The 62,945-nt window shown below is 37.0% G+C and overlaps 3 protein-coding genes, 1 non-coding gene and 2 pseudogenes across 4 annotated transcripts; 1 reads left to right on the top strand and 5 right to left on the bottom strand.

Annotated features, from left to right (window-relative positions):
• Positions 1 to 7,194: 7,194 nt before the first annotated feature.
• LOC122145120 lies at positions 7,195 to 10,893 on the bottom strand (annotated as a pseudogene).
• A 2,401-nt stretch (positions 10,894 to 13,294) lies between these two features.
• On the top strand, positions 13,295 to 18,282 carry LOC122145119 (annotated as a pseudogene).
• Positions 18,283 to 21,357: 3,075 nt separating this feature from the next.
• LOC109069713 (ankyrin repeat and LEM domain-containing protein 2-like) lies at positions 21,358 to 37,229 on the bottom strand. Its single transcript, XM_042757224.1, is given in 14 exon segments — positions 21,358 to 21,534; positions 21,536 to 21,566; positions 22,015 to 22,146; positions 23,534 to 24,355; positions 25,766 to 25,948; positions 26,077 to 26,183; positions 26,262 to 26,431; positions 26,530 to 26,602; positions 26,692 to 26,814; positions 32,651 to 32,839; positions 33,159 to 33,352; positions 33,610 to 33,804; positions 34,470 to 34,933; positions 36,945 to 37,229. Coding segments are annotated over 14 exon segments (2,943 nt in total). The 5' UTR covers positions 37,028 to 37,229.
• Positions 37,230 to 37,679: 450 nt separating this feature from the next.
• Positions 37,680 to 54,989, bottom strand: LOC109083039 (golgin subfamily A member 3-like). Its single transcript, XM_042751165.1, is given in 26 exon segments — positions 37,680 to 39,784; positions 40,549 to 40,703; positions 40,799 to 40,963; positions 41,055 to 41,177; positions 42,225 to 42,357; positions 42,564 to 42,703; positions 42,824 to 42,940; positions 43,082 to 43,279; positions 43,991 to 44,134; positions 44,324 to 44,540; positions 44,822 to 44,916; positions 45,376 to 45,639; positions 45,962 to 46,039; positions 46,133 to 46,501; positions 46,744 to 46,905; positions 47,244 to 47,333; positions 47,335 to 47,382; positions 48,064 to 48,266; positions 48,613 to 48,919; positions 49,451 to 49,562; positions 49,684 to 50,399; positions 50,621 to 50,733; positions 51,796 to 52,062; positions 53,301 to 53,578; positions 53,848 to 53,898; positions 54,922 to 54,989. Coding segments are annotated over 24 exon segments (4,506 nt in total). The 5' UTR covers positions 53,431 to 53,578; positions 53,848 to 53,898; positions 54,922 to 54,989; the 3' UTR covers positions 37,680 to 39,624.
• A 908-nt stretch (positions 54,990 to 55,897) lies between these two features.
• On the bottom strand, positions 55,898 to 62,095 carry LOC122141998 (ran-specific GTPase-activating protein-like). The gene is given in 7 exon segments (XM_042751177.1): positions 55,898 to 56,689; positions 56,932 to 56,994; positions 57,689 to 57,733; positions 57,736 to 57,816; positions 57,907 to 58,064; positions 60,546 to 60,682; positions 61,939 to 62,095. Coding segments are annotated over 7 exon segments (711 nt in total). The 5' UTR covers positions 61,954 to 62,095; the 3' UTR covers positions 55,898 to 56,477.
• On the bottom strand, positions 56,768 to 56,897 carry LOC122145217. Its single transcript, XR_006160169.1, has one exon. It is a non-coding gene; the product is annotated as a small nucleolar RNA SNORA77 (small nucleolar RNA).
• Positions 62,096 to 62,945: the final 850 nt, after the last annotated feature.

Genomic DNA, 62,945 nt, shown 5'->3' with positions numbered 1-62,945 from the left:
ATTGTTACATATTACAAAGCCATTTTAGACAGCATTTGGATCAGCCCTCAGAGGGATACAAAAGATTTAGCTGGCTGAACAAAACAAAATCCCAGAGAATCTATGACAAAAATAGAGAAGAAGAAGAGGGGAAAACGCCACATGGAGGTGATTTTAGAAACTGTTTACATTTACATTTACATTTAATCATTTAGCAGATGCTTTTATCCAAAGTTTACAATGTGTTAAACTGTTTGATGAGGATAGCACATATCAAATGCCAAGTTCAGCTAACTTCACAAGCGTTCCCCTCGAGGTTATCAAAAATTTGTGCTGCCAGCTTGATGTAATGCTCATTTCATTTATGCACCAGATCTGTGGATCAAAAATCAGCATGACTGTTTGTCTCACACAAACAGTTTTTTTTTTTTTTTTTTTTAAAGAGCAAACAGTCCATTTGCTCAGACTGCAAAAGCACCTTTTGGATGCTAAACTCCATCCGTTTTGTAAAGGCCAGATCAGCTACAGATTTAACCCTCTCCAGACACTGACTAGAGCTTTTAGAGCGTATCTATCTGAGGGCCATTTGAACAGACAAAAATGAAGTAAATGTCAACACAATTAGTGGATCACAGCATCAAAGTACAAACCTCCTATTTCCAAATTTATGAGGTGAAAGCCACTGTATCAATGTTATAAATGAAAAAAAAAAAAAAAAAAAAAAAACTGAGCAACGATTAAAACTATGATACTATTAATGTGAGTTAAGGTTGAGCTCTTCAATATATCTGTAGTAAAAATAAAAAAATAAATAAATAAAAACATTCCACAGACTGGGTAAATTGTTTCCTTAGTAAATCATTTTGGGACCCCGTTCATCTTAGAGGAAAATCACTGAAAACATAAAAAACAAGTTTCCATAAAGGACAAGGTTACAGACAGTGCAACATAATATCACAGCAGGCAACAATGCAGGTGAAACAAAGGCAAACCTGCTGATGTAGAAATCTAGGGATTTAAGAAGCAAAAAAAAACACCAGACTTCACAGGAGATTTCAGTGCTTTCTAATACAAAATCAGTCAATGACGCAAAGTCCTCAACACACTAACTAATTGGCCTGGGATCTATGCGAGATGTAACATCAGATCTATAATAAAAACAAAAAAACATTATTCAAACAATTTGTCTCCTCACGCATCACCCGGGTGCCATTTTTGGAGAATATCGCCTGGAAACTATATGTTGTTCATGTGTCGCTTGCTGCACGCCTTCACGCTGAATCTGTTTCCCTACGTTGTTTGTTGATTTGATCTTAAAACGAAACGCGTATCAGCGTCCACCGCACTGACACAGAACAGCATACGTCCAATCTGACATAGTCTCCAAAATGGCGAACAGCATTTTTTTTGTGCCCAAAAAAGTGACTCTCGTAGCTTCGTATAATCGCGGATGAACTCTCAGATTCCATCAAAAATATGTTAATTTGTGTTCCGAAGATGAATGAAGGTCTTATGGGTTTGAAACGACATGAGGGTGAGTAATTAATGACAGAATTTTCATTTTTGGGTGAACTAACCCTTTAAGCTTCAACAACTCTTTCAGTCTTTATTTAAAAAAATACATTTGAATTGTTTGATTATAAATATAGTGAGGTGACAGAGACTATTGAGTAGATGAGTTTACCTGTTGGTTGTGATGTTTTTTAGACAATTAAGCTTTTACTTTTTTATTTTATTTTAGATTTTACTGTTTTATTTTATGTTTGAGATTTTGTTTGTGAAAGTTTTTTTTGGTTGTGTTAATTACAGATCTTCTTTTCAGGTATTAAAAAGATTTGCCCTTTTTTTGGAACCAGATATGATAAAATGACTCGTTTTCAAGTTTCATACTACAAAAATACATAATCTCTGCATTTCAGATATGATAAGATTTCTGGTTTTTGGGTTTAGTTATGATAAATATAGCACTGGTTAAATAGGTGAACAGCTGTATGAAACAGCTGCTTTGTGTACCGTCATATCTCCTCTATTCTATTAGTAACACTTTTACTGTCAGAGACTAAAAAGTAGTAAAGGAATCAGCCATATTTATGGATTTATTCATCATAACAGCACCTTTTTCCAAAGCAATGGGATGTGGTGCAGGAGAGCATCAGTCTGTGAGAATGAAAGAGACAGTCTACGAATGGCCATTCCTGAGCTCAGACGCTACAGCCGCTCGGCACGTTAAATAGCCAAAGCAAACGTTCCCGGCCAGATTTCAGATGCCCAATAATCCCAGCAAATGCTCTTTTGAAAATCACTTCAATAGGGGCGTTATTTAAGATGCCCAATAATCCCAGCAAATGCTCTTTTGAAAATCACTTCAATAAAAATCTGTTGGATTTAGTATTGTGTGTGTGTCGCTCTCGTGAAGGTTTGTGTGTGGATCTGTTCAGGTGCTGCATGTCAGAATGCCACATTCTGCTGCAGGTTACACAAAGATCATATATGCTTTTTTTTTGTGTTATTTTATGTTTGACCCATTTAATGTTAACATTGGAATTATTCATAGTTCATAAAGGCTCTATAATACAGAAGATTATCAGTACACACTGTTACAGGACAATATGACAGTCAAAAGAGCTAAATTCATGAATAAGTGTTGATTTTGGGTTTATTCTTTTTTAGTAAAGTATGACAGTCAAAAGAGCTAAATTCATGAATAGAGCCTAAGCATGATCTTCTGTCATGATCCATCATCTCCTATTGATAGTTTTTGTTTTTATTTTATAGTTATAAATATAATATTGATTTATATTATTTTGTTTTGTTTTATTTTACCAAAATCAGTGCAATAATCATCCTTCTGTTTGCCTCTGTTAAATAGTTAAATCTTTGTGAATTTGTACAAATCAGTGCCATTAGATTTGCAGCTGCTCCCACTTTTTCAGTGCAATAATCATCCTTCTCTTATTATTATTACATGATACTATTATAACAGGCTGTAAAGATTCGTCATCTTGTAGTTGTATTTTTCGTACGGGGGGGGGGGGGGGTGATGTGAAGAAAGTTGTACTTATTAACTAATCCTAACACCACTTATTAAGCTAATTATAAACAGTAGATGGCACATTTTGTATTTTTGTGGAAGTTTTGCTTTTTAGTTTTAGAATGAAAAGAATGATTTGTGTTTTTTTTTGTATTGTAAATTTCCACAATTGTGAGCGTGTTTCTGGAATTCAAACTCTCAATCACTTATTGCACTTGAGCTATATAATACACCACACACGTATAGACATCATGTCTAACACAGCTAAGGAAAAGGCGTAACACTGCACAATGGCCTAACACACTCAAAACTCAAATTGCAAAAACAAGGACACACAGGATACAAAAAAGTCCATATTTACTCAAAAATGGGTGGGCTACAGTAGACGGGACACTAATCATTCTACGACAAGAGGGGAATCCTAATCGACTTTTCAGCATATCAAAACTGGGGAAATTGTATCAAATTCCATAATCACTACAAATTCGTGCCTGGATAAAATGTTGGGACATCCGAGGAAAAAAAGGGGCAAAACCAAAAAACATTTTTTCTTCTCAAAATTCCATTACCCACAAAATCATTTTATTGTCACTGGAGCGCTCTAGGGTTTTTTCAATCACTCTGCTTTTCGAAGCGAGAGGATGTTTAGAAGGCGGGGATCTGGGATCGAGGTGGTCGATTTCTCATCCCAGAGTTCCAGGTACAACCACTTCATCCAGTATGCTCCCCACTTTGGTCCCCACATGAAGTAAACAGCCATGATGAAGCACAGTCGGCAGCAACCTGCTTTCTCAGGGTCACCTCAAAATTTTTTTTTCTGCAGAATGTACAGGCAACGAGAGGGCTTAAAAGGGTCACGCTGAAAGCCAGCCAGGAAGAAGAACGGGCTACGCCATTGCGTCCCCCCCCCACCCGAACATCGTGGTGGAGGATGTAAAAAGAAAACCGCCTCAGGAACAAGGACAGAAAAAAAAAAAAACCCCCCCCCCAAAGGGTTTTACACAAAAAAGCCAACCAGCAAGGCGGGCTGCCACTCAGGAGGATGAGCACGAAAGCGGAGGAAGAAGCTGTGACACGGATTTTATGGGCTGAAAGTGAAAAGGGCCAGGGTTAGAGGGCTAAGGAGAGAGAGAGAGAACCGGAAGGGGAAGAAAGACACAGAGGACAGACAGAAATAGAAGGCTAAAAGGAGAAGAGTAGGGAGAGAGATGAAGGAGGTTTTAAGGACATGATTTTTTTTGCATCACACACAAAACAGTGGAGATGTGCTATTTCAGTCACTGACACATTATAAATGCAACAAATAATTTTGATCCAGACTCTAAGCAGTCAATGCCCATAAACATCAAGCAGATCCACCCACAGTTCTTATAAGGTGTCAACAAGAATCGCACTCCCTAAACAAAACCTCCGTTCGTTTTTGAATCGAACTCCATAACATTGACAACCTCTCTTGTTTTTTATTATATTGTTTATTATATGAGTTCAGGAGCAAACCCTCTAAAAAGCAATCTGAACTATTCTTCGAAAAAATTAGCCTTTATATCAGCTCCAGTATATGTATTACTTTAATGCAATGAGAAGAAATTATTCATGACATTTAAAGTGAATTTAGTGAACATTAAAACACAGGCGCCGAATAAAAATGCTAATTTTAAAGGACATTTTAGATGGCTTTATATATATATAAATTGAAGACTGCAAAAAAGGTTATATGCAAACATATAAATTAGTGTGTATATCATAAAAAACATGCATAGGTCAGCAGAAGAAAATCACCTTTTAAAATATTATAATGTTTCTCGACGATCTATATAATGTAATCTATATAAATTAGGAACAGATTTAGATTTATTTATTTAATTAGTTATTTTAGATTACACCTGGCATTGTGACATCATTAGCATATCCCTTTCCCTTTTTCATTGTGTTTTTGTAATTATTATTCTCAGTGATTATTCATTTATTTTTTTACATTAAAAATATTATTATATTATTATAAAGTTACAACCAACAGTATTAATTAAACAATAACATTAATCTGCCTTACAGTGAATAAGATTGAGATCTTTTCCATTATAGCAAAGATAGGATAAATAAGCTCCATTTTCTTATTTTCTCAAAATTGGACATAGTACTCATACAGTACAGCAATACAACAGCTCATTAATGGTACACAGTCTCATTAATGTACACTAGGCCACGACTTGAGTTTGACTCCTAACCCTAAGGTTGTGGGTTCGAGTCTCGGGCCGGCAATGCCATTGATGAGGTGCCCTTGAGCATCATTAATGCATGCGCAGAGGTAACTGTATTTACTACTGCATTTGCTCTGAGCAAGGCACTGAACCCCTACTGCTCCCTGCAGCATAAATGGCTGCCCACTGCTCCAGAGTGTGTTCGTTACAGTATGTGTGTTGTATTCACTGCTGTGTGTGTGCACTTTGGATGGGTTAAATAGAGAGCATGAATTCTGAGTATGGGTTACCATACTTGGCTGTATATCACGCCACTTTACATATCATTCAAATAGTTAGCAAAGTTCATTAAAATTGCACACACTCACTCATTTATTTTATATTAAAATAAATAAATTATGAAAATGTAATAATTTTGTTGTTTTTAAGGCCATTTAATGCCTATAATTAAAAGAGCAATAATTTTTAAAATTATATATTTAATTATTATACATTTACTGGAAAAAACACGTATTCACTGGAGTTATTATAAAGCGTTACCGATAAAATAAATAAATAAATAACCAAGTCTAAAATGTGGCACATCAGCTTGCCTAGCTGGCAATATCACAGCACTGACACTATCCAGACCCACTTCGACCAAGATCAGTCAGAAGGGATGCCTGCCATACAGTATGCCCAGATAGCAGCTCTTCAGGTTTGGCATAGTTGTTACTTATCACAAGATATCAGCATGCTGGTGATCTCTCTTCAGGCTTCCAAGCTTAGAGCATCTGCAAACAAAGACATTTTTTTAACCGTATGAGAAACGGAATGATCTTATATGACCCTGTACAGCGCCCTGATGTTCTCCCTCTCCGAAGACACTGCTGAGGATTTTGCAGAAACCGCTGGCCGCTCTCCTGAAGCTGTTCTGGCTGTTGGAGTCTCTCTGCCGCGCTGCATCCAGGAGGACGAAAGCCAAAACACGCTTATAATCACGGCGTTTCGCTCCCTTCGTCCCAGGTAGACGACCTGACAATCGGCAATGTGCAATGGAGAAAATACTGTACCGCAGCGGACCGACAGTGCTTATATAGCCAGACCGAATCAATTTAGAGGTGTGATGTGCCGGAAAGAGGATGCCGTGGAGGGATTGAACAGGAAGCTGCAAGCGGGTAGAGTGTGTAGAAGAAACAACGCCGGAAGTACGTTTTTTTTTTTTTTTTTTTTTTTAGAGTAAAGTTCTTAATGAGAAATTTAATTATTTTTTTTGTGTTTTATGATGATGGCAATTTATAACGCTTGTTTCTGGAAGCAAGACTCCCACCCTTGGAATTGAAGATTTTCTCAAAAGGTTAAGATGAACAAATAAAATTAAACAAAATTAAAAGCTTCATAAAACAAGGAATTCAGAAAAGACTGTTTCTAAAAAAAAGGTTCCCAAACATGCATTATTAGTATAATTAATATTTCACAATATTATTTTTAATGTATTTTGATCAAATAAATGGTAGCATGAGAGACTTCTTTCAAAGACATGAAAATTATCACTGACCCCAAACTTTTGATCAAATAAATGGTAGCATGAGAGACTTCTTTCAAAGTTTTGAAGGTTGTGTATTAATGTAGTATTACACACACTATTATGATACATTTATTATATATGCAAAAATTTTTATCATGATTATTTTAAAGCATATATAGTTTATTAACAAAATAATACATATCTGAAAGTGATACTTAACAGAAAAATGAAAATTTGCTGTGATTTACTCATCCCAATTGTTCCAAACCAGGGTGATCTTGTTTCCCAGCATCCCTTTTCGTGTTCAGTGGAAGTAAATGGGTGAGTAAATGGTGACAGAATTACATTTTTCATTTCTCTACAAAGGCTGATTTACAAAGATATGGTTTACATATGTATTTTTTCTTGTTAATGAACAGGCACTCTTGAGTGTTTCTTTGTCCTCAGTTAGGTTTTGCAGAAGTACTTCAGCATGTTAGTTACACTGGGTTGCCTTTAGCAGCACTCTTTCTTGTCTCTGGTATTGAGGTTTTATGTGAGTGTTTGGATCGGATTTTTTAGGACCGTTTCTGCTGTCTCCACCTGTCAGTAAACTCTCTCTTTGCACATCAGCAGGAAGTTGTGAGAACATAAGGGTCCACATTTGTAGGGACATCTGATTGAGGGCAGGGATACCATTCTCTCTTCGTGGCTTTGACAGATCCAGAATTTAATTCCATGGTGGACTGAGCAGATGACGAAATCTTGCTGAGTTCAGGGTTATGAGAGGCAGAATTTCTGTTATAATTCAGTGCTGACTCACAGGGTTCTGTGCTGGTTGGTTAAAAGCCAACATGGAATGATCTTTCTGGCCAACATCTTCAGAAGATGTGTCAGCTGGGTGCGTAATTGAGCTGTGCAGAGTCTCCTACTTTGAGAAAACTGGAGATCAGCTCCATCTGAATGTGTTCAGGAAGGAGTTTGAATACTTCTGATCGACTCCTGGAGGAAGCCTGAACACAATGTTTTCTCGGGAACGTTGCTCATACAAGACTCTGTTGTGTCTATGCTTCTGGAATCTCCTTGTGAGTGCTCTGGAAACCAGGCCGCCTGGGAGATTTTGGAGTTTGAATTGGCGGGTGGCTGTGCTTGTAGGTCTTGGGTTGAGATGATATCCGCAGGTGTGTGTTTTTATGGGTTTCATGCTGATCCGTGTTTTATCTTCTTTATGTAAAACATCTGCCTGAGTGAACTGGGAATTTACAGCAGGCTCACAGATATCAGGTTCCACCTGGAGACAAGGCAAAAGATTACAAGTACTGCTAACTGCTGCCGTAAATGGCATAAAAAGCTAAATAACTAGTTGTCAAGTTTAGCAAGAATTCATTATAAATACAGCAAATAAATATAAAAACCGTACTGTTCAAGTTTTGGGAGATTTATTGTTAAAGACATACTTTTTATGTCAGCAAGGATTGTATTTACATCGATCACAAGTGGCAGTAAAGAACTGTATAAGGTTAAAAAAAACATTTCCTATTTTTAAATTAGAAAAATTTAATTTGCAACCCAAACCATATATATTAGCACAATAACCTCAGCCATCATGTGACACTACTGAATACGGGAGCAAGGGCTGCTGAAATTTCCAGCTTTGACACATTACAGAAAATAAATTTGCATTTTTAAAATAGAAACCATTATTGTAAACTCAGAATTGGGAAAACCATTATTTTAAACCGTAAAATTGTAAAATCTTTTTTTTTTTGCCAACCTTAACTCAACTTTTGAACCGTAGTGTTTATATTCATAAATATGAATAAATATGATTTTTATCAAAAGTATTAAAATATCTGCGTATTAGAATGTATGCGGAAATCAGAATTAAGGGAAAGCTATGTTAATTTTCACTATGTAACTTTTTCTGTGTTCAAAATTTGAGCACATCATAAATATTAAAATATCTGCGACTCAGAATGAAGGGAAAGCCCCATATGAATAAGTGATTATTTTTTGGCCTAATTGTAGCCCGTTCAGGTCGGTGACTCGGCGGCGTTAGCACATTGCCATGCTACCTTGGAATCGCCATAGGCCATAAACTTGGAGAAGTAGCTCCGGTTAGAATGTTCTTCTGCGGGATGCGTGCAGTTGTTTATTAACCGCTAGAGTGCCAAAATTTACATAGTGTTGCTTTAAAGCTCAGAGATGACTTTGGAAAAACAGAAAGCATAAGCTCACCTGTAAAATGGAGCCAGTGAGATTGGCTGATTCATTTTTTTTTTTGCATTTTAAATGCAGATTATGATGTTTTAATATAATTAATAACTCTAAAATAAGGAAAATCATACATACTGACCTGCTGTTGAGATGTCACTTGTGTTGTTGTAGGAAATTTCTGTGTAAAGAAAGAGGGGATGGAGCCTTTGCTAGAGCTTTAGCCTGCAGGTTACTAAAACACACACATTCAGCAGGGGTCAGATGGAACGCGCTCACGGTGGTCCACCATTTTATGAAAAATAGCTTCACTGACAGAGCCAGTAACTGAGGCACAGCCGCACTGCTTCCTATTAGCAAAAAAGAAAATGTGAATACCAAAAACTAACACAGTATAAACTCTAAAGAGTCCCATTTATATAACTGCTGTTGTTGTCAATGTTAAGTGAATTGTAGATGACCTGTGTACGAATATCATTAAAGCATGCAAAAACAGCACGTACCGCATGTGACTTGAGCCCCGTTGGTTGGGAAATAGGACAAACGGTCGGCTCTCCTCTCGACTGAACCCGATTGGTACTGTGTATCGGGCGAATCGTTGTCCTGATGTGTTGTGGCTGCATTCCATCTTTGTGCATCCTAGACACAATCAACACGAACAAACTATAAACATAGCCAACCAGGTTGTTTTTGATATTGTAAATAATGTATTCCACCTCTCAGTAAGGCTGGTGGATAGTTTCCTTTCCTCAGTATTTCTTTCTTTTTCAACTTCCTCTAGCGTGGAAATTTTCTTGACTGAGGTCCTCATAAGCTGAGAGGACTGAAACATATCCTTAAGCACACACAGATTATTTTTGGAGTATCATGCGGGAATATTTGCATTAAAAGATATGGCTTACATATATCACACCTCTGAACAATAATCTAATAAATGCCTTGGTACACTGAGCTGGACCCGCCAGGCATTGACTGGAGAGTCATCGATTCCACCGGCGAGGTTTTGAGATCTTTTTTAAGCAGTCACTTCACGCGAACTCCCTCACCCAGGTCAGGGCGCAGGGATATACACTGTAGATCTTCTCACACTGACCAACCCAAACCTTTAACCTTCTCACGTGTCGTGTACCCAATTCCCTATAAACCGAACATGTTTACAGACTCTAAACAATACGCGTAGCAATTCATGTGTTCATCTTACCAGTCACGTTGATTAGTCCTGTAGCTGCTCCATGAGCTCAGCGGTGCTGGAAGGCAGGAGGGGTAGGTTTGCTGGTTTGGTTAAAGGTTCCAGACACTAGTTTTGCTAAGATTTTGTTGTTAGCGATGCCAGCACAGCCGGTTAGTCCCAGCGTGCTGAAGATGGCCTGCCTCATCTCAGCTGCTATCACAGAGCCGACAGCCAGCCGGGCGTTCTCCTCATCAACAGCCATACCTAAAAATCAGCAAGATTTATTAAGACCAGAAACTTTAGCACTTCTCTCATTTTCCATGAAAAACTAAACAACACGAAAAGATTGCACTGAATTCATCCAGTTCTGAAACAGCACACTTTGAACTACTAGTGCTGATCTGTAACCAATGGATTTAAAACTGTTAGCATCTGTTTGAGGTGGTGCTCCAGCTCACTTTCATGTTTGTATATATGTCCATTGAAGGAGAGATCTGGAATACGGGTCTCCTTCAGTCTTCTCTCCACCATTTCTGTAACGTCCATGAAGTTTTCATCAAAGCCCAGCCTTTCCACTAGTGGGCAGTATGACATCACAATTCTTGTGAGGCAATAATTCAAACTCTGGTTTTAGTCAGTTCAACTTTGGATGTAAAAAAAAAGACCTTTTTTATGTTTTTTATTTATATCCTTGAAAGAGATCAACAAACTCATTAAATTGCTATTTAAAATTTACACTCGAAAGATTGGGGTCAGTAGGAATTTTTTAAGGTTTTTTTTTTTATCAACCTTGTATACTCACCCAACACTGCATTATATTTGGACATACAATACTACACAGCAAAAACTAATTTTGAAACAAATCCAATTAAACCAGAACTCTCTAGTCTATTTTTTAATTATTCCTTTTTTAAGTTTTTTTTTTCCCATACAGCAAAGCCTGCTTTTCACGATTTTTCACAGGTCGATCCTTCGAAATCATTCTCGATCTTGCTGATTTTGGGCCCATAAACATTTTAATTACTATTACTGTTGACACTAGTTTGTGGAAGTGTTTTATTTTATTTTTTTTATTATTGATACTTGCCTCACTAGAACAGCATTTATTTGAAATAGAATTTTATAATAATAATATAATATTATATAATAATATTGTAGAGTCCATTATTGAAATGGCTTTTTAATTTGGTTTTTTCTTGATTTTTGATAGTTTTAATTTATTTTTTTTGAATAAAAGTATTCATTTCGTCTTTTGAATGGTAGTGTATAAAATGCCAAAAAGTGTAAAATTATATCATTAAAATCTAATTATGGTAAGGTATATTCAATGTTTATTGATAATTATATATAACACATAATGATATCTAATGCACAACTACAATTTACAAGAACACCTATAATAAAAAAATATAACAAAAAATATAAGCTATGATTATACCAGTGACTTTGGTAGGACATCTCGGCCTGTATTAGTGAGATCTTCTCCTTTCCCTAGCATCCAGTTGTGGGCATTTTCTCCACTGCATCAGTCACTGAACTATCAATTTTTTCCCGCCGTGCTCTCTGCCACATAATTACAAACCGTCACAATTATGTGTACTTCTGCTGTATCCCTAAGAGACCACAGATATAGAGGGAGATGACATTACATTTATCAAAAGAATAGCAATGAGTTTTGGTTATTTTGATGTTTTGTTAGTGGTCATAATTTCTTTATTACCTGACTGATTAGAATGTGTATGGCTTGTATTGACTGTTTTGTAGAACTTGTATTAGTGTGTTTTTTATGTGTGTGTGTGTGTGTGTGTGTGTGTGTGTGTGTGTGTGGTGTGTGTGTGTGTGTGTGTGTGTGTGTGTTTGTTGTGTGTGTGTGTGTGTGTACAGGTGTGTGTATTGTCTAGACAACTGCGCCAGAACATACTGTATTTGTTGTAAAAGCTTTATACCTGTAGTGAAAGTTTATATTCTGTGGCGCTTTACAAGAGGAGTTTTGGTCCTGAGGGCTGGATTTTGGATCATCTCCACTTGTGCATGAAGTAGTCCAAGTCAAATAAAGTGTGCAGGATCACTCTCAGAGATATGAATGTAACTCTATCCAGTGGAACTCTCTCTTCTGAAAATTCCAAGTCACAAAAGCACAGTTACCGTAGATACAGTATACGCTTGACAGATGTCATGAGACACTGAGCTGTGCATGTAGACTAAGCAAACAGGAGCACTGTGAGTAAATATAATATTCATGCATTACTTTAGAGTAAAAAAACATATTTAAGCTCAAGTTCACCTTATAGTCGTCCAGAAGTTACTCTAAACCCCACCGTCTTCCAGCATGTCCGACTCTAAACTACGATCCCAGTCATTGTCTCCCCTCCTCGTCCGTAACCATATTTACTACAACGCTTTAGAGACAGATTTATGATAATACAAAATATATAAAATAACACTTTTAATCAACGACAGCAAAACATGTCGACACCCAAACTGAATAATATAAGCCCTACTGCACATAGGCAGAAGGTGGTGCTGACATCTTTGCTACCACCTATAGGTCTGGAGAGCAAAATACTCAACGATGTTAAATTACATATGTATAATACTTTGCATTTTATATATTTTAAAATTTACATTTAATGGAATGTTATGATACAGAAAAAAATTAATGCAAAATATAAAATAATTATATTTTAGTTTTATTCATGTAGGTATTACCTGTTATTAGGTTTTTTTTTTTTTAGATTAATTACAGTTGCTTAAATGGAATGATATAATGCGGGAATATATAAATGATAAAAAAATAAACATGTAATTAATTGTAATAAAATGTTTTGAACGTAGTTAAATAAATAAGCAAATGAAATACATCCAGTATTTAATACTCTTAATTTATTGAAGAATAAAACTGACAACATGTAAACTGTTACTTTGTATCCTGGGGGCTTTTATTTTCAGACAGGATGTGTTTTTTTTGTTGCAGTCTTCACACATGTAGTCGTGACTGCCTTTGGAAGTTCAGTTTTTATCTAAATAATTTATTTCTGGAGTCCAAATACATTCTCTCAGATATTTATCATGACGAGACACCAGTAACGGGTTATTACTCGCGTGACGTTGTGCGAAAGGAGGAAACGGTAGCACTTCCTCAGCAGAGGGACTCAGTGCGTCATAGCGCTGAAGAGCAGCCGTTACTCTCTCCGTGGCCTCCGGTCTTTTGAGTCATGTCGCTCGGAGAGCGATCGTCTAGCGTGCGGATCGCCGCCGGCGGATCCGCGGTGCTCGTGTGCGCGGCGGTCGCTGCAGATAAGCACGGCTACTTCGAGAACGATGCCGGTTGAGAGAGACCCTGGTTGCCGTGCACGCAGCGCAGCCTCCGGCATGGGCCCACTGCGAACGGATGGGATAAATAACCGGACAAGTAAGCCATAGGAAACCTATTTCTGATTGAGTACTGTTATATTTACATAGTATTTTAAGGTTTCTCGAGGATTTTATTGAAATATTATTTTAATAATATGGGATTTTAAAACCATTCTTGTATAGCTATGGCATCATGTCCAAAAACCATTTATGGTACGTTAGTGTTAGTCTGAGGTCTGATGCCTTGATCAGTGGTGATAATTAATTAATCACCCAGTTTAAGGTTTGATCCTACTACCTTTGGCTTCGATTTAAGGTCTTGAACCACTAAGCCGCACCACATTTGGCAGTGATTGAAATGGTGTCAGTGTCCTTTCATTGACTCAGGTAGATTTAGTCTTAAACCTGGTTAATTTCACTAATATAGTTTCTTTTACATAATGTGCTAAGCACTTCTGAAAGTGTCTGCCAGCTGACAGTTCCAGCTTCAGATATAGGCTCGACCCTTGTATTGTGTTCAAAATCTGGGACAGTTTTTTCATGGTGGGATTCAGTATTAACCAGATTAAATCAAATGAATCAGAAGTTATAAAACTGTGAATCTCTCACACATTTAAAAAAAATAAAAAATATGAGAAAATGTGATTTTTAAAACCTTAACATATGATATGTCAATATTATAAACAGTATTTTAGCTTTTTTTTTGAACAGATAAAAATATAAGAGTTAAATGTAGATAATGTTTCTTTGGAGATAATAACTTTTTTGATTGTAAATTTAATTAATGTTAATTTTAATTCCCTCTTCACCAATAAATTAGCCTTTAGAGGGTAGTAAAATACCTGAAAAATGATATTACTTTGGGTCTGTGTTGCTGCGTTTAACACTGAAATATGCAGGTCAAATTGACCCAAATATCATAACCATAAAAGAAAAATACATAATATGCATAATATTGTATGCACAATTAGCAATACTTTCTTAATGACCCTAAATGAGGGAGGAGTTACAAAACTTCTGGAAAACATCATAGGTCAACCAGCATTTCCATCCAATCAAAAATGGAAATAAGTAAAGGAAATTGCACAAAATGGAAATAAGTCAAGACTTTAACATTAATATAGGTTTGAGAAGATAGATGTTAACTTTGTAAATATCGAGTGGTTAAATGTCTCAAGATGATCCAGTGCCCTTGAAGAGTGTCTTCTTAAGCGTCTCGTTTCCTCAGTATAATCTCATTAAAGGGTTACTCCACCCCAAAATGAAAATTTGTCATTCACTTACACCACATTTAGTCTTTTCCAAAACCCGGAAGCTTCATTGCTTCGAACACAATTAATAATTATGGATCAAAAGTATGGAGGCTGTGCAGAATAGTCCACTGCCATCAGGTTACAACCAGTATGAGTCGCACAAAACTTTTGAAAACGAGAAACAAATAACACTATAACAACCCTATGTGTCCCCCAAATCTAGCTCAGCATGGATTGAACCGTATTTAGACTGGCATCTTTTGGACGTACTAAGCCACCTATTAACAATTCTTAATATGTCTCCCTCGTGCTTCAACGGGCTAGGCCTTGGGCTAATGTATATGACAAAATTTTATTGGGAGGCTAATCCCCTTTTTTCAATATTTATGTTTCGAACTGTAGACATCCACTTTGTCAGTCTGGCACTATGGGTTCATTGGGCCTACTTTGGGATGGCAGTTTTGAACATTTTTTTGACGTTTCAGACGTGACCCCTCGTCTATGGTGAATGGGAAGAGAAAGGAGAGTGCTGGTGACACTGGAAGTCCAGATGTGGAGAACAACAAACCCAAAGCCACACGCCACATTTTCCTGATCAGACACTCTCAGTACAACCTCAAGGGGGATGGAGATAAAGAGAGGATCCTGACACCTTTAGGTACTGATACCTCAGCATACATCAAATAACAGAAATGCTGAACCTAATCCATTAGGATGCTACATTAAGCCACCAAATAGATCACATGCTGATTTCTGTCTTCACTGCAGGACGTGAACAAGCGGAGTATACAGGACAGAGATTAGCAATGCTTGGACTGAAGTATGACGTTCTCATCCACTCCTCCATGACCAGAGCTGCAGAAACAGCCAACATCATCAGCAAATACCTGCCAGGTACGGCTCGCTCTGAAGAGCTATCTAGTACAACCTCAGCTAAACCTGATTTTCTTCTTTACTAATTCTAGACACTTGACGACTGAGCTAATACTTAATACCTGTATGACCAATAATGACTGAGGTCTCTTTTAAAGAACATTGCCCTAATGTATCACATGTGTTTCTTATTAACTAACATGAAAAAGGAATATACAGAAGAAACAATGCTTAAAGGGTTAGTCCACTCCTCATAAATGCAAAACGCACATCATCAGCATTTACAGATCTCTCAAGGCTATCTGTACTGTCCAGTCAAACCTATTTTTACCTATTAATTCTTAGACCTCTGAGATATATTGATACAATAATGACTGTAGTTACTTTTAAAAATCCACTTTCTTGTGAGAAGCTGGCATTGATAACTAAAAAAAATAATTAACACAAAGGTTGTAAAAAATAATCTTATTTAAATCTTATTAATTTATTTTTTAATTACTAACTGGTTTACATGAATAGCCATAGAACTGCTGGCTAAAAGAATGCTAATTTTTTGAGAAGGACCTGTATATAAGTATATGGCAACATTTTAGATGACATGAAGATTTCACAATTCTTGATTATTTCAATATTATAGCAAAAACTGATATTTTAAGTATTATATGAAAAAAAAAAAAATATATATATATAGATATATATATATATATATATATATAATAGATATATATATATATATATAGATACACATATATAAAAGGGCAAACAATAATGCAATTTAGTATAGTGGGCTTTCGGTGCACACGCTTTAGGCATTTAAAAATGTAAATTGAAACTGGAAAGGTCTAAAAATGCATGAAAAGGATAAACTTGAAAGACGATGGAGACGATAATCCAAAGTTTATCGTGTTTACCAGTATATTGCCCACCCCTAGAACTGACTGAAAACATACAATTCAGTCTGTTAGTTTTAGGCTTGAACAATTCCTGTATTGTGTACTAAAATAATTATTATGAATTGAAGTTCTATGTTTTACAATGTGGCCCCACTGTAGAGATCAGAATGGTTATTTTCTTCATGTGTGTGTTTGTAGGTGTGGAGCTTGTAAGCTGTGATTTACTGGCGAGAGGGTGCACCCATAGAGCCCGTCCCACCTGTCACCCACTGGAAACTGAGGCAGTGGTCAGTGCAAAGTCTTACTTAGCCAGTCTGAAGGCACTGTCTGTTAGTCCCACGTTTGTTGATTGGCTTTGTGTTGTTGAGTTTCTGTTGATGACGCAAGTCATAACAGAACAAACTGCTAAGGCGAACGAAACCCACAATGAAACCATCTCAAATCTCTTCAACAAGCATCAAATGGTTCTTGTTTTTCCGCTGGTCATCCTAAAGCTTGCTATCTGAAATGTTTGCTGGAGAATGTTGAGTTTGGTTTGGTGGTGAGTGGGCTGTGGAGTCCCTCCTCTCCTCACGTGGATGGTTGTGAAACTCTTGTGCTGGTTTCAGCAGTACCACGAGGACGGCGCACACGGATCGATTTGGGGGCAGCGTTCCGCCGCTACATCCCACCGAGCTGACCCCAAGCAGAAGGAGGACAGCTACGAGATTATCGTCTGTCATGCTAATGTCATCCGCTATTTTGTGTCAGGTTTGTGTTCACTTGCTACTCAGTGCAGTCTTTTTAATCTTCATTTTTGTGCTCTTTGAAGCTTTTAAAAAAACATTTTCTGCAGTCCATGAAAATCAAATGGAATCGTAAGTATGCTCTGATCACTTTGTGTTGTTATGTGTGTGGTTGCAAAAGTTCCATAGAAGCCTATTTCAGCCACATAAGGTCATTCATAATTATGACAAAGTCATAATAGTAAATTGAAATTAATATGAGATACTAAGTCATAATTATGTGATGAGATCATGAAGAAATATGACAAAAAGTAATAGTTGGGTCTTGGTCAAGAATGTGATATTTTGGCTTATATGACTTCTTTCTCATAATTAAGCATGTTCTCAACATATTTTTTCTTATGTGGTAGAAATGGGCTTCCATATTGAATATATGGAATTCATGAAAAAACTTTTTGCAACCTTTTATCAGTGATCAAACATCACTATTGCTGTTGCTCATACCTCTAATGCAAGATTTTAAGCTTTCTAGCTTTAGAATAGAAAAATGTATTTAAAATATTCGTATTATATAAATTTTCATTTATTAAAATTATTTGTATTAAATAATTTAGTTTCTTATATTGTGTGGTTACGACTAATTGCTAATAAATATATTTCTTGATTGCATTGTTATTTATTGTTTAGTTTTGTATTCATTCTTTTTAATAAATACTTCATTTAGATTATTAGTTACATTGTGTGGTTATGACTCTTAATTTTCTTGATTCTTGTACTAGTTTGCAATCGGTGTAACTTTTCAATATTTCAGCCATGTTGTAATCTGTTTGTTGACATGACTCGTCAGATTAATTATGCTCTTTCAAAGAAAGTGTTTGCCAAAGCATGAATATAATTGAAATGTGTGTTCCAGGGCTCTGCAGTTTCCTCCAGAGGGCTGGCTGAGGATGGGCCTGAACAACGGCAGCATCACCTGGCTGACGATTCGGCCCAGTGGCCGAGTGGCTCTCAGAGCGCTGGGAGACTCGGGCTTCATGCCTCCAGATAAACTCACCCGGACATGACGTTCTCAAGCTATAGACCATCATGCCTCATTACAGCCTAGAAACCGAAGGATCTTTTGAGATGGACCGCTGTTAATTAAGAGTTGCAAAGGGTCGGAAAATGTCCTTAAATGTTCTCCTGAAATATTCCGTTTAGATTCACAATATTCCAGAACACAGAATGTGATTTAATATTCACCAACACCTTTTGCTTGTTTAATAATGATCTTATATAGCTGCAATTTAAGAGAGGATTTCAGTGAAAAATTTATTTTGCAACTCTCCTATCTTTGCTGTGATGATCAGTTACTCCACAAGTGTCTTGAGTGTAATAATTTTGTATTTTTTTTTAAATCAAGCAAGTTAAGAATTATTGATATTTCTTCAATTAGACACTCCTATGCCAATGCTTTGTCTGGTCTACAACAGCCATGGAAAGATGGAATTAACCAGCAAGTGTACTTTGTTTATGATGAGGTGTATTTTTCCAGCAGCATTATGCAAACTCTGGAGGCCTTGTAGAGACAGTTGGTGTGTATTTGCACTGTTCACATGGAATTGTTTATGATTGTTTTAGAAGCAAAGAGATGAGAAAAAAAAGATGAGAATCTTGCCATTGAAAGGTCTAGGATGACTCTGTATTAATGTTTGTATATTGTTGTTTATGGCAGTAATAAAAAAAAAAAAAAAAAATCATTGAGTTGTTTAGTAGTGTCATTCGTTGTTTGATTCAGATAACGGATTAAAAAAATTTCCAGGTCATATTTTACCTGAAAAGAAAAAATAAATAAATACAATAATACTACTAAAAAGGCATCATGACTATTTTAGGACTATAAATTATTTTAGCACTGTGACTTTTGTGCCAAAAAAGGTACTTTTTAAACAAATATTAATGTAAATTTAAAAAAAAAAAAAAAAAACCTAATTTATTTTGGTGAAATATGGCCCAGACATTTCTTGGCTGTTTTTATAATGTTTACTTAGATATACTATTGTTTGGAAGTGTGGGGTGAGTAAGATTATTTTAACACTTTAACACATTAAATTGATCAAAAGTGACAGTAAAGACAATGTTAGGATTTAGATTTCAAATAAATGCTGTTCTTTTGAACTTATTCGAAGAATTCTGAAAAAAAAAAAATATCTAATTTTCAAAAAAATTCAAAAATAAATTTTAAGAAATCTTGCAGACTCTAAACTTCTGAACAGTCATGTAGACCATAGACAAAAAATACCTTATTGTTTACAAATAAAATAATAGGACAAATCAGAATGTGTTCTGTACCTCAACAAAATGTAAATTTGCTAGTTTTCCATAAAGACATTTTTCTTGTACAGTCAAAGTCAGTAAAGTTACAAGACTGTGCACTTTATTTATCGTTCGTCAATAGAACATCAAATACTTTCCTTTAACGTATACTGTAATAAAATAGGACTAGAAATGCATGCAACGTAAAGCCCAGGACAACAAAAATAAGTCAATTCTCAACAATAAAACTACAACTCATTTTCAATTCACCAGTGTTGGCACTACAAAGCCATCACTTTAACAAAAAGTAAGGCTGGCATTGATACAACACAAGCAATAACTAAACTGTAAACCTTTTTTTCTTCTCTTACAATCGTATTTAAGAGGTATTCGGACACTGCATATGCCAATGCTACCGTTACTGATTATTTTTATACTAGGGAAACAGAAAAAAAGGTCTATTCATCTTGTATGGGGTCAGTGCATCTGTCATACACTGAGAAGCCACAGGCCCTCCCTAACAGATCATAATCAAAGGCACTAAAGCTTTACAAAGCAAAGATCAACAGGCCAGCACTACACTGAGAATGATGGGCATCAAAGAAATAGATCAAATGATCTGAAAGTACCACAGAGGATGTTCTGGACTCAATTCGTTGAGATATTTCATCACATAAAACTGAGCTACCTGGAGCTTTTCTGCTTCTAGTCAAGTAGCTTTGATTCCAAAACGAATGGGGTGAATCTGGCAAATGGATCCATTTCAGAAGCCAGTGAGAATCGCATTGACATGATCTAGCGGTGAGACTGAAATATTGGCCATTTATGATAGGATGACAGACAATGATATTTTCCGAACACAACACTCCAGATCCACAATCATCAAGTCTTACAGCTATCATGACATTAACGTAACAAGACAGTACCGACTTGCCATCCACACTCACTATCACTCATCAACGTTGCATTACAAACTATACAGATTCACGTCTTTCCGCAAACCGAGTCTCATCTGTTATTCACGGTGAACTGTGTCAAAACTCAGAAAAGAATTAAAAAAAAGTGTAAACAAATGCATATTTAGAAATGATAAATCACATTTATTGAACTTAAAAATAAAAAGGAGAATATTCATACGTTATAGAACTCTTGCTTTTTTTCACCTAAGGCTGCTATTAACAAAGCATGAATAACACCTGCTTTTGAGATTCAGAAGTTGGTCTTTTCTTTTAGAAATTTAAGGCAGTTCTCCAATTAAAGAATAAAAATAACTTAAATGGCAGTCAGTTGACTTTTTTCTTTTTTTTACATTAAAAACCATTAAATACCCATTAAAATGAGCATTTTGTGCTACTGACAGTTGACTAGCAAAAATAATTCAATAATTTACTACTACGTTATTTTAATTTAGCACTGGGATTCTGTGTTTATATACTGACTAAATGACTGTGTTAAGTAGGAAACTGTTCATTTCCATTAAAGACTCAGAAGCATACACACACACACACACACAAACATAGATAAAGAACAAAACAAAAAGGTTAGAAAAAATCTATATGACCATCACAGATCAACACACTTGGTGTCATACACAGAAGTACCGAATATATATATATTTTTATATATTATGATTTGGGAACCCCCGGGAGATGTGCATATTACTTGAGCTGTGTTCTACGAACCTAGGAGCATACAAACTGGAGGACGGCCTGCTGCGAGATCCTATCTGCAGTTTGCAGGGCACTAGGAGCACAATTTGAGCATTTGATGGCTTCCGTTTTGACACTGTCCTCCTTGGCGACGTTCCATCCCATATTGAATTGTTACGCTTGTTATTTCAGTTACTAATCGGTAGAAATTGGGCTGGATGGGATGGACAGCGTTGTTAAAATGGGGCGTCACCAAAATGTTTGAGTCGTATACGCTGGATGTAGCTCACAGGACTGTAGTTGGAGTGTGCTGGGCTGTAGCGTCCGGGACTGCAGACGTCCTGCGAGCACATGTGACGAGCTGGACTGAAGCGGCTCGCGGGGGAGCCAGGGGTGACTGAGTGAGCCCTGATATGGGCTCTTGTACCCTGCAGGAGTCTGCCAGCTGAAACATAAATACAGACCTCTTAGTGTACATAAATATTTGTCACAGGATGTTCTTAAAAAAGGCCTATTGTTGTCATGAAGATTTTTTTAAATGCTTTTTTTTTTCTCCTACTCTCCAGGACTGCAACTATTTGATAAAAAAATTCAGTAAAACATTATATTGTGTAATGTTATTACAATTTAAAATAACTATTTTCTGTTTTAATATATTTAATATATTACAGAAACCATGTTAAAATATTTTGATCTTGAAGCATTTATTTAAACTAGAAATCATTTGTTACATTATAGAAATCTTACTTTTGATCAATTTTATGCATCCTTTCTGAATAAATATTAATATCCTAATAATTTATTATTATTATTTTTTTTAATCTTTAAACTTGTGAATAGTAGTGTAATGTACTAAACAGTAACTCTCATCACTGAGCTACACACATGCCTACCTTTGCATTTCTAAGTGGGAGTATGCCTGAACTGTGCTCTTCCATTTGTCAATGCTGGGATACTTCAGAGGGTCAATGTCTGTGCCTCCTAAAGCTGACAAAACCTCTCTGTCCAACTTGGTGGGCGAATCCCTGAAAAAAGAAGGAACGAGTGAATGTTTAAAGCCAAAAAAAAAAAAAAAAAAAAAAAAAAAAAAAAAGTCAGACTATCCACAAAATGTACAGAACACGACTTTAAATAAAAGGTTTTTTTTTCCTTTTACAAATGGTTGGTTAAAGATGTGTTTTGTATTATTACTAATTAAAGCAGAATTTTCAACAGTCATTAGTCCAGTCTTCAGTGTCACATGATCCTTCAGAAATTCTAAAATGCTTTTTTTGTGCTCAAGTAAAATTTCTTATATTAACAACATGCATACAAATGTATAAAAAAAAATAAAAAAATAAATGTACTTAAAAAAAAAAAAAAAAAACTGAATGAATATGATGAATAAATAAAAAATAAGTGCCAGAATGGCTAACTGGGTTGCATATTTAGCTTAAATTAATCACTCAGTAGAGACCTGCTAGGTTTAGAACCATCTATTTTACTACAAAAATAATGTCCACACGTACGGGTATTTTTATAAACTGAGTTTTCCTTCTTCCATTTAAAAAAAAAAAATCTCCATCCACATGAAAACACAAACGTGTGCTATGAAGCTCTGTCAAGAGCATGCCAAGCCAACAGGTGGTGATATAATCTCAACCGTAAAGCCATGTTGACCAATCAGAAGCCTGAGAAAGCTTCCAGTAGGCGGAGATAACTGCGCAGGCCTCGAGGTCACAAGCCAAAAACTTTGGTTTTGCTGTCTACACGATAACACTGCAACCGGAGTTTTTGAAAATCTTCACCCTGGCAGGCCTTTTCAAACATGTTCGGTTTCAGTGACCTGGTGCTGCGTTTGTGTGTGGACGAATGGCCAAACTGCGTAGAAAAAGCTGCGGTTTTAAAAATAACCGCGTTCGTGTGGACAGGGCCTTACAGACCAATACACCTTAGTAAGGGTAGCAGCATATTTAACTTTTTACAGGAATGAAAACAAGGCTGTGAGGGATAAACTTATAGTGTGTTCAAAGGACTGTAATGTTGTTTGACAACGTACACATTATTCAGCTGACTTTTGTCCACTTTTGATGGACAAAAACTTCCTAAAATGGTTTTAAAAGTTGTGTTATGAAAATTGCATGTGATCTTGGTCCTTTACACTGAGTCTGCCATTGTAGACCGTAAGGCTATCCCTCACAGCCCTTGTTTTATCTGCATACAATTCAATGTGGCATCTAACCTGACTAAGGTCTATGACTTAAAATAAAGTCATGAGACACCAAAATGTACCATATGTGTACCATAAAAGCCTAATATTTACAAAATTCCATAACTAGCCTAGATATCACAATTTTAAGTTATCTGCTATACTACTGGAAATAAGTCAAGCTTTTATATTGAAGCATCACAATGATCATAAGCTCCTTTCACCCTTCAATGAAGAGTCTGTTCATCACTCTAGGAGGAGTCCGCAGTATGAAGTCCTGAGAACTGTCAAGTGATCTGTAGGAGCTGGAAGACCCTGAGGAGCTGAGGTCTCTTCCCCCATGATCCCAGGACTTTGATCTGGCACAGACTGTGCGCTCGCCTCCTGGAGTCTCTACAGTCCGTTGGTTCATAGGTTCCAACCTCTCATTGGCCAGAAAGAACTCATCTGAACGTGCACTGGATCTCACATCTACTTCATTTTTTCTCTCCAATCCGTCATTCTCTGCTGCTCGTAACACTGACGTCCCGTCTTTATCAAACACAGAGTCGACTTCCGAGGACAACGAGAGGCGGCCCAGTCCGGAGGTGAGCTCTGTGGCCTGAGCGTCTCTGTGACGTTTCCCTCCACTTCTTCTTCTCTCCCTGTTTGTCCTGTCTGGCTCATCCAGCAGAGACATCCTCTCAAACTCAGCCATTAGGTTTGAGATTGGTGACAAAATGCATGAATTTGATGAACTGCAGATGCGAGGGGACATTTTGTCCCCGTTTGGAGTCCTGTCCCCGGGGTCCTGCTCGCACAGGCCATTTTTACTGCTGGAGAGCAGTAGATCCTGCTCCGCCGCCACCTCTATGAGGTCAGCGCTGTGGGAAACTGGTAGGATGTGAAACTCAAGCCCCCCTACCGCCCCCTGCAGGCCATCTTTGGAGCACACGGAAGAAATACTTGTGAGGGCAGCGTTCTGCCTGTTCTTGATCTCCTCCAGGCTGATATCATCACCCTCATCCAAAAACGCCCCCACGGAGATGGAGTTACAGAACTTCTTCAGTTTTGCCTGAAATTTAAAATATCAGGGAGTGAAGGATTTCCCTAGGTCTTGAAAATCAAAAAGTTTGATGTACAGTGTAGATGTACTTTAACATTTACAAAACAAAGTTCCCTACCCAGTACCTAATATATAACTGCACACATATACTTATCTATAAAATCATTTCCGTGCAAACTCATAAGCCAGTCACAACTTACATATAGAAATCTATAATTTACAACAGCAAACAACTTGTGTAACTGTAAAGGCCTGTTCACACCGGGACGAATTTCGCGCGCGATATTCGCCGACGTTTAAATATTACATATGTGACACCGCGTAACAAAGGCTCCAATTAAACACAAGGGCGCGCCAATGTGAGTTTGCACACCGACGCGAAAAACGCCACGCGTAAAGCGTCATTTTTAAAAAACGCCTCGGGTTCGTTTTTTTGGTTTGACGCACCGCGTCAAAAACTATACGACCAATGAGAATGGCGCTTTTGCACACGTGTCTGGAGCTTCTGAGAGTTACAGTAAAACACAACTTGGGGGCGCTCAAAAACACAAAACTGTCTTGCTGAGCACACATACGTAACGGCGAAGAAGATATACGCCAAGTAGCGTCTACACTGCCGGGAAGAAATAAGACGAAGAAGATGCAAGGCAAGATTAATGTAGAGTTTGCTGGTCTCGTTGGTGTCGGAACACAAAGAACTATATGACAAACGCGACAGCGATTACAAAAATCTTGATAAAAGAGAACTAGTATTTCTAGTATTTCTGTTTTACCATTAAGCGCCATCTAATGTCAGGGAATGAATTTGCATTTTCAGTTCGGCTCATCGTCAGCGAAAATCGCTTGGGTGTGAACACAAAAAACGCGTTGAAAAACGCTGGCGAATAACGCGCGCCGATATTCGTCCCGGTGTGTACGGCCCTTAAGAGTCACAAAATAGGTGAGATATGTTCATGTAAAACTACATTACGACTGTATTTGGTGTAATAAACCTTGACAAAGATTACAAGCAAAAGTTAGTGGGGGAAAAAAACAAACTTTTTTACAATTTAAAATAACCATTTCTCTTTTATTGTTTTAAAATGTCATTTATCTCTGTGATGCAAAGCTGAATTTTCAGCAGTCTTCAGTGTCACATGATCCTTCAGAAATCACTCTAATATGATGATATGGTGCTCAAGAAACATTGCTTATTACGATCAATGTTGAAAACAGTTGTGCTGTGATACATTTTTATTTAGCAATCTTTAATGAATAGAATATAATATAAAATTATGAATGTCTTTGTCATTTTTGAACAATTTATTACATTCTCTATGGGAAAACTGTCTTCCAAAAATTTACTGGAATCAACAGCTGAAAGGCTTTCTGAAAAATTTGGATATTAAAATATAACTGTTAAGAGTCAGTGGTCTTACCCGGAGATGGGGTTTTAAACCTGTTTCTGGTTTCATTTTCTCCAGCTTCCCTGAAGTCTTTTTTACTGAGGTATTCTTCAAGCATTTTTAGGCCTTCGGTTGACTGCAGGTCCAGAAAACTATCCAGGAAATCCCAGTACTCTGCCCAAGGGTGACCGAGCTCATGGGCCAGATCTCTGCTCACAGAGAGAACACCGTTATCTAATCAATGCTCAACAGCACACTATAAATGCCCAAAAACATTAAATATTTGTCTATAATACAAGTAATGTCCATCTTCCATAAATTATAACTTAGAACTGACCTGCCAACTCTTTCAGCTCCACGGTCTGGGTCAGACTTCAGGATGTTGTGGAAATGGTCTGCCCGTTCTCTGGGTGGAGTCTTCCAAGCTCGTCTGAACTCATCCGCCTAACAAATTTGATTAGGTTGTAATACATAACTAAACATATTAGCATAAAACTCCTACATATTCTACACAAAACTCACTTTAGATGGACTTAAAGGTCCAGCAAAGGCCCGGACTGCCATAACTGGATCCTTTGGGCTTCTGGGTAACCGTGGTGACAGGTTTTCCATTGGCTCTGGGGACCAAGGTGCACCAATCACAGGCTGGGAGGAGTTATCGGTGGCTCTCAATAAGGGGATGTACAATCGATCTGTAGCCAATCAGAATTGATTGTTAGAATATGGAATACAATTAATCTACCTTTTTAAAGTATAATAAATTAATACAAAACTATATATTGTGACTTACCTTCTAAATATTCATTTATCTTCTGTTTGACCTCCTGAACTTTACCCTTTTCTTTCATTCTTTCACAAATGACCTAATTAAGGGAATACATTAGATGATAAATAAGCTTTGATAAATTATGAAATCCTCAGCATGAAAGCTAATGTATCAGAGCTGTTGTACCTCAGAGGGTTTCTGGTTGTACTTGTTCTTGCAGTTCTTGTCGATGTCTGGATGAGAACAGAGTATGTTCACCACCTCTGGACAGCCAAACTTACATGCAAAGTGGAGAGGCGTCTCAAATCCCTATGAAATACAGGAACGAGCATTTAGTGAGCCGTCTACCTAGCAAGTATTTTAGGTATAAAAATAAATGTACCAGACACATGTTCTAAACATTGGCTCATATGACGTTGCTATTTGGTGTAATGAAATTTGTTTATGTGGTTTAAGGTTCAAAAAACACATTATTTTCCACATAATGTACATTATTGTTGCTCCTCATTGCCCCGCCTTTCTGAAACCCAACGATTTTTAAAAGCTCATTGTTCTGAAAAGCGAGATGTGCTCTGATTGGCCAGCTATCCAGTGCATTTTGATTGGCCGAATACCTCAAGCGTGTGACGGAAATGTTACGCCCCTTACCATACTGTGATGCCGTGTGTCCCGGCGCGACAAGACAAAAACAATAAAACCCAATATAAATGAGGCATTTGTTGCATCCGGACATAATTACTGATTATAATGACTTATACTGTGTTTTTACACGTTGCGTTGTGTATCATGCTGTGTAAACATAAAACCATGTCTGCATTTGGGTTGAACAGTTCCGGAACAGTGTTGAACCACTGATTTCTATAGGTGTTCCTGTGGCTCAGTGGTAGAGCATTGCGTTAGCAGCGCAAAAGGTTTGGGTTCGATTCCCAGGGAACACACATGGTTTAAAAAAAAATAATAATAATGTGTAGCCTGAATACACTGTAAGTCGCTAAAATAAAAGCGTCTGCCAAATGCATGAATGTAAATGAATGTAAATGTAGAGGTGTCCTCTTTTGGAAGGCCAAACAAAGTAGTTATGCTTTCACAACGAAACACACAGCGTCTCCACAACATGGACGCAGCAGCAACAGCGAGAATAAAAGTTACGCATTCTTTCTTTGCGTTAACATTTGGGCAATGTAGACATGTGGGGGTGTGCTAGGATGAGCCATTTTAGGTAGGAGTGGTTGACTTAACTTTTATAAAGAATATCTATTTGGATATGAGACTTTAGTCTTTGCAACTTTACAGATCTTCTTTATCCACCAAGAGCTTATAATACTCCAAAGAGAAAGGTAAATTGAAATCGCATCATATGACCCCTTTAAACTGTATAATCTATCTATTAGGGATGTCACAATTTTCAATATTACATTAAACCATTCTGTGCGACATCCATGGTTCAATACGCGCTTGTGAATTTCGGTTTTACGTTTAAAAATTTGTGTTGAATTTCTCTAAGAATTACCTCTGTTTGTGTGTGCCCGTGTCTTTACGTGCTGAGATGAGTAAACGCCTTCCATTCATAACATGCATTTGAAAAAGCAACATATGCCAAACACCTTCCTTTGTAATGATTTACAATGAGAAGTGTTTCTAAACCTGCTGTTCAACAACTTTCTAAATTGTTTTTTCTTCAAGACATCAGTCAAGTGTTTGAAATGACTTCCTTTTGTGATCTAATGTGGCTTCTTATCACAGAATGAGGCAGAAAATATATTCTATACTGTAATAAAGAGTATGTTGATTAGCAATGAATTACAAATGAAGAGCTTCGTTCCAAAACGTAATAAATCCATTTTGATCAATTCGTTTTTTTTGTTCGTATTTCTTTTTTTTTTTACCAAGAAAGTGGCTAAATGAAAACCACTATTTTCTGTTTCAAACTTCCACATAGCATCTTTAGGTTATAATAACATTAAAAATTCTAAGCCAGATTTTGATTTTCAAAGATTTATTATAAAATTGTAAAAAAAAAAATCTCAAAATGCAATAAATCCATGACACATTTTTTTTTGTTTTGTTTGTTTTTTTGTTTTCCATCGAATCAATATAAAAGTTTTTCATATTGAAACACAACATAGTAAGTTGATCCACATATGACAGGCTCTGCACTTGGTCAATACTAATCTTATCAGGTACTGGACTAAAAATACATCGTCATCGCTCCCAAAATGAATTCAACGGGTCATCTTGTTAATGCTATAAATTACAACAATAAAAGAAAACTTCATCATGAACATACATGAACAACATCACATTAATGTGATAATGACATTTACCTTAGATTCAACTAGCTACCAAAAGTGCATTCATCTTTGCCATGTTACATTAATTTAGTTGACTAGTGCTATACGCTGTATTAACAAAAACATTAATGCCATTAATAAAAACATTTACACTGACAAACTATGCAATATTGCGTTCATAATCGAATGCGACTCATCTGCGATTATGAACGTGATATTGCATAACTTGTCAGGGATGTATGGCTCTGTGTATTAAATGCCGCTCCATCTAAAAGCACGCGATTGAGATTTATCACAGAACCGGCTTTACTGACGAGATGCACATAACAATCACATGCGATTTATCATGCAGCCCTTGTTTGTTGATCACAAAGTACAAAGTAGATGAGGAAAACTAGGATGCCGGGTGTATTCAAAGCGCCGCTATTACTGTCTAGACTGTGTAGAATGGTGCGCTGTGATTGGTTGAGTGGATATATCTAGAGCTGAAACAACTAATCGATTTAATCGATTAAAATCGATTATTAAAATAGTTGTCAACTAATTTAGTAATCGATTCGTTGCTAAATAATTTTTTATTTGCCGTAAGCGGCTCATTTCGTGCATATTTTAAATCTGCGGTGACCAAAGTGTGGCAGTAATGAGCCACCGGAGGTTTTACTCAGCCAGTACAGCAGGAGAAGCAGCGAATAGCCAATAGCTGGCCCTCGTTTTATGTCACGTGCTTCCCGCACAGCGTCTCTCTCAGCATTCAGCGTGATGGGTGAGGCAGGCGGCAGTGGAGTAAGCTCGAGAAAGAAAAAGAAAAAAGCGGAAGATAAAACTAATCGGACGAAGTCATCCAAAATGTGGGAGCACTTTACTTTGAGCCTTCAAAAAAGAAGAGTAACCTGTAAACTGCGGCTGTTTTCTGCGGCAGGAAACATATCCTCTAAAAAGAGAGCAAGCCTAACTGTTAAGCCCTGAACATTTGGACATGTTGACCTTTTTGCACTGTAATGCAAAGTTTTTCTCTAATAATGAGTGAATAGTGTTCTGCCTCATTTCCCACAGGTAGTCGAATTCCTGTCAGTTCAGGCATAAGCTGTTTTGTTAACATTTTTTATCGCTTTATTACATTTTTGAATTTTGCACTGTTATAAGGACCACTACATATTTAAATCCGATGAAAATCACAGTGTGCAAAGACTTTTATTTGTGCAGATTCTGCAGTACAATGTTGTTTGCAAATGTTTAGTCATGAAAGCTGATAACATTGCTTTTTAACAATTAACATTTAAAGCTTTGTCGTTTACCAGTTCATAATTCAGTCTTGCAGCCTAATTATGACTGACAGAGAGGTTAATGTTTAAATGTATTTGAAATGCACTTTTTTCTAAGTATTCACTGCTCTTTTTCACACAGCAGGTTTTTTGTGTGTGTCCAATTTTTTTTCTGGACAACCTTCTGATGGATTTTACTTTAAATTTTACTTTAAAATGTGAGTTCCATTCAGGTTTCATGCCATTGGCACTTTATTCGAAGGATTGTTTACAGTTTCACAGCATAAGCTATAAAGCTGTTTTCCCAGGTATAAGCTGTGTGTTTACAGGAAAAAAATTATAAAATGCAATTTACTGCAATTTTAATTCTGTTTTATTCTTATTCTTCGTGAAAATATGTTCTGAAAGATTCCTTAATAAGCTTTGTTCGGATGATGTTAAACTACTTTAGGAGCCCTAAGGACTGCCATGGTGAAAACATTATTTGAAATCTCCTTGTGAAATTTGCTAGAGTATGTATGGGTCAGTGTATTGATTGCAGAAGAGTTCGACAAAGGATAACTAACACATAATAAAACACAACTCCAGGTATTTTTTTGATGATGATATGACAATGCAAAATGGTTAAAATTCTCTAAAAAGTCTATGTTGAATGATAAAGACCCTTTGTTAATAATTTGCTTGGGGAAAAAAATGGGCAAAACTAAAATATAAGTACATAAACCGATTCATCGATTAATCGTAAAAATAATCGACCGATTAATCGATTGTCAAAATAATCGTTAGTTGCAGCCCTAGATATATCGCATTCTGCAAAGAAAGGAGACTGCCGTCTGTCACGGTTTGGAAAAAAGGGAGAAAACATGACTGAATATCTCGGCGGATATTTTATTTTGCGTAAAATTAAAAATTGACTATTCAATTCCGACCAGATACAAAACAGATTTTGGCGGAAAAAATAACACATATAAACTATATATTGTTGCAGTCGAGAGTTTATTGTCTTAATGTTTCATCAATCAAAACGTTTCTTTTAATTCAGCTACAGGGATAGCTGGATGGCCATATTAGGAATTTCCTGAAGCATCATTGGTTCTATTACTTCTGCGATACATATGTGGATTTTCTGCGCGAGGGCGTCCTTTGGTTACCAGTAACAGACATTACATGTAATTACAGCGCTCCATTATGGCTAATCCATCCTATTTTGGGTAAAAATAGGAAAAATAATGCCTCTCTCAAAGGTAATTTTAAATAGTCATATAATAATATACGTCTTTCTCCATTGTACAGATGTTTACAGGACTATCTATCTATCTATCTATTTACATTTATCTATCCAACTATCTATCTATCTCTATGACAGCAAGCCCGTAGAATGTGCAACAGCCCCACAATTTTACTTTGAAATTTACAGCACTCTTTATTTAACAAAGTCATTGCCTTTTAAAGTTTAATAATCACATTAGGCTGTATGGATGATTCCTTTTTTGTGGATTCCTGTTCTGAGCTCTGCTGACCCCGCCCCTCTCTCCAAAGCGGCACAGAGAGACTATTTACATTAGCTGCATTCATCGTCAAACTTGCTAATTAGCACATTGTTAGGAAAGGCAATTTGCAAAAATTCTTCTGGAGGTGAAGCTGGATCACGAATGATTTGCGCGAACATAGATGCTTTTAGGTAGATCGGGGGCACATTCCTTTCAGAAACAAATGTAATCCACTGCGTCTTCAGCAGCTCAGATGTCAGGAGTAAATGACAACTGCTGTGTTCATTATTATATCCAACAACAGAACCTCCTACCTCAATCGCTTAGGAGTCATTCTTGTCTACATTTGCTCTGGCGGTGAAACAATGGTGGACTGATCACAGCTCACTCAGGGCATGTCTAAGGTAAAATGCCAGTCCAGTCCGTGCTGAAACACTACTGTCAATCAAACTATCGTGGGAGGGGTTGTTTTGTGACGTCACACAGACAGGCATCTGAGATCAGCTCGATTTGAGAAAGGGGTAAAGGTTTTATTAGATAAAAAAAAAAAAACACTGGGTGGATTTTTATCAGTATAGGGTGGTTGTGTACACAAACTGCCAACACACATTTCAGTTCAAACAACTTGTAAAAGTGCATGTAGCATCATATGACCCCTGTAAGGACACATGCTCCTTAATACATTTTACACACATCTATTTTTTTGAGGCATATACAAGTGAAACACTTGCAATGCCATGCATCTGACTACTGAAGGCGATACCATTTTCTGCATGACGGTGCAGCAGTCAGGTGTCACAAATTGGACCTCTCAGAAAGTGTTGCCGTTACGAGTTCTTAAGAGGAGGCAAATGTATTCTAGTTTAAGTTGGAATCTCATTATTATGGCAATTCTGACATGGCGTAAATGCACCTATAGTAGACAGTATTAAGTTACCGACTGAATGACCATTAATGGTGTTGCTTTCCATTTCAGTCACTTCAGTTTTTAAAGGTATCCAGCAAAAATTTCCCCAGGAATGTGAAAGCTGCCTCCTCAACACTCATGCTACCAATATCTGAAGAGTTAAATAACAAATACAGATTAAGAAGCACCACTTACAGCTTTATCTGGCGTATTGAGGTACAGGTCTACGATATACCGGATGCGTTTCTGCAGCATGCTCTCCAGGTCATCTGGGTACATAAGCCGCATGAAATCTGGGTTCTCAAGAGTGTCCAGCAGGATCTGAACAATGCCTGCCTGGTTCTCCTTAGCAGCCACATGCATCACATTATACCTGCAGCCCTCCTGCAGTTAAATTTACAAAAGAAAAACATTTAAAAGAACAGCATTCAGACATTAATACGTTTAAATAAACTGTTGTGAAAAAAAAAATAGAACATATTGAAGAACATGCTTAAATGTATATAGCTGAATTCATACACATGGGAACATGGTGTGTGTGGAAATATTTGGGATTTGTAAATAAATAACTTAATATTAAGATACCAGGCTAGTTTGGAAAAAGACTTTGAACTTTGCAAAGAAGCCAAAAGCTCACCATATCAAGTGGGAAAAACTGGCAAAACAACTTCACACACACAGATCATGGTACAAAAGCGTTCACCTGGACTACAGTAGGGTTGTCCCCTGACCCGATGAGGTAACGTGGGTTGCTCCAGACCAGCTCAGTAAAGGCCATCTCGTCTCCCTTCTCCACAGCCTTCCTTAGTTTGGCCGTCAAATCTTGAGTCCGAGGGCTTTTAAAACTGTTTGCCTTCTCCCTGTTGATTGTGTCTGCCTCCATCATAGACGGGTGGTCTGGTTTTGGGAATTTATCAAAAAAAAAAAATAAACATTTACTATAGGCACGTTTTTAATACATGATTATCTTAGCTTAACATAAATCTTTACTTCATACACTTTAATATATAAAATTCATATTTTTTTTTATAATCTAATATATTCATTTTGAAACATGGTTGAAACAGATGAAACTTTTTTATTTATTATTTAATTTATAAATTAAATTAGAAATGTATAAAGACAATGATAAAGATAATGGAGATGTTCCTCACCTTTGCTAAACACCAGGCCAGGTCTGACAGGAGAAACACAGGGGGTGCTTTTACTAGGCGAAGGATAGTAGTCACATATGCCTTTGGCAAACTTTTCAGCATCCTCACGATTGGAGAAAGCTTTAAACCGAGCCCCCTTCATCATTTTAACAGCCTGCAAAGCCTCTTTCTTGTCTGTGTACACATGGGCTCTCTCTAAAGAGGAAGAGGAAAATAACGATCTCACTTCAACATAACAGGTTTAAGTTATCTGGACAGTGCAAGCATGCAAAAGGCTACTGCACTAACAACTCATTAGTGCAAAAAGAACAAAATAAAGAGAGAACAGAATTTGTTTATGATTTTCATATTTCTTTTATACAGTAATTCAGCAAGGATGCATTAAATTTATCAAAAGTGACAAAGAGGTTTACAATGCTACAAAACTTTGTATTTTAAATAAATGCTGTTCTTTTGAACTTTGTATTCATCAAATAATCCTGAATAAAAGCTTTCAACAGCTTTCTTGAGCTGCAAATCAGCCTATTTGAATGATTTCTGAAGGATCATGTGACACTGGAGACTTGTGTAATAGCTGCTGAATATTCAGATTTACCATCACAGAGATAAATCACATTTCAAAATATATCACAACAGAAAAGTTGTTTATAATATTTTACAATATTACTATTTGTACTGTATTTGTGATCAAATAAATGCAGCCTTGGTGAGAATAGACTTCTTTCAAAAACATTCAAAAATATTTTACTGTTTAATGCTAGTGTACATAATTTTACACAATTCTTTTACCATGCTTTTTTTGTGGTCATACCATGTGCTGTCCTTAAGAAGGTGTTACAAGTAAAGATAAAAATTCTTACCGTTCCTAGCCAGTACATCCTCCCACAACGGACACACTCCGTAGAAAAAGCTGGGCGGCACCTGTGCAGTTTTAGAAGGAGTCTGTGTCTCCGACTGTGAATTCTCCACATTACAAGGGCACACCGTTCCACTCAGAGCCTCCTCCTCAGGTGGGTTAAGGCCCATGCCGTACCCAAAATCCCCATCCTCACCTGTAACCGAATCTGAGGTTGCTGATGTGGCACTGGGTGGCACTTCACTTCCAGAGCTGTTCAACGAGGCACTATTACCACCGCTGTTGTCGGGCTCAGTAAGTCCAGCATTCTCCACCAGAGCCCTGGCGAGCTTACGCTCAAATATGGCTCTTGTCGTGGCAGTGATGGGGCCACATTTCAAGTTGGCTTTAATGATCTCCTCCCTCAACTGATCAGCAGTGAGACCTTTCAACCTGCTCAGGACAGCGTCCATGCTTTTGCTGCTACGGCTACCTGACCAAAAAAAAAAAAAAGATTAGGGCTATATGAAAGTACAAAAGCAGAAAAGAGAGTATAGCCTGGCAAATTATTATTTTTAACATTATTATTAGCTAGCTGGGACTGCCAACAGTGCTTTTGAGAAACAATATACTTCCTTTTTGATTGTCAAGGCATCCCAAAAAATACACATGAAGAACAAATGCAAATATACAGACTTAATATAGTACATATAACTAGGAATGAAGAGCACCAATTATACAATTAATATTAAACATTATTAAATTAAATTGAATACATTTAAAAATGTTAAATACATTATGCACATCTATAAAATTGTATGACATTGACAAAATTGCATTGTTTAAACCAAATAAATTCAAAGGGCAGCACAGGTTTACAGTCTTAAGAGCTTTGGAGTTCTTTGACGAAGAAATAGCTTGGATATATTGCTTGATATCCTTTTCAAGAACAATGAAAATGAGCTTTTGATGAGCTACAATGCATGTGAAATTTGCCAAAGAACAATAGAAGATTTTTAGAAACCAAACACATCCTTTAACAGCACCGAGAAACCCAAAAGCAGGTTTCGGTTAAGCAAAAACCATTACAAAATAATTTTGTATAAGGACCATCCCAAAACTTGAGATTTTCACAAGAGGAATTACAAAAACCGCAATTTGTATCTACATCTAATGTAACTTTTTAAAATATGCTTTGGTAGTAATTTAAAAGGACATCCCTTACTTTATTGGTAATCATCATGTATTTAAGCAGCCACTGTCCATAGTTTTTCCAGTCGACAGGAAAACAAAGTTCTCTCAGCACAAAAATCATATGGAACTGTTAAAATAATGTACTTCCGTTCCGTTTATGAAACACGGTATGACGCCATGTCGCGTCATCGCAACAGTTAAACTGACAGCATCAAGCTCCTTTGCATTGTTACGGATCAAAACCGTGGGGCTGCACAAATCGTGCCACCGGTCGCGGTTGAACTACACTCCTCTAAATCTCATAACCTGCGAGGCAAGCATGCATCTGCAACATAGAAAAAGTTTACTGAAGCCGAGGCGTCACGCCCAAACTACCATCCATTGTAGTTTACGTCTGTATATTACATGCTGCTGATTAATGTACATGACAGATCAAAACATGGGGGATGAAGATGTCACCCGTCATTTTCGCACCACTTACCATCTATCAGCTGAACAGCAATGCCGTGCGTGATGTGAACACGAGATGTTCATGTGTGATTTCTTAAACGTTTATATGAGTGTGAATCGCGCGGACGCTCTGGAACGGTTGCATTGTTTACAGCTCGGTCCGCGCATGCGCGTCGCACGGTCTGCGCATGTTCACTACGCCGGGCAGGGTTCATGTGTTTCAAACGCCGGGTGCACGGAGTATCGATCTTGTGAGTCGGATCTTTTCAATGAAACGACTTAACAGGTTCGCGAAAAAGATCTGAATGATTCGTTCACAAATTAAACCCACTTTGGAGTGGAAAATGCTACTTTATCCAAGCATTATATGCAAAAACGGTTTAAAGAGATGCATTTAAACTTCTCCACATATTATGTCCTTGCGGGTCGCAATTTTCAGAAATGTAAGAAAGACAAAACAAGCTGTATTTTTTTTTTTTAATTTTTACACTAAAACATTTTACATTTATTTTACCGCTGTCTATTTTGCTACACATAAATGTATTAAGAAAAACATTCTGCGTAATATGCGATGCGACGTCATTACGTAAAGGAATGACAGAATAGTTTGAATCGAACTGCTCGAAAGAACCGAGTCGCGAAAGAGTCGGACTAGGCTTAACCCCCAATATTAAAAGTCAATACTCTGACAATGACATCCCACAATATAGCAATTACTAACGTTAATATAGGATTTCATCACTTCGCATTTAAGTTAACAATGACAGGTTGAGTTTGCTCATGAAGACAAAAAGGGTCATAAGCTGTACAATTGAGTGATTTAAGACTCAGCCAGATAAGAAAATCTAAATATTACCTCTGCTTCTGTCTGAAAATGTATGAAGGCTGCAGGTAGAGATGAGTTGCACAGCAAGAGCTCCTTACATGCTTAGTTTCCATACAACCATGCCTATTGAAAATTATTGTGGCAAAACATGAACTAAATATCTCGCACTCGATAATGGCTCTTTGTGTATCAGAACAGCTATAATCATGTACAAATGGAAACACGGGCTTCACAGAGATGACAGCAGTCGTTTCAAGTTAAAGCTGAGCGAAATGTGCCTCCCGGAAGTCTCTCTTCTCTTGCTCGACGAGTCTCTGCTCTGCTTTTGGACGGGCTTTAACAGCGCTGCCTAGTGGCTGCTTTATGTATTTATTCATTGATGTGTACGTTTTAAAATGAATTAAAAGTTGTTCACAAACAAATGCTTGTGAAGCAGTACACACACTATGAAAAGACAAACATTTAAAACTGTAGTGTGCTGTATTGTTTCACATTAATTACGTTTAATTTGGCAAGTGCCTGATGAATTTTTCAGTTTAAATCTAAAATGTGTAACATTTTGTAGTTTTATTAAATAATCAAAACTGTCATATAATATAATCATCTGCTTACTGTGCAAACTCTACAATAAAGTGTTTTACTGCATAAAGCTTAAATGTTACATTTTACCAATTAAATCAAAGGCAGAATGTGCCTTCTACCAACATGATATAAACAAAAATCTCATTCAAATAACATTAAATAGTGACAAAAGACAAGATGTGATCATTTTACAGCATGATTTATATTTTACACTCAATATGGTACATCCCATAAAAAGGCTGAGTCAAACTTTTTGTTTCTTATTTATAAACACAGAACAGAAACTCGTGCTTTTCATCAGTACAGTAATTAACAGTACATTTTCAGTTAATTAAAAACAGTTCCCTCCCTTTCACTGAATATGTGTTAATCCTTTGAAGGTAAATGTACATGTTAGTGTGTAAAGCTTCGTTTCCCATTATGTCTTAATCGTTTAAAGCAGTCTAAAAGTTTTACCGTACATGGAGATCAATATTATTATCTCAGAACACACATAAAACAGTTCAAGCCAATTACATGGTTAAGTCCAGCTCCACAGACACAACCGACAACTGGAGTTTGTGAAATGAAGACATCAGGGGAAAGACAGAAATATCACACCCAATTAAAATACATTATTCAAAATATATTTGCACACATTTTCAATAATTAAGGCTGTTATGACAAATTATGATTCCATGAGAATTTCAGGAAGTGAAAGTGTTTTTTAAATAAGTGAACATAGTATTGGGCAAAAAAAAAAAAAGGCAAAATCTTCCCATCAAAAAGTAATATTATACATCTGTCCATACCTGAAAGTCAGTACGCTTGCTTTCTTTTATTAATTGTGCAATACAAGTTTCATATATATTATAAATATACGTACAACACACTCAACATCGCTTTCAAGAGCACATTCAACCTATTTTACACTATTTCCCAAGATCTCTCAACAGAAAAAAATTCATTCAAGTTATACATTTTTAGTAGTATTTAAAGGTTTCCTTATTGGATTCATTTTAAGGCGCAGCCCTAAAGAGATTGAGTCAAATTCTGTCAGCCAAAGACCTTTTGTATGAGATCTCACATCTGCAAACCATAGACACAAACCAGATACTAGCTGATATTGGATCTGATCTGATCTATAATACATCACCCTGTACAAAACGGCCACTATTTTCGCCCAGTCTCACACTTACATTCCTGGGGCTTCAAGTCCTGAGTTTCAATCAGAATGAGGCCGTAGTGCTAAGCATAATATTGTAAGTGCATCCTCAAGGTCACATTATTGTACCCACAAAAAATGTGTTACAAATCAGTTGATCTAAACTCTGAGACCTATGTGTAAAGTGGTACACAGTGTGTATGTAGACAAGAAGTTATCAGCATCGCTTTAGACTTGATTTGAGGCCTGGAAAAACTAAGAGTGCTCTGTTTTTTGGGGGGAGAAAAAGAGTTGAGAGAAAATGCTTGATTGATATAAGGGCCTCATATTGTTTAGTTGATTATATTAGCATTATATTGCAGGGAACAGCTCAAGATCAGGCATCTGTCCAGTGATGGAATGAGATCAGCTCATTCACAGGCACAGAGGAATGGAAGAACAGTTCAGCTGCTGAATTCTCCATGCAGGAAGTGAGAACTACCATCAGACGGGATATGTAGAATTAGGTTAACAGATCACTAGTTACTATAACACTGGAGTCTGGCGCCCTGGATGTTTGCTGTAGATCACATTTTATTTCCACTCCCACAGGACTTAGCAGCCTAGCAGTAGCCCTCACAAACCTCTTCCTGCACCTCTTATGAGATGAGAAAGAAAACAGAATCAAAGCTGAACGTTATACGTGGGTGACTACTGTGAAACTGCAAGCGAGATAAACAGATCAGATCATATCAGACAGAGAGAGCAGCTCTGTTCGTTAAACTGAAAATAAATAGTGCTCACAACACAAACAAACACCAAAATGACCCCCTGAAAATAAAGCTGTGGTATAAAGAAACACTTTGTTTCACCCGAACAATCTTGGTTGGGAAGAGATAAAGCCAAATATTGGCAGCTGATAAGAAATAAACAAACTTAAACGTGCCCATAAAGATAAAACTGAACTCTCTCCTCGGATAATGTCTTTAAAGGGTCCGTTGTGGATTACGAGGGCTGCATCTTCTCTTTCTCTTCTTTATTAGGTAAATCGTTGCTGCTGTTGTCATGAAGCCCCAGTTTTTGGAGCTCCTCCTCTGCACTGGCCAACGACGTCACTGTGACCGTGTGTTCCTCCATCTGCTTCTGAAGGCTGTCCATCTCCTGCCTACGAGAAATGACCATCAGATGAGTGAGAAAGGAGACGCCCACAAGGAAAACGCCATCTGTTATGTGGCTGTGGTAGCTTTATTTATATGAAAAGGGAGGTCAGGAGAGCAGGTTTGTGTATTTAGACTTTGGTTCAAATTATAACTTTTTTTCTCATTCACTTTATATGTCCGGTTCAAATATGTGGTATTTTGTCAGGAAAACAATGAATTGTTTCATATATTTTTCATTATCTATTTAGAAAGGAATTGAAATGTAAGGCAGGGTAATGACCTTATGATAGCTTAAAATCCTCAAATTTGATAAAGACTTTATCGCAAGTGCCTTAAGTCTTTAGTGTCACATGCTTCAGAAATTATTCTAATATGCAGATTTGGTGCTCAAGAATTATTTCCTGTTATATTTTGTTTGCATTTATTTGAAACAGCATTTAATTGTAACATTATCTATTCACTTTTACTTTTGATGCATTCATTTCATGCATTCTTGCTTGAATAAAAGTATTAATTTCTGTAAAAAAAACCATACATATTACTGAATGATAGTGTATTTAATTAACTAATTTTGCAGCTTGAAAATGAATACTGGAAGCCACTTTATCAGCCAAAACAACATAGGCAAATAGTAGATATTCATAATAGGGAACTGCATGATTTCAATCGCTAACTGTGTTTTGTTTTAATAGTGGGACAGTGTTACAGTGTGCCCACTCTCCTCTAGTTTTCACACAGAAAGGTATGGTTAGGTGTGCAAAAGTCTTACTTTAACTGTTTCAGACAGTTGTGGAGGTTATTGAGAGGTTCTTTATTGACGGATGTTGAGGGTTTCAACAGTTCGTCCAAAAGTGAAGCAGGAACAGGGCAGTCTGGGATTTTTACTGGTGTTACCGGGGTGGATTCCCCCTTTAAATCCATCCGCTGGTGTGGGGACAGAAATATGGATAGAAAATATTTAATAACACACAAATGAACATGTTGTCTATATTTAAAATTAAAATGAGCATTAGTCTTACCTTTCTGAGCCTGCTGTTTTTGAGGTCCAGTTTGAGCTGGTTGTTCTGCTGAAGAACTGTCTTCATGCTATTCCTCAGCTCTCCCACTTTAGCCTGCAGCATGAATTTATCCTTCCGTGTGCCATTGAGCTCTTCCTGCACCATCTCCAGCTCCACCTTTATCCTCTACACACCATATCAAACAAAAAAGAAGCCCAGAATTCAGAAGAAAAGAACCATAATACATGTTCTGACTGAACAAAGTAGCGTATCCGACCTGTAGAGTGTCCTGCAGGATGTCCATCTCTCTCTGATGACATTGTTCCACCATCTCCAGCTGCTGTTTCTGCGTCTCGATCTCCCGCTGCCTCTGCTCCACCTCCCACTTCAGATCCTCCACCTGCAGGGAGACAGGAACACAGCATTTATGATAAATAGTGATTCCGAATGGGAATGAGTCACAGTTCTCAATACAAATATCAAAATTCTTCAATAAAGCATTCAAAGCCATAAATGAATCTAACTTGTGGTAGGTCTGTCATGTAGTTCAAATGTGATTTCACTGTCAGAAAAAAAAAAAAAAAAAAAAAAAAAAATCACCTGCACTTTTAAGGGTGTAACAGCTTGTCTCTTGGGCAGTATCTTTAAAGTGATACTCCATCCCAAAATGAAAATTGTCATTAATAACTTACCCCCATGTTGTTCCAAACCCGTAAAAGCTCAGTTCATCTTCGGAACACAATTTAAGATATTTTGGATGAAAACCTGGAGGCTTGGGACTGTCCCATAGACTGCCAAATAAATAACAATGTCAAGGTCCAGAAAAGGTATGAAAGTCATCTTCAGAATACTCCATCTGCCATCAGACGTGCAATCTTCATATAACCCAGATTGCACATCTGATGGCAGATGGAGTATTCTGAGGACGACTTTCATACCTTTTCTGGACCTTGTAAGTGATTGATGACAAAATTTTCATTTTGGGGTGGAGTATCCCTTTAAAAAGATACTTTTGTACCTTATCTACCCCTAAAAGTTGCATATTAGTACTTCAGAACAGTAATGTGTACCCTTATATGTATCCTATCCAACTTATATAGAGCTGTGCAATAATATAATTTACATTGTGACGATATAAACAATAACAGAGCTGAGATTAGCTATATATTACTTTATGTGAGTGTACTGTATGTATGTGAATAAAGTTAGATGTAATATATATCCAACTTTAAATATATCACCAGGCAATAATATAGTTTAAATTATGCAATGATAAATGGGATTTTTGGAGGATCCAACTGTTTGCATTTAATTCGCTGACATTAACTCACACCCAGGCTCTGAATCCTTGCAATCAAAAAATTAAGGCATAAGCATATATTGTGAGAGTGCAAGGTTTCAAACAGCGAGGTAGTTGACTTTGTTTTGCAACCGAGACGCACTGTACCTCTTGGTTAGTGAGGGGCTGTTTGCTGAGCTCTTCATCAAGTTGTTTTTGAAGGATCTGGAGCTGAGTGTGAGCATCAGCTAATTGCTCCTGGAAATGAGAAACCTCTTCAGAGTGTTTCTCATCTTGAGCCCTGTCAAAGAGAGAGAAAAATCTCACAAAACACACCTAACACAATCTGAGAAGTCACAAACATCTGCTCATCATCATTTTAGTTCACAACCGTCAGTTCATCACTCTAGAATAGCTGGACCTCATAAAGATCTCTTGAAGTATGAATACTTCTTATGAGCTTCAGAGGCAGCTGTGATCCTGTAACTCAAGAAAACAAAGACTTACGCAAGTGTTTTAGCCTCTTTCTGCAGGGTTTTGATAAGCTCCTCCTTGGCCTGCAGATCTTTCTTGATCTCGCCGAGTTCCAGCATGGCTGCTCTGTAATGCCTGCGGTTATGGGCCGCCTCCAGCTTGGCCTCCGCCACCTGAACAAAGCGTACAAACACACAGGTCACATACATGCACATAACAAAACAAACCAAAGCCTTCAGGGACTTCTCAAGGAAAACTGGAAATGTCATGCAGCTGTTAAACCACATATTAACCTGCTCAGTCAGATCCTTGACTTTTATTTTCTCTTTCTCCAGAGCAGCTTGTAGCGTCTGCACCAACTGTCTCATCTGCTGGTCCTCTTCTTCCTTACGCTTTAACACTGCCTGAACCTAAAGTGAAAGATTACTGAGATGTTAAAAACAAGGCAAGAAATATATAAAAATAACAAAACTTTTGCAAAAAAATTCTATTGATTAAAGTCCTTTTTTTTTTTTTGACCAAAAAGGTAATTATAACATGTAGCATCACACCTGTAGGTTGAGTTGGACAAGATCTGCTTCTCTCTTCGCCAGTGCAGCCTCTAAAATATTGGCATGTTCCCGCAATGCACTGTGGGATTTCCCAAGCCCGGAGAGCTTCCCTTTCTCATGCTCTAGCTCAAGCGCAAGCTTCTTATTAGCATCCTCCAGGCGACGAATTCTCTTTTTAAAATTTCTTGACTCCTGAAGCTGTGTGCGCAAAAAAAAAAAAAGTTTTACATTTTTGCTTTTTGAAACCACTCATTCCACAAATTTAATCCATGAATAAACTCATTATCAATTGAAAATTAGTGAAATTAAAATAAAATTAACAAATCAGTAATCGGAGTTTATTAAATTATTGTAATCCGAGTTTATTAAATTTATAGAATAATGGGAGAAAATGTTCATGTACACTGTCATTCAAAAGTTTGAGGTCATTAAATATAGTAAAGACAGTCAAAACTTTTAAATTGCTTCAAAAAAAATTATTTTATTCATCAAATAATCCTCAAAAAAAGGAATTTTCCACAAAATTAAGCAGCAGAACTGTTTTCATCACTGATAATAATAAGAAATGTTTTATGAGCTACAAATCAGCATATTAAAATGATTAATGAAGGATTATTTGACAAGAAGACCAGAATAATGATGCTGAATATTCAGCTCTCCCAGTAAATGAATAAATTACATTTTCAAATATAGTAATATATAGAAAACAGTTGTTTTAAATTGTAATAATATTTCACAATATTAAAATTTTTACTGTTTTGATCAAATAAATACAGACTTGTTAGAATAAATTATATTTTAATTTTTAGTGTTTTGATCAAATAAATACAGACTTGTTACGCATACAGGTTGCTATTTTGATAAAATTCTCAAAGTCTCATTTAGGGTTAAGAACAAGTTTTCTCTTACCTCATCTTCCAGTTCTAACACTTTCTCCTGATATTCCTCTAGTTCAGTGCTAGTTAGGGTGATGACCTCCTGTAGCTCTTTCTCCAGCATGGCTTTACTCTGGCTCACTGCCCTCAGCTGTCCCTGCAGGGCTTCCACCTTGGCCTGAAGCAATGACAACAAATGCACGTCAATTCATGATTGGAAAAGAACATAAACTGTAGTTACGCACAGCACCACTCTGAACTGTGAGTTATATGAGAATTATAATCGCTTTGTGTAAAATGTTATCAGGATTTATGCACCTCTTTTTATTTTTAGTATTTATATTGTAGACCATCAGTACCAGTTTACCTGAAGTTCTTGGCTATTTCCACCCTCTGAAACCTGAGCTCTGAGTTTGTCAAGTTCAGCTTCAGCTGTCTCTTTGGCGGTGAGGGCTTCCTGTAGCCTGCGGCTCAGAATACCAACTGCATTCTCATAGGCCTTATGCTTGGCCTTCATTTCTTTCTGTGCACTGGTCAAATCTGTGCCTATACGCTTCATCCTCACTTTCTGCTCTGAGATAGCCCTGGAAGAGGAAAGAGCAGGCACATAACAGCAACTTAAACAAGGTCTACTTCACCATTAGATGTTCCTCTAAAACCTCAGAGTCATTTTTTATTTGTTTAATACGCTAGTTGAAACAGGAAAAATGCACTGCAATTTCTCATCATTTGATTTTGAGGTGCAAGATCACAAGCAAACACGCACTATTGTCTATATGTCACATCATATTTGTGATGTCAAAGACTGAGCAGCGATCACTATGGAAACCCTTATGGCAGGAGAGGCGGTGTGATTGTGACTCACTTTCTGGCTTCATCTTGCATTTGTTCGATCCTCTTTTTCAGATTTTCATTTTCTTCTGTCACTGCCGCCAGCTGGTGCTGGTCAAACTGAAGGGACTGAAGCAACAACGCGGAGTGCATCAAAATATGCTATACACTATTGTACAAAAAGTTTTGAATGCTTACCAAGTACAATGTATTTGATTAAAAATACAGTAAAAACAGTAATATAAATATTATATAACTTCTCTACTGTAATATATTTTAAAATGTAATTTATTTCTGTGATGGTAAAGCTGAATTTTCAGCATCATTGCTCCCGTCTTCACATGATCTTTCAGAAATCATTCTAATATGCTGATTTGGTGCTAAATAAACTTTCCAGTTCCAGAAAATGTTTCAGGATTCTTTGATGAATTGAAATTTCAAAAGATTCCAAAAGCATTTATTTGAAACTGAAATGTTTTTGTAACATCAGAACTGTCTTTACTGTCACTTTTGAACAATTTAATGCATACTTGCTGAATAAAAGTATTTATTTGATTAAAAGATCTTTGTAATGCAGTCGGCGTGTACCTGCAGTTGAGAGTCAAGTTGGTCTCTCTCGGTTTGTACGGATTGTAAATGGGCTTCCAGACCGTTCATTTGCTGATGGACTCTCTCCACTTCCTTCTGCAGGCGAGCCTGTTCCTGTTCTGAGCTCTTCTTTTCTCCCTCCATTTTCAACAGCTCCTGCTTCAGGTCCTTCACCTCAGCCACCAGACGCTTTTTAGAAGCCTTCAGCTCAGAGATCAGCTGGTCTTTGGAGCTGGTATCTCTCCTGTAAGCTTCAACCATCACCTGCAAGAAAGAGTAGAGCAGATCACGGACACATCTACTGGTAATTTCGTTGATTTAATAGTATTAGATGTATATTTTTTTGGGGTAGAAACTTAACTAGTTTTCCCCAGCAACAAATAAGTTTAAAAAAATGTTATGCCTTACTGAAATTTAAGTGTTTTACAAATTGATAAAAGTCATGTTTAGGACCAAATGGAATTTCCTATGTTAGGGAAAAAATGTCATGGACTATATTAGTTGATAATGACAAAACAGAAAGGCATAAATCCAGTAGACTACACTCTATACACTTTTAAGGAACTGAGCTCTTTGGGCCACATACCTTTTGCTGCATGAACTGCTCCTTCAGTTTCTGTGCTTGTTTTTTGAGGGTGCCATTCTCTTGCTGGAGAGCTTCAATCTTGTGGAAAGAAAGGAAAAAAAAATGCAATCTGAACTAATTCTAAAGATCTTGATACAAAAAAAGCACATCAGTCATATTCAAACCTCTCACCTGGGTTGCTTTAACCTGTAGTTCCTGCTTAAGCTGGTCAAGAGTGTCTGATGCCACCAGCACTTCCTCTCCCAGCCTTTCCGCTCCTTCATCCAGTTCGCTCTTATCAGCTCGCGCTGCCTGCAGAGCAACTTCCAGGACTATTTTCTCATTTTGGAGATACTGCAGGGTTTCCTCTTTAGCTGTGGTGTCAGTTTGTAGCTCCTCCAGCTGGGCCTGGAGCTCCTGGTAACGTGCCTCCAGCTGATTAAGGGCCTGTTCTTTGGTTTGGAGGGTCTCCTGAGTGCTGGTGAGCTGCTTCATCAGATCTAGGTGCTCACGCTGAAGCAATTCCAGCTGGGCATCTTTTTGGGAGAGAATAAGTTTGACCTAGAAGGAGAAGAAAGAGTCTTTTGAATCATCATTAGGGGGATGCTTATATTCAAAGCAACATATTACAAAAATGTCCCAGTGGAGCAATCTGGGAATAAGAGTCTTGTTAAAGAGCACAATGGTGATGGGTTTGAACCTTCAACTCTTTAATTACCAGATCAGATACTGAATACTAGAATACACCACAAATGACTAATGGGGTAGTGTGAGCACGCACATGCTAGTGAGCATTTAGATACCTGCTCTAGCTCTCTCTCCAGTGTTGTGGCTGTGTTGGCGAGTTTGAGAAGATGCTCTCGCTCCTCTTCAAACTCTTCCAGTTTGTGCTGAAGATCTTCCTCCACCATTGACTTTGCCTCCTGGATTTGATGTATGGCCGCTTCTTGAGTCAACATGTCCGTCTGGATAACAATCAATATATTATTATGTATAATTCTTAGATTTAATCTTCATTCAATTTATTCCTTATTTACAAAAGTAAAAAAAAAAAAAAAAAGCACAATAAAACTGAAAACTGAATTTTAGTCAGTTTAATGTAATGACAAAATAAAATAAAATATATAAAAAATAAATAAAATAATATATATATATATATATATATGTCTTAAGCCACAAGTATTTTTACTAACAAAAAATGGTTTTAAGTCAGTTATACTAAATATGCCAGCAAAAAAAAGAGAGTATGTCAGATTGACAGAAATAGACTAAGTGAGGAAAAAATAGTGTTAGTGTGCCAGACCTCTATACTCTGTAGCTGCACAGCAATCCGTTCCTTCTCTTTTTTTGTTTGTTGTTTTTTCTTTTTTGTTTTTTTGTGAGGAGTAATATTATTCTTCTTTTTTATTTTTTAAAACTCCGATCTGAGTCATCTGACCAGCCTGAAAGTAAATATACAAAAAAGAAAAATACACACTACAGAGGGCCATTTTGCATTTGAATCTTTCTGATAAACATCTTTTCTGAAAATATACACTATCATTCAAAGGTTTGGGGTCAATAAGATTTTGAAAGAAATTGCTGCTTTTATTCAGATGGATGCATTAAATAAATGACAATAAATTATATTAATAATAGTTACAATAAATACATTTATAATGTTACATTTATAAAGATTTCTATTAAAAAAAAATGCTGTTCTTTCTATTCATCAAAGAACACTGAAATAAAACATCTTCCACAAAAATATTAAGCAGTACAACTGCTTGGACAATACTGAGAAATGTTTCTTGAGCACCAAATCAGCATATTAGAAAGATTTCTGAAGGATCATGTGACACTAAAGACTGGAGTAATGATGCTGAAAATTCAGCTTTGCATCTCAGGAATAAATTACATTTTAAAATATATTAAATTTAGAAAAAAATATACTAATATTAACATTAATCATCTAAATATATATTTGATCAAATAAATGCAGCCTTGGTGAGCATAAGAAATTTCATTCAAAATCTTTAAACAATCTTACCAACCCCAAACTGGGAATAGTAGTATATATTTATTATGGGTAACAACATTACCTTCTTGAGTTCACAACATTAGACAATAGTGGGGCATTATACCTGCATGTTTGCCATCTCGCCCTGCAGTCGTACTCGTGCCTCCTGTGCCAGAGTCAGTTGCTGCTGGTACCAGAGGCGGAGCTGCTGCAGGGAGTCCACTTCTGCCTGCGACGTCTTCAGTCTGCTCTGCAGAGCGTTCCTCTCGCTCTGGACCCTCTGAAGCTGTGCCTGTAAGCCCCCCATCTGCTGCCGTAATTCAGAGACTAAGTGGAGAAAAGAGGTTTGAACTTTTTGGTGATATTATTATAAGGAGGAATTTAATTATTATAATTATGAATAGTTTTACTCAAGATTACTCTCATTTTTTGAGCATGTACTCACAGTCAAGTGGGCACAGAATTGTTATTTTTTTCTTTTACCATTTTTTAAAACCAATTTAATTTAAATAGTTCCCCAGTGCATTCAATTTACTAAAATCAACTGGAACTATTGGGCAAAAGTGATATTACCATATTAACCATCCTGAGTAATTATACACTAAGACTGACATTTTGAGTATCCCAACTGATCAGGCTAAGCCCTGATGTGTACATCTACCACTGTCTTCACCTGTGTTGTCCTTAGTATTCAGACTCTGCTGCATCTCCTCCACTTTGACCATGAGCCTCTGGTACTGCTCTTCAGCCAGCTGCAGGTCATTGCCCAGCGAGGCCAGGCTGGCGTTTTTCCCTTCCAGATTGCTCTGGAGTTCCACCATGGCCTTCTCCAGTGCAGAGCAGCTGGAGCGTAATGTGGTGACCTCAGAGGTGAGGGTGCTCTGCTTCTCGTGACTGGCCTGGGACTGCTCTACCTGGGCCTGCAACTGAGCAGCTACTGTAGCCAGCTTGGCCTGGAGCTCTGTCTTTTCTTTCAGAGCCTAGAAATGGAGGAAGGTTTTAGAAAATCAATGTGGTTGCAACCATGTCAGTATGCATGTATGTATGTGTATACACACACACATTAAAATAGTGGTGTGTGTAATTTAAATAGTGTTTTTACTGTATGTTTTGACCACATAAAAAAAATGTAGTCTCGATGAACATAAGACAATTCTATAAAAAAAGTTAATTTAAATAGTTTTTACTGTATTTTTGACCACATAAACATGACACTTCCATTAAAAAAAAATGTACCAATTTTCATGTTTTTTTTTTTTTTTTAAATACTATAACTGGATTACAGGAAGGAATCAACTAGATCCAAGTATTTCTTAAATAAAAAGTTTAATTTCTTAATCTTTTTTCCAATTAATTTTCTAATTAATCATTAAAATAATAAACATCAATTATTTTATGAGCATCAGCCATAAAAAAAAAAAAAATCCAGTCAACCACTAATAAAAAGACATGTACTGTTGGTAGCACGTAGCAATAATGGACAAATACTTGGGACTCTACTAATAACTCACCTGATTGGCCTCGGAGGAAAGAGACTCCAGTTGTCCTTCTAACCTCATTTTCTCTTTCAGCACTTGCAGCATCTCATCATGAGTCCCAATCACAGAACTCCCATATGACACACTGCAAACGCATAATTCATCAGTCATCATGAGGGTTTAATGGGCTGCTTTCAAGATAGATAATGATGTCTAAAAAGAATATTTTGGGAATGGACTAACTGGAGGAAACTGTATACTTATACCTGCTGGAGAAGCTGTCCCTGCGACTGCGAGGCTCCACACTGCCCTCTCTTTCCTGTTCCAGCTCTTCAATGTGCCTCTCTTTAGTGGCTGCCTGCAGGACTTCCTGCAGTGATGGAAAGTGGCCCATGGCTTCTGGAGCAATCTCTCTCCCTTCGACAGTATATGGAGCCTTTGGCCGGTTTGCTATTGCAGCTAACACATTATAGGTCCCTGGAGTAGACACACTACTATAGGACGAGCTATCGCTGTCATTACCATCAGCTTTGAAACCTGATTCGCTACCATCCACCTCTGAGATGTTGTCTCTGATTAGCTGAGATGATTCCAAATGGATGTTGCTCTCAGAACTGATGCTGATTTCCGAAACTGTGGAGACTGAGCTGATGGTGGAATGCAGAGAGCTAAACGATGAGTCGGCAGATGCTGAAACTACCCCACCAGACATATCTGCACTTTTAGCATCAGATTCAGAAGTTCTGTAGTCGGCGAGAGAGTGGATCTTGCTGGAGCGAGATGATTTGGATTTCCTCTCCTTGTTGGAAGGGATGCCAAGGCTGCCCAGTTTGGGACCACGGGGAACACTGGTGCGCAGGAAAGAGTATTCCTTAGTCATAGCGACAGTACTGGCACGTGGGAGACCCTCGGGATGGAGCATGAGCTCTGGGTCCAAAGTGCTAAAAAGGCGGCTCTTAGGAGTGGAAGTAGAACGCCGGGTCTGATTGAGGATTAAAAAGAAATGAGGATTATGCAAAACAGGAAACAGTAGGCGAAGATCTATGTCTAACATTAAGTCCATCAAGTCCCCCAATGGCAACATTTAAAAAAAAAGAAAAACATTAAAATAACCCAAAATTATTTGCTCAGTAAATGATGCCAATTTTCAGTTTTTGGCCAACTATCCTTAAATTCAATATCAGTCCTCGTTTGCTGACTCACTCTCTCTGTGTGCCGCTGTACTCTGTATTGTTTGAGTTGTTCCTCTAGACGCCGACGAGCTTCCTGACGGATTTTTTCTTCATTTTCCATCTCCACAGATGGCTCTTTCGATGCTAAAAGAAAGACATAGTCAATAAAACTCAAAAAATAAAGTGAAAAAAAACAAAAAGTGAAAAGTTGAGATATTGTCAACCAAGCAGTATTGGACTGAATGCAACAGGCTATTGATTATACAAGAAAATAACAGCTCATCAATACTAAGACATGCTTGGTTGACAATGTATTTTCTAGGGATAGGAACAACTGACAACTGGTTCCATTTTTAAAAAATACAAGAACTGAATGGATCTGTAACAAAATGGTATGTTGTTAATTAAACAATCAAATTATTAATAGTTTCAATGCAATTAATTGCATTTAACAGGTCTATGTAAAAGCATCTTTTGGAGGTTTAGATTTTTTTTGGTGGAACAGATTGATAAAACTCATTTATTTATTTATTGCATGCATGCATGCATGCTCTGAAAAATCTGAAATTAATAATAATCAAGATGCCAAGTGTTAACTGTAAAAGTGGAAATGCAACCAGAATCTTTAAAATTTCTTTTGATTCCCATCCCTAGTTTTTAAAGAGTGAAGCTTCATGCAAGTCCTGGTACAGCAAACACCACGTGACCTCTGCATCCCATAATGAGCCATTCCAACTGCCTTAGTCAGAAAAAGAGAAAAGTGCACTTGAGCTTCTGCGTCAGTTAGTTCTTATTAGTTCAGCCATATTTCACATCCAAGCCAAATTGTCTTAACAAGATGCAAGTTGTCTTGCCAGTAGTTATGTTGTTCCCAAAAAAGCTTAACTTTTCCTGAAATCACCAACCAGCACACCAACACCCCAGGATTGCTAACACAGAGTTGTCATAAACGTCAGAAATCAAAGCACTCACAATCACAAGAGAGACTAAATAGCCTTTCATTAATTCATTAGGGGACATAGTGCAATGAAGAGATTCCCACTAAAATCTCTCAGCAAGCCAAAACGGAGGAGCAGGCAAAAACAAGGTACACCAAACGGAAAGGTTTAGCCTAAATCAGCCTCAAAAGATAAACGGGGGGAATTACAACACAACAGGAAGGGAAGGGGATGATTCGGGGGGTGTTATCAAGTATCGTATGCTTACACAATTCAGTCTCCTGCATAGGAATACTTAGTCTGAGCGATTGCAATGCGTCACCCTTGTGAACAGAGCCCTCTGCAAGAGCTGCCTCAGACTTCTCTAGGCTGTCAGGGAAAGAGGCCAAACCTGGATCCAGCTCTGTGCTCAGAGGGGAATCGGCAAGGCGGCTGCCCGGGGAAGGAGTTGCCAGAGGTGGGGTGCTGCCTCCGCGAGTTTCCTGACCCTCCACCACGGCCTCTCCGTTTGGCAACAGATCTGCTCTGACATGACCTAAAACAAAGAGAAGGGATTCAGCAAAGAGCTTTATACTAAGGTTTTGTTTATGTTTTACAAGCCAGTACAACATATCAATCAGCATGGATGAAATATCATGCATTGCAAAAGTAAAGGTTTTCAGTTTATTTTAACTTAGTCATGTTCAGCCTCACCTGTTATGTGTACTTAACCTTTTATGGACCCCATATGGACCATATTAAATCACTTGAACAATTGTAAGCCTAGAAAAATTCTTTTGATTTTATTGAAAATTATTAAAATTAAGTAAAATGGAATCAAATAAAATAAATGTATTTAAAAAAAAATTTAATGTGTTACCAATAGAGAGCACTTTTTTAATACTTTCTTTTCGGTAAGCATCACTCAATGCTAAAGCAATTTGGTAACAAACAATGAGCAATACATTTGAGACAGTATTTATTAATCTTCCTTGAAATTAGTTAATAAAAATAAATACAACTGTTCACTGTTAGTTCATGTTAGCTCAAGGCCAATACAAATTGAACCTTATTGCAGATGACTACAAACAATTCTGTAGAAAACACTGTCACATTTATAGGCATATTTGTCATCTGTAATTAATTTTTCCACAGAGAGAAGCGTCCATTAACAAAATAAATAGTCCACTATTAAGTTGGTCCATCTTTTCAGCTCATGCAAGTGTACAGAATTTTTTGCATATTTGTCGAAAGCATTATTCTTTTCTTTAGAGGTAAAACATTACTTTGTGCACTTTTAAAGTACTAACCCAAATTAGCCTGCTGCTGATATCTAGGTTAAGAGGTTATGACTGGTGCTTTTTGGTCATCATGTATAACCTTTAAACGGAATTGGTGATCTGAAAGTTATCTTTTGCACAAGTTTTGCAGAACCAGTCAAATGGCCTTATCAAGCTACAGTGACAGTTTAGGAAACTAATACTGAAAACACGGGGAAGTTTGTGGATAAATCTAGGAAAAAAAAAAAACACGTCTTTATAAGGTAACAAATGGCACTGGAAGAAGTGGGAAGAAAAAACTTCTCAAAGCCAAGTGACGCAGTAAACAGCAAATGTTCACTCTGAAATCTTGCCAGGTTTTTTTGAATGAACACAACAAACAACTTTCAAGCAAAAGCTTAACAGTCAATCCAAGTATAAAGCAGAAAGTACAAATGAACAGCCTTAATGTTGATTAAATCAACCATCTAACTGCAACATCAGCCATCAAATTTCATCTCAAAAGAACACTTACCATTAGGGATTTTCTCCATTACCAGCTTCAGAGATCCTACAGCACTGCTGTCTGGATCTTTGCCGTGTTTTGCATCCGGATGCTGAGGGTTGGCCTCAAATGAGGCTGTTTCCTTATTTCCATTTTCCATATCTCTTGCAATACAGATGCTGCTCTAGCATCCATGAACATGAGCTGGGTTTCACCAATGCAATTCACCTTTACTTCATGCTCTGTAAACTTTGGTTAAGACTGCAGGCTGGCCTGGATGGTGCAGAGAGCTTCGGTACTCAGTGATCCTGAAGAATGGAAACATTAGATTAAATCATCCACACTGTGAGAAGAGTTCAAGATTTATTGCTCAAATAAAGCAAAATCAGCAAAATATATTAATTACTAATTTATCATTTAGTCACGATACTGATGCTTCTAACCCATCTAATGGTACGCTAAATACAGGGATATTTTTCCCTGAAGCAATGCACGATTAAATATTTTGATCAAGGGCACAATGCTGACATACTTGTATCATTGTTACTGGATGTGGCACTAGCTGTTAAATTCTTACTTTGTCTATTGTTTCTATGAAGTTCCCCTCAGGAAACCACAAATCTCTATCCTGCAGAAATAAAAATAAGATCCTTTGTTTTTGACAGATGACATACCATCTAATAGTCCACTGATTCTTGAGACATGGGACAAAACATGTTCCACATATTTATCTGCCATTAGCACTCAAAACAGCAATTAAAAACAAGCTCCCATAACAATGTTTCAACACAAACAAGGTATTTGTTTTTTATTAGGTTTCCAATGCACTGGTAAATGGTTCCTGCATTTAATGCATGTGTGATATGCAAAATATGTTTTGGTCAACACAGTTATCCATCAACACTTTAAGATGTCAGCACTTAGGTTTTCAGTCTTACTATTAATAAAATAAAATAAATTATGAACTAGAAACCTGCTTTAAATTAATTCTGTATTCTCCATTCATTCACTGAAGTGAATGCTTTATTTGGTAATTATGAAATAATTGACAGGTGGTGATGACTCACACTGAGCTACAGGCCAGGGGAAAACAGTTTTGTGAGAAAATGGAAGATTTAGGATATTGAACAATTCTTTCTTATAAAAACTTTTATCAGTACTGTAGTTTATTTTGTTCTAGTATTTAGGAATCAGTCAGTTGTTATAGCTTAGTGTCATAATAGTCTAGTAACTGACAAGATATATATATCTTTTTGGTTCTTCTTACACAATGTAACACATCAGTATGGTGGAGTAATAAGGTTTTTTAATAAGGCTGGATGATTAGACTGACTGTCTAACTATAGACTATAGATAATGAAAGCACCGCCATAAAAAAAAATAAAAAATTATCATGATAAATAATCAACAGTACGGGAACGGCGAAAAATCACAGGAGATACAGTGTCAATGTGACTTTTTTATTATAAATCTCTGATCTCATTAGCATCAGCCTTTAGCCACTTAGCCACAACGCGATATCCAAAAACCTTAAGCAACTGATGCATGACACTTACACACGACCGTGCTTCTGCAAAGCATTGAACACGTGAAATGGTGAATAATTAGTGTTGAGATTAGAAGAAAGTATAAAAAGTATTTAAGCACCAACCTCAAGACGTGCTCCTGCCTACACTACGTGGCTGTTTAGGTTCCGTCCTACAAACAGATCCGACTCGCTACGGTTTTCTCGACATTAAAGGTTCCGCATAGAGATGCTGCGTAATAATTTAAAGCGAAAACATCTATAGATTTTAGAATCCACTATAATGATTTGTATATCCATCTTATTTCACAGTAAAGAGTTGATAACAACCCATATTTATTAGTATCGTAAAAAACTTCTTATCAATTGTGGATCTACTTATCTAAAGTGTATATACATTTTTCTGCAATATTCCGTTTTTCTTTTATATCAAATGATTTTAACGTATAGGATTCTACTACTAAATGAAAGAGAGCTGTCTCATAGTCTCCATATGCTATTAACCAAAGAGAAAAATCATATTTGTCCCATTAGGCTTGTAAAAGGAAGCCAAATAGACACTGATGTATGACAAAGCATCAGCCTTTAATTTGGTTTGATTACAATCCTTTTACATGATTTATCAGTCACCACTATAAAATGTGAGATTTCAAGTCAATCATCAAATGCCAAGTGTAATTGAAGGGACCCTGCTGCTTTTATATATAAAAAAAAAAATGGTCAAAAACCAGGAACGTTGAAAATTTGCTTTTCATCAAACACAATATCAAGACTGCAATTCCTAAAACGTACATTAAAAATAAAAACAAATAAATAAAAGCAAAACAATGTCTAAGAGCCCAAATTATTGTGCATGCAATCATTGTAAGATCACATATGATACACCTCAGATATGCCCTGCAAATCTTGATCAGTGCTGTTTTCAGAATTTAAGTTGTAACAACCCTTATGGAATGAAAACAATATTTAGTAATACAGTACCTACTTTTTTCTCTTATCTTCCTATTTTTAAAAAAAAAGAAAAAAAGGAAAGCATTTACCGTGCATTATCACAGGATAGGCCCCTCAACATATTTAATTCTTGTTTCTTTTCCACACTTAATTGAGAGTCAACCGTTTTTATTTTCTTGATTACCATTTCAAACAGAAGAGGGTCACACTCATTACAGGTTAAAAACTTCCTTCTGTTATTCATGAAAGAGCTGACATTTTATTTTTTGCCAGATGCAGCCCTCCACAGAAAATGGGTAATTTTAGTCATTTAATAGTAAATTCAAGCCACAGAGAAGTCAAATGTTCCTCGTGTGACTTTATTGTAAGGAAAAGTCGAAGATCTCAGATACTCATTCTCCCAGTCAACTCATACAGCCCGCTCTCTTATCTAGACACTCGCAATATCACTCTTTAAAGTACAAAAGAAAAACAACGAAAGAGGTTACCCAATGTGGGAATCAATCAATAGCACAAGCCTTGTATCATAGCATGTCGTGTAAATACACATATACATGATGACTGATGACTGGTCCACAATGTATGAGAAAATGAAGGGCGATATGACAGTTTGTGAATGGGACAAAAGCTCACAACATCTTAATGACTGAGAAATGGATGCATTAAGAGTGGCACCAAGGTCTTGTGTAGCCGAGGCCAAAAAGAAAACAGAACTGTCCAATTTTTCATTTTCAGAGTCTGTTGTAGAAAAGGGGAAAATGGCAAGTGGAGGATCCGTATGAAGCGACGTTCCTGGGCTCATTTCTTCTCTCCTCACCAGCCTTCTCCTCTTTCTTCTCTTCCTTCACCTCTTCTTTCTTCTCCTCTGAACTCTTTGTCTTGTCATCATTCACGGACAGCTCCTCCAGCTTCTCTGCCACTTTGTTAGCGCTGTTCATGCTACCTGTGAAACAAGATTTAAAAGGTTCAGTTGAAGGCTCTTGAATAAAAGCCTAACACAGATCTAAGAAATAATTTTAAAAAAAATGTCCGAGAATTTACAGTCACCTCCCAAATGAATGGCAAGGCAGTTTGTAATGTTCGTCCTATTTCTGTTGCAGACAGAAAAAGTCTAAGGCTGGATGTGTCAGTCTTAAACAGAGTGAGTCTGCATGGTGACATTGAAGAAAATTCCATCAGTCTTACCTTCTAGAGATTTTCTGACCTCTTCTTTGCATTCATCAAACTTCATCTTAAACTTCTGTGCATCTACAAGACAAAGGAAACCAGTAGGTTGGTTACGCTGATTATAAAATACAAATGCTAAATATTTAAAAAATGCATTGTATTAATTATGCGATATACTGCACAACTATTATAAAATTAATGTATTTTCTGAATGCATATTTATGATCTTATTGTGAACGATTCATCCAAGATGTATACTTATAATTTATGAACTTCCAGAGGTGACATGGTGACATTGCCGGACTTCACCAATCAATTAAATCATGCCCCTTTCTTACAAACAACTACAAGTCTGCATTCAGATATGCCTCCAACCAAACCACAACCAACAGACAGAACCAAGTCCCCTTCCCTAATTTCTGGGAACTTCTGTTTCACTCAGAAGAAAAGATTTGGCGCTACTTCTGTTTCATCACGACTTTTTTATATTTTGTTAACCTTCAATTAATTTTAATGGAACATAAGCCGTTTTTCTTTCACTTTTTCCTCCTCCAAAAGAAAAGTTTAGCCTTTAGTTTCAGTTTTAGATTTAAATATTATAATAAAAGCCTTATGAATGTTGAATGCATACAAATTAATGCATACAAAATCTCTAATTGGTCTTTTTTTTTGTTTTTTTGACAATGCGCTTTGTCATTGCTTCAACACCTAGCAATAAACTGAATGAAAGAGATCCCTGAGATTTGTTCTAGAGGCTATGATCATTTACACTCACTCTCTGCATTGAGGAATCGAATAGCCAGCAGCTCTGGTTTGGGTTTTCATCTGCAAAGTCAGCATGTGTATTCCACACCCAGGCCCTGTCACTGCCTGCATTGGGCTTCAGCTCCATCAACGGCATAACTAGAGCAAGAGATTGAAAAAATCAGTTAAAGACATTAAATGATTAGAAAATAATTATCAGAAACTGAACAGATAAACTGCTGCACTCACTGTTATGGTTGGCACAGATTTTGAGGGTGCGGTCTCTTCTCATAAGAAGGCGGATGGAACCCTTCTCTTTGTGTCGCAGGAGTTTGACATCACCAGTCCCACGTTCCTTCCACTCAGGGGGATCGTTCTCACTGGCAAAACGATACAACTTTGCCCTCCTACATGAAAATCATGTTGAATTTGAATTTGTCAGCAGTCAAATACATTTTTCAGATCATATTAAAAACAATAAGGACTGCCTGATGGCCCAGGGCCAGCGTGAAAGAAGCTCAGGAGAGTTGAAGGAATTGTCACTGTGCCATCACGAAAGTTTATCATTTGCAAGAACAAGAAGATGTGAAAGAACTCAAATCGGTACTGAATTGAGGACTCCTTTACTTCTTATCATGCTTGAATGGACAAAGTGCACACATAGTTGTCAATATGCCCATATTTTTGAGTGTCCTCATACATGCAGTCGGTTATGTCTTAAGTAAATGTAAACTGTAAGGAGATAATCAGGTGTATCAGTATCAGATCTGCAGGTTCTCTTAAAAGTGACAGCTGTCAAATACACCTGCTGTGGTCTGGGTCCTCAGTGTTAAAGGGCACCTATTATGCCTCTTTTTACAAGATGTAATATAAGTTATAGAAGCCCCAAGAATACATACTATGAAGTTTCAGCTCAAAATACCTTATGAAAATGGCTATTTTTGAGTGGAAGCAGAAAAACACAGTTTCCTTGCCTGTATTAAATGCACATGAGCTGCAGCTCCCTGACCCCTTTTCCAGAATAGGGCTGTGCCTTTACAGCTCGTACCTCAAATACTCTGCCCACAAAAAAAACATCTGTTTGGTTTTAATTATGTATATCATGCGTTTTAAAAGCAATATCACTATTAACTTGATATAGTGTTCTCCTCTACTAAAGTAAATTCTCTTTCATGTCTTATTCCACTTAAACTGTCAAATACACACAAGGTTTTGTTAACAACACGTTACAAAAACACAGTCGGTTATGTCTGTGAAGGTAAACAGCTGGGAAAGAAATGATATGTCTATATTAGATCTGTGTATTCAGTGAGAGCAGCATAATATACAGTACCAACTGCTGTCTACTCTGTTAATAAACAGAAAATCACTCACTGCTCTTGACCGAATAACTTCTATAGCTTTAATAAGAGAAGATTTCTAACTTTATTGCTGCTTTTAAATTCTCTAGCATGAATATAAACAGGGCGGATTGTGAGCTGCTCACTCAGGGCAGTGGCTCTGCCAATCAGCGGCAGTGGGCGGGACCTGATCAATGTGACATCATCATCATCAAAACAGCATGTCTAATTAAACTGATTTGGTTTAATGGGGATTAAAAAAAAAAAAAAAAAAAAAAGGAGTGGTTGGATTTTTTTCATTAAAGGGTTGGTTGTGTTCACACACTGCCAAAACACATTTATGTCTAAACACTATCTAAAAGTGGAATTTGCATAATCGGTGCCCTTTAAATCAAACAAAAGACAAAGAAAGAATCATTTACTGCTATTGACAAACACTTTTGTAGATTTGATAAGAATTAATCTATATTTAACTTATACAATGAAGATAATGCAGTGCTATTTGCAAGTTTGATTACTTGAATCCTACTGTCAGACCTACCGAAAAATCTAAAAGCACTTTAATTTGTATCTTTGTTGTACTGTATTTATTTGTGATATTGATTGTAATGTGTTTGTTATTACAGACTTTACTGGTCAAAATTGGAATCATGAATCAATCATATTTCCATATCATTATTTTGGTATTGTAAACAACCTCATTTATTAGAATACATGGGTCAAAAACAATGAAGACCAACATCAAACGAATCGTAGTGATTGTGATCAATTATGTCCTATATAGGTGTCATATTTATGTCTGTATGTAACTACTTGCACAGCTTTCAGTAAGAAAAAAAGTTAAGTGTGGGACATGTTTGATATTGAAGGAGTCACTAAAAGTGCAATAAGCCAGAAAATAGAACCTTATCTGTTAATAACGTATTGATGGAGAGGAATGCGGGCATGCAAAGTATATTTTTAGGTTGCAGGTGCATGTCCAATACAAACAAAAATGTCAAAATGGCTGCCTTGGTGAGTATTCACGTAAACAATCGGTTTTGTCTAAATGGAACGTTAACAGTTGCGAGAAAATAGATTGTGTTGCATTACATACTTAGTGACAATTATATATATTATATTATATAATAATATTAACCAAACAACAAAAAAAAAGGGGGGGGGGGGGGAGACAACACCGATTTTGACGATAATAATTGTAACTTAATAAAAAAAAAAATCAGTGAATATTTCATTCATAAAGAGTTGTATTATACATTTACTTTATTCAATGTCTGTAATATCTCTTACTTGAACGCTGTTAGAAAGCTTTTTAATGTGTTTCATTAGTTTTGACCGTTTACTTGTCTTCAATAACTTCCTACTTATCAATAAGGCTATTCGTTTTTACTGCTCAGTAACTTTCAAAAGAGAAAACGAACATGAAAAAGAATCGCGATTGGGGAACCTGATCCTGCTTGAACAGATAGTGATGTAATATTTATGCCATATCACCCCCACCCCCCCAAATTAGCATTAAGCCCTGTTTGGTAGTAGTTAGTGACTTACATCTTGAAAAGTTCTTCCTCATCCTCCTCCAGGGTCTTGACATCCTGCTCAGGTAGCGAGACAATGGGTTCAAACTGAGGGTCATGGTTGGAGTCCTCTACATTTTCTGTGGATGCATCATGATCCTCTTGTGCCTCCTGGAGGGGGAAATCATAACAGCAGCTTTTGAAAATCCAACTTAATTTTTTTAAAAAAAAAAACCAAAATGTTTAATGCAGTTGGAAAATGATCCAGGATTAGATATTTTTTGTAGAATTACATCACAAATTTGCTACAGCATTTGTTCTGCTGAGCTTCACAATGCCCTGATCCCGTCTATAGGGATCCTGCTTCCACATTACTCATCAGATCAGTGGAGTGAAAGGCTGTGGGATTTGGAGGGATCATTCTCTGGAGTTTGGCCTATTGTCTCTGATGTGCTGTTGCAACCAAACTTATAACCGCGGTGCTGAGCCGTGAACTTGAACTCACTTGCTGTGATGCTGGGGAATTCATGCACTTGCTATCCACTAACATCCACAAAGGCCTTGTAGCTTGAATTATTCAAATGCTTTCCCAACCCTGGCAGCAGATCTAATACACATGTGAAGCTTTGAACTGGTTCAACCACTTTTAGTTAAGTTTCGTTCAGTAAGCATTTTAAAATTACTAAGCGGTTTATTTTGCTAAAAGACTGACGTCACTCAAGAACTGATACCGGAAGTTTAACTTGTGTCTAAAGGCGTGAATTATATCGTTTACTCAAAACTGGACAGTCAGTTAGCATCCAGGCTAGCAGAAGCTAATAAGCGGCCTAAAGGCGTCTAAGTGTTTAAATCTCCGCCTCACCCCACAGTTTTGTTAACACTGAACAAATACAGTTTAAAGACGCAAATGAACCCGGAAGGGTGTTAATAAACCGGCTATGAACTTCACATGTGCTGCAGGTTAGCGATGCTAATGCTCACAAGCTAACAGTGGCTTCGCATGAGAAATTAATTTTTTTTAATTATGAGCCGTAATTACTTGGAACATGCCGTGGATATTTTTATTAAGTAAAATAAAACCACGAATATTTGATTGTCTTATGTTTAAGGAAGACAAAGTGACGAACACAAATACACATACAATTATGAATTTAAAGACGTTAACGTTACAGCTGCTGCTGACAGTAGCGTGATTTTAACTAAACAACTGTGACAGGGTATAAAAAAGCGATATTAAGATTAAAATGTAGAAAGGTGCATTTTTAACGTCTAATGTTCAAGCGCGCGACGTAGGACGAGGAAAAAACACCTGCCTTTCACTCTGTTAAACAAGACCCTCATAAAACATTTATCGCCGAAAAAACATCCAAAATAACCGTCTCTCGCGATCCGAAAGGGACAGAAGATGAAGACAGCGGCCTTCTTACCTTTGGGTCCGCCATGGTTCTTGCAGATGTTTGAAGATTAGGGAGAGTTTCTTTCTGGTCGGTTTGATCAGCGTCAGCTCGTGAGATTTCACTCCGCTACTTTCGCGCGCGCCTAACCGGAGGAGAGAGACAGTGACGTCAGCACACCCCCGGTTTACTTTCAGCGTCTGCGCATTTGACACTGTAAAGTTTTATGGTCCTGGGATTTTTCTACGTGACCCTCTGTAGATCACCTGCAAATGTAAATGCATTTTTGGAGGCCTGCAATGCAGAGATATTGACCTCTATTACAGTTTGCCCTGTAAACTATAAGACTCAGTCTTCAGCATGTTCATCTAAGAGCTCTGACACTGACAATTTTACATTAGGCTATGTGAAAATTTATGGGATAGCCTAGATTATCTGAATTAATGAACTAACTCTATTGTATAAATACAGAAGAATGTATGAATGAAGGCCCAAATGCTGGATATGACAAAAGTGCACATTTTTAAGTTTGTATAGCCTTTCCTGGAAATGGATTTAATGGTAGTCAACCAATCTCATGTTTATTAATGTTTTTCATTTTTAAATGAACGTTTAAGGGAATGTGTTTACTGTATTGCATTTTACGTATAACCGGCTAATACAAGTTGTTGTTGTTTTGTAAAAGTCATGCACATTAAAAATAATAAAAAACTTAATACAAGGTTACAAAAAACTGCATGCATAACAATTAGAAAGCAATGCTGTAACTGTTTTGAATTTACATGACAATGAAGAAACCCCTGCTTAGTATATCCCAAAATTGTGTCTTTTGTTTGCCTAATAATGAGTTTAAAATAGCCAAAGTCAGTTTTGTGAGCTTGCATGTCATCTCTTTTAACTCGAGGTTTGTGTTTACTTCAGTTAACTGACGTGCTGTCACGTAAAATAAAACAAGAATAAACATATGCATTCTGCATACTCTGGGAAACTGATGTGAAACAGTGAAAGACAAAAATCTCAAGAAAATGAAGGCTGAAGCC

This window comes from Cyprinus carpio, chromosome A5 (genome assembly GCF_018340385.1).
Source record: "Cyprinus carpio isolate SPL01 chromosome A5, ASM1834038v1, whole genome shotgun sequence".
NCBI classification, from domain to species: Eukaryota; Metazoa; Chordata; class Actinopteri; order Cypriniformes; family Cyprinidae; genus Cyprinus; species Cyprinus carpio.
Note: the sequence above shows the minus strand (reverse complement) of the source record. Positions and strands in the feature narration are given on the sequence as shown.